General features: G+C 36.4%; 2 protein-coding genes and 1 long non-coding RNA gene across 4 annotated transcripts; 1 reads left to right on the top strand and 2 right to left on the bottom strand.

The window, feature by feature from the left end:
* Positions 1-23,375: 23,375 nt before the first annotated feature.
* Positions 23,376-42,275, bottom strand: cd4-1 (CD4-1 molecule). 2 transcript variants are annotated; one of them, XM_016524154.1, is made up of 11 exons: positions 42,145-42,275; positions 31,437-31,552; positions 28,238-28,331; positions 27,982-28,137; positions 27,740-27,883; positions 26,651-26,899; positions 25,847-26,224; positions 24,633-24,887; positions 24,438-24,544; positions 24,267-24,313; positions 23,376-23,773 (listed from the first exon to the last, which is right to left on the bottom strand). In XM_016524154.1, exons 3-11 carry the CDS (start codon positions 28,290-28,292, stop codon positions 23,737-23,739), a joined length of 1,428 nt encoding a protein of 475 aa, XP_016379640.1. In that variant the 5' UTR covers positions 28,293-28,331; positions 31,437-31,552; positions 42,145-42,275; the 3' UTR covers positions 23,376-23,736. The 2 variants fall into 2 exon arrangements, with proteins under 2 accessions (XP_016379640.1, XP_016379641.1); XM_016524155.1 differs by lacking the exon at positions 27,740-27,883.
* A 1,967-nt stretch (positions 42,276-44,242) lies between these two features.
* Positions 44,243-50,711, top strand: LOC107717422 (uncharacterized). The gene is made up of 3 exons (XR_001637313.1): positions 44,243-44,263; positions 47,416-47,420; positions 50,638-50,711. It is a non-coding gene; the product is annotated as an uncharacterized LOC107717422 (long non-coding RNA).
* On the bottom strand, positions 44,814-49,509 carry LOC107717421 (tyrosine-protein kinase-like otk). The gene is made up of 10 exons (XM_016524156.1): positions 49,361-49,509; positions 48,382-48,428; positions 48,077-48,235; positions 47,859-47,990; positions 47,532-47,759; positions 47,186-47,430; positions 46,909-47,011; positions 46,268-46,443; positions 46,121-46,188; positions 44,814-45,096 (listed from the first exon to the last, which is right to left on the bottom strand). The coding sequence occupies exons 2-10, from the start codon at positions 48,413-48,415 to the stop codon at positions 44,997-44,999; spliced, it is 1,245 nt and encodes a 414-aa protein (XP_016379642.1). The 5' UTR covers positions 48,416-48,428; positions 49,361-49,509; the 3' UTR covers positions 44,814-44,996.
* Positions 50,712-50,780: the final 69 nt, after the last annotated feature.

Genomic DNA, 50,780 nt, shown 5'->3' with positions numbered 1-50,780 from the left:
TTTGGGCAGAGGGGGGGGGCGCTCGAAGGGGGGGTCTCGCCCAGGGTGTAATTCAATGTAGAACCGCCACTGCCCCAATCTACCTAAATGTGTCTATGTTCGCGCGAACCATTCGTGATCCAGCTTCACCTACAGAAGAAGTGAATATAAGGTTTTTTAATGATTTTAACCAAACTATGTTACAGACTTTTCATTAAGACCCTAAAGAATCATATCAACTTGTGGAAAATGGGCATCCGATGACCCCTTTAAAAACACACATAAGTTATGTTTAAAAAAACACAGTCGGTGAAGGTAAACAGCTGGGAAAGAAACTGCATGTTTATATTAGATCTGTGTATTAATTTACAGCAGCGTAATATACAGTACCTACTGCTGTCTACACTGTTAATATAATTCCAAAGTCCAAAAATCACTCACTGCTCTTGAATAAATATTTTTTGTAGATCTAATAAGAAGACATTTCTTACTTGAATGCTGCTTTTAAATGCTCTAGCGTGAAGATAAACATGGCGGATTGTGTGTGGCTCACTCGGGGAGGGGTCTCTGCTAATACGGCAGTGTCCGTCAACAGTCATGGGCGGGGCTTGTAAAATGTGACTTCACAGATTACGGCTTGTACTGAGACTCTGCTTATGATTTATGGGGATTAAAAAACTGAGTGGGTGAATTTTTGTCATTATAGGGTGGTTGTGTACACACACTGCCAACATACATTTATATTCAAACAACATGTAAAAGTGAATTTTGCATAATAAGTGCCTTTTAATGGGATAGTTCACCCAAAACTGAAAATGTTGTTATCATTTACTCACTCTCATGTCATTCTAAACCTGTGTGACTTTTTTTCTGTGGAACACAAAATAAGATATTTTGAAGAATGTTGGTAACCAAATGATTTAATGACTTAATGGTTACCATTTACTACTAATGTATGTAAATACACTGAGACATTTCTATAGCCTTTAAACAACATTGTAATTGAATTTTGGCCCTTTGCATCATCAAGCCAATAAACCAAATTAAATGGCAAAGAAATATTCTTGACACAGCATAACAGGATTCACATGGTGTTCGCCAGCACTAACAAACCTCTGAGCGATCATTGGCACTTACTGTATGCAAACTCTTGCAGTAGCTACATCTGAGTAAATGAACCTGCAGTCAGGGGAAGTCTGACCTAGTTCAGTAGCTGAAGCTTCTCTGAATCTTCTTTCTTTCTCTTTCTTTCTTTCTTTCTTTCTTTCTTTCTTAAGTATTCAGTATAGATGTTGTACTATTACATATACATTAATCTTTGCACTGCATTCAAATAAAAAAATAACATTAAAAGCATCACAAATTAGGTCATGTACACATTAATGGACAAAAAAAATGTTGCTGCATGATCTTGGCTTAGTAGTTGAAAATCATGTGCTAGAAAACTGGTTCAAACCTCAGAGAGGGTGAATCATGACCTTTCGGATTATTAGTTTCCCATGCATTGTTATAAAGAATATCTCTTTGGATTTGAGACTTTAGTCTTTGCAACTTTACAGATCTTCTTTATGCACCAAGAGCTTGTAACACTCCGAAGAGAAAGGAAAAACTGAAATCACATCATATGACCCCTTTAAGCAAGGCACTTAACCCTTGGTGGCTACAGAGGTATACTCCTTTAATAAGCATAAAATGCTTGTAAAAATACCAGTCATTATTACACAATTACTAGCATATTAAAGTAGCTGGCATGTATTTTAGGACTGTGACATTGGTAAGTAGGTATTGTGTGTGTGTACATGTTTTTCTATCCCGGTGGGGACTTAAATCTGCATACACACTGACTCATGGGGATAGTCTCACCGTGGGGACATAAATTGAGGTCCCCATGGGGAAACAAGCTTATAAATCATACAGAATGTTGTTGTTGTTGTTTTTTTGAGAATGCAAAAATGCTGAAATTTTTGTGTGATGGGTAGGTTTAGGTGTAGGTTGGTGTAGGGCGATAGTTGATAGAATATATGGTTTATACAGAATAAAAACCATTACACCTATGGAGAGTCCCCACAAGTATAGTAATACCAGTAATATTTTACTTTGTGGGAATATTTTTGGTCCCCATGAGGAAAATAGCTTATAATATAATACTAAATTCAGTTTTCTTAAATTTAAAAATGTTTTGTGTGAGTTTAGGGCTATACCCCTCTATAGAGTTAGGGTAAAGGGATAGAAAATACAGTTTGTATAGTATAAAAACCATTACGTCTATGGAATTTCCCCATTAAACATGGGAACCAGTGTGATTGTGTGCGCGTCAGACATTGAAATGTAAAAATTCACATAAACTTTGTTTGTGACCTTGAGATTCTGACTGGCTCTGTGCAACATCTGGTCTCTAAAGAATGAATAACTAACAGCTGAAGAGTAAGAGAATACAAAAATCACACCAAAATAGAACTATATTAATAATGATCTCAGTCTAAATTTTTTCAAAATCATTTGAAATTGGAGTCAGATTAAGCACAGAGGTAGAATCAAACTGAAACTAAATTCTACAAAATTAAGTGAACTTTACAGAAGCGCAAATAAAACACCTTCACAGTGTACCAACATCCAACATGCCATTGGATTCCTTGGGTCAATGGGTGGTCCTTGCAAATATATTAAGAAATGTAGCTTTTTCAATCTTGTTTTAAAGATAATAAGGATATTATTACTGGAAAACAAGACAAATATTGATTAATATATTTATTTATTTATTTGCATTCTATATAATCTTTGCAGCACAGGTCTGTTGTTCTGCATCTTACTGGTTCTAAAGTTTCTACAGTATTTCATGTCAGTATGGGTTGTTCAAACAACTGTGAATATGTAAAACAAACTAATACTGAGTGCAGGTGTTGTTGCCATGGTCTTGTTTTATTTGAGGAACCGAGACTACTTAGACATTCAGTAACTTTCATGACACTGCACTACTGTCATATCAAGACTCTCATGTAATTGTTACTCTTGTGCATCAGTATTTTTATGATAATATCCTAGGAAAATGTCACGTTTTTGCCACTTTTTAGTAGAAGTAAGCACATGTACACTCTTAAAGGGGTCATATGATGCGATTTCAATTTTTCGTTTCTCTTCGGTAACATTATATCAATTAATGAAATTACGGTATTTAACTGTAAATTTAAGTTAAAACCGTAAAACCTAAAACGTTGCTACCGTATTTTTTACGGTAAAATTCCGGCAACCACAGCTGCCGTTTTTTTACCGTAAATTTTACGAAATTTTTTTTACAGTGTAGGAGATGGGTTTGGTTGTTAAGTTTTTTTTATTTTTTTATTATTCCATTTATTTGAATCACAGCTGAATGATTTTGACTGTTGTCAGGGCAAGCAATTTCAGACAAACTTGAAAAACAATTATAGAAACAATTGCAACAACACTGCCATATTGATTGAATAACCCCTCGCTTCCTATATCTACACAATAAGAAAAAGACGCCACCACATTAACACATTCTCACGTTCATTTTGAGAGGAGGGATGGAGGAACTGTGGCATTGAGTATGACCACACTGCAAACTTTTTCTCCACATTCTGACCAGTATTATAAACCTCGTTCAAGTGATGTGTGCATTTTGCTCTGAAAGGCTGTTACTGTGACAAAATTACATCTGTAAAAAAATACTTGTGCTTGAGTCTCCATACACCTGTGGTTTCCTGTGCTGTGCGAAATTTAAAAAAAGAAAGCAGACAGGAAATATGACTTTTCTTCTTAAGCCCCTAGCCCTTCTCTCAAAGCACAGTGTTAACTCTTGAACTTTCTACATACTTTGCATATTGACTTTAATTAGTATTGTTTTTTTGTCTTACTGAAGAACAACTACTCAAATTCATCCAAACAAGGCTAATCAGCAAGGTACATAATTAATTAATTGAGCACCCTTGATATAAAGAGCAGAATTACAGTACTTAAATGTGTTGCTTGTAAACATTTTAACAAAAGTTTGCTATCATCTCAGTAACATTACAAGAGTCATTTTGTCATGTTGTTTATATAATGTATAGAGCTGAAGAAAATTTAAAGAAGTTAACTGAGAATCACACAAGGCGAGATATTAAGCACTACACACAAACAGAAACATTTTTTCTTTTTTTTTTCTTTTACGTTTGATATAGTCAAACCCAGTATTTTGTGGTCTCCCATTAGTGTTTCACATTGATATTTTTAAAGGAATATTTAACTCAAAATGAAAAAAAGTATAATTATCTTTTTCTTCTGTAGAAGAATAAAAAAGTCATATGGATTTGGAACAACATGATGATGAATAAATGGTGAAAAAAACTGACTGAGAGGATTTATGTTGGAAAGAAGATACGTTATCTATTTAAAAATCTTCTGCACTGATTTCTATCATATATTTTAATGACAAACTTGGCTGATTCACCACTGACAACATTGTGTGGTACTTTCGTTGATACTTGATTTGAATAGTTGTAATAATATTATTATTACAAAAATGTTTTACTTCTTTCAATTTTCTTCAACTCTATACATAAGCAAAATGACTCTTGAAATGTTACTGAGATGATAGCAAACTTTTGTTAAAATGTTTACAAGCAACACATTTGAGTACTGTAATTAATTCAACTAAAATACTGAATTTTAAACTCATATCTGAAATTATCGAGGCTGTAGTTTCTATAACCTCAGCAATGAAATACGTTTTATTGGCTGCCATCTAGTGGAGAAAATCAAGAGTTATCCTGTATTATTATTATTATTAGGCTGTATTTATCTTGTAATATTATTAACTGTCTATCTGTCTATGCACATCTTGGTATTCACATTTTTGTTTGTTCTTCCTGGCCAAATTGCTCAAGAGCAAAAGACATGCAAAAGAGCATTCAGAAGATAATGAGGTAAGTAAGCAGGGGTAAATGAAAAATATTAGCATAATATAAGGAGGCACTTTATATTATGATCTGTATAAAATGTGCAGATATAATCACTGTGCCTCAATTACAATACACAATAGAGTAGGCTAATATCAACATTTTATTCTTTGTTTTAGTTCTATACTATGTTATAGGAAATAACACATCCAATTTTGCACATTTATCCTCAATTATACAATAGGCTATTATATCATGTTATATAAACTGAAAGAGATACAGCATACTGTTTAAATGGGTGGTTCATTGCGATTTCACTTTTTTAATGTTAGTTCAGTTGCCGTACTGTATTAAAGCTTTAATCGGGATAAAACCGTATATTAAAAGCTAACATAAGCAGTAGCATTTACAAATAACAGCGTATCTAAAAGTATGAGACAACAACAAACAAAAAACATAGGCCTACCATTAAAAGCCGTGCTTGCACAGGTTCTGCACGATTCTCTTCAATAATATCCTCTGCTTCTCAATCGGGCTCAAACTGATAAGGGATATTAACAACGCCGTTGTTTACAATTCATTCAACCGGAGCACATGCCGCTGAGGTGAGGGGTGGGACGTTTAGACCATAGACCAGTGGTTCCCAACCCTGGTCCTGGAGGCACCCCAACACTGCACATTTTGCATGTCTCCTTAATCAAACACACCTGATTCAGGTCATCATCTCATTCGTAGAGACTCCAAGAAAGGAGACATGCAAAATGTGCAGTGTTCGGGTGCCTCAAGGACCAGGGTTGGGAACCACTGCCATAGACTGTATAAAAACATGGACGTAGTGTCCGTGACGTCACCAGTAGTTTTCTGAAGAGTGTTTTTGAAGCTCAAAGTGGGCGAAGCGTGCCGTCGCCATCTTAGCAGCGCGCATCACTCCCGGATAATCGAAAATTAGCAAAAAGGCGGGAGCTGATTGCTGAAGCCTAGCTTCCCACCTAGCTCGATGGCAGTGTCAGCAGCGGCGATCCACCTGTCACTCAAGTGGCCACGCCCTTAGTTATGCAGAACTTTAAGGCTTAATATAATCTCCCTTTTGCAGCCAGCCTCTAGCGGCCAGTTTAAGTCACTTCCGTGTTGGCTTCAGAGAGAGAGCGGGAGGTTGCCGCTTGGTTTAGACGCGCACTAGAGGCGGTTTAGCCAATCACAGCTCACAACACACTGGGCTAGCTAACCAATCAGAGCCCATCGCCTATTTCTGAGGGAGGGGCTTCATAAAAGAAGGAAATGATCAGCACGTTTCTCAGAGAAGGGACAGAGCGGTGTGGAATAAAGGTTTTTTTTTAAACGAATAACATGGGGAGTCTATGGGATTGACTCCCTTTTGCAGCCAGCCTCTAGCGGCCAGTTTAAGTCACTTCCGTGTTGGCTTCAGAGAGAGAGCGGGAGGTTGCCGCTTGGTTTAGACGCGCACTAGAGGCGGTTTAGCCAATCACAGCTCACAACACACTGGGCTAGCTAACCAATCAGAGCCCATCGCCTATTTCTGAGGGCGGGGCTTCATAAAAGAAGGAAATGATCAGCACGTTTCTCAGAGAAGGGACAGAGCGGTGTGGAATAACGGTTTTTTTTTAAACGAAGCATTAACACGTTAGACTGCACCCCATAAACACAATCAAGCCTAGAAAAAACCCAGTGAACCACCCCTTTAAATTACATATAACATTGCTTATGATCAAGCATGCTCAAGTATATAAAGTGCCTATGGAAGTATTTGACAATCAACTGTACATTAATATGATTCTAATAATGAAAAGCAGAGGATCCTCGGGTCTTGTAGATTCCCTTTTGATTCTACTGGGGACTGAAACAGAGATTTCAGTGCATTAGTCAGCAAAATGTGTCATTTGCAAACAAATTAGGCTATACTAGGCATTTCTAAACAATATTTGCAATTATTTTAAACCAATTTGGGCTATAAAGTCAGTTCAAACAGGGGCCGGTTGCATAAACTGTTTAGACTAGTTTTTTTTCGTAACTGTTTTAATTCAGTTATGAAAAGGTAGATTAGTCTTATTTGTATTGGAAAAGTAAGACTGATTAGGCCTACCCCTTGGCAACTGCTAGTTGGTCAAACTAGTTCTTAAGACACAGACTTAACATGTTGGCTAAGTTTATGCTGGCCCCTGGTGTCCAATCAGAGTAACCACAATGAACATGTCAGAGGATACAACTGGAGAGAGGATTAGTGGAGCTAGACTGACATTTCAATTTCACTTCGAGGTCAGAGGTGATTGCATTGTAAATGCAGTTAAAAAAGTATCAGAAACATTAATATATCTTGGTTTCAAGCCAAAACTTTGTAATTGATACACTGTGATTCTTTATTACACGGTGTACAAATATTTTGTTATAAAGAAAACAAAAAATAAACTGTCGCCCACTCTAATCTTTTTTGTCTGTTCGTATACAAGAACCGTCTGAACGAACCATTAATTCTGAAGCCACAGAGTAGGCTAGTATAAGGGCACCTCTAGCAATTTTGGGCCCTCTGAAAGAATATGAGGTTGGGCCCCCTGCCGCACCAAACATACACTATATTGGCCAAAGTATTGTGACCCCCCCCCCCGTTGCTAAGATGTTCTGAATGGGTTGTTACAGTGTTGCTATGCACTTGCTATGTACGTGTTATGGGCTGTTGCCAGGGTGTTGCTATGTGGTTGCTTAAGTGTCCTGAGGGGTTGTTATTGCATTCGTATAAGGTTTCTAGGGTGTGCTTCAGTCAGCTCTCTAGTTCATTAGTAAGTACACTACCAAGGCAGTAAACCATTCCTAAGTCTGTTCCAGTGTCAATGTCAATGAACTGTTTCTAGTGCAATGAAATGTTTGTTTCTTTAAAATGAGCATAATAACCAGATGGGTGGTTGGATTAGGCCTGTCACAAAAACCCTATGATATTCAGTTTTTTTAGATAAAGTTTGAGGCTCTATGGAACTGTTTAACCTCTTTTTAGTTGTCTACAATGTAAATCTGATTTGTTAGAAAAGTAATAGCACACCTGTCCTCAACAAGATGCATGATTTGAGGTATCATTTCATAGCATGAACAACGTAGGACAAGTTTAAAACTTACCATTAGATAACGAAACATAATTCATGTATTTAAAAATTGTATTTCCAGTTTTGGAAGTGTCTAAAATGATTGTACACATATGTACAAGTCATTGGTGTTTGGTGATGAGTTTTGGCTCAAGGTCTGCATTTAGTCACACCAGAGTTGTTCAGCTGGGATTAGGACTTGGCTTTATGCAGACCAGTCAAATTCTTCCACACTGACTGAATCAATCTATTTCCTTTTTCGGAGTGTCTATTTACACTAAGTGCAAATAGCCCGCCTTATTGGCAGAGTGTGCGTTCTTGTCTTTGATGCAACGATGCACAAAATTAAGCTTAGCAATTGTGTACTTTAATGCAGTATGTTTTTGGTCTTAATCAAGGTGTCTCTTGGTTTTGCAGGATGCCTTTTTCTACTCTCTGGTATACGACCCTCAGCAGAAGACTCTGCTGGCTGATAAAGGAGAGATCAGAGTGGGAAATAAGTACCAGGCTGACATCACTGACCTCCTGAAAGAGGGTAAGATGTCTCTTCGCCTTATTGAGTTAGACATGGTCAAAGCTCTGAGCTCTTCAGATGAGACCATTAACACACCACATATTCACCAGCTGTTTTCTCATCTTGTATTTGTCTTCATCACTCATCATATTAACATTTAACAAAAATATCAAACAGCACAACAAGTGTTTTCAACATTGAAAATAATATATAATGTTTCTTGAGTAGCAAATCATCATATTAAAATTATTTCTGAAGGATCATGTGACACTGAAAATTCAGCTTTGCCATCACAGAAATAAATAGTTTTGAAATAGAAGTAGAAACACTTATTTTTTTTATTACAATATTACTTTATTTTAGTCAAATTGTTGAGCATAAGAGACGTCTTTTAAAAAAAGCTTGATTATTCAATATTTTTGATTGGTAATGTATATTTTATAGCAAACATTACTGGAATTCTTAATACAGACTAGTGTACTAGTGGTTTTTAAGGATTTGTTTTAAATGATTAAAAAAAAACATTATTTCATGGGACACAGACATTTTCTTTTTTTAAATATACTGGTTGCTGATTACTGTTCAGTTACATTGAATAGGAACCGGAGCTTTCAACTTTACAAATTATTCAGACCATTGAGAAACCAAGCTTGCTTTTCCCAAAAGCATCATAAAAATAAGTAGATAATAGAAACCATTGCCACCCATTGCTTTGTAGAAAACACAACTCAGATCGGTTTAATTTGTTCGCAAATCATTTAGAGCAGTTTGTGTGAACTGAATCAACAGATCCAACTCAAAGCAACAGTTTGAGCATGAATCACCACAATCAATTACAGATAGATAAAAATTGTTTCTTTCTTATGTTGAACATAAAAAGATATTTTGAAGAATGCTCGTAATCAAACAGTTGATGGTCCCCATTGACTTTCATAGTATTTATTTCCCTACAACTGATCCCAACAACTGTTTGGTTCTTCAAAATTCTTCATAATATCTTCTTTTGTGTTTAACATAAGAAAGAAACTTATACAGGTTTGGAACGACATGAGAGTGAGAAAACGATTACACAATTTTCATTTTTGGTTGAACTATTCCTTTAATGATGGACAAAATCAAGTCCCGCCCTAGTTTTTTTTTTTTTTTCCTCATTCAAGAGGCTGCTTCACTCGGATACACTGTAGTACTGTATATCACAATAGAGAAAAAAAGATGATCGCAAGTTACAGTTTAATGCAGCCTTTAATGCCCAATGGGAGTCATCTCAAAATGCCAGATAGAACCCAATTCATAGCGTTCAGTCACGTGACCAGCTTGAAGACTTGGAGGGCAAAACATCCATAGACCTGCAATACAAGCCTGTCAATTTTCCATCTGTTTCACAGCCGCAAATATTTAGATCACCCCTCAAAATAATAAAACAAAGGTATGTGAACAAAATGCAAGTTTTGGCCATTTGCAATCTATATTAAGCAGATGATTTTAATGATTTTAATCATTCAACAGTGCGACAAAACGTTGTAAAAACACTTAAAGTGCCTTAATATATTTAAAACAGTAATATTAAAATATCAAATTCAGTAATCTCTATATTAATTATGCATTACATAGGCAAGCAGATGAGGCTGGAATATGAACGCAGTCCGCGTTCAGTGTTTTCCTTGTAATGTTTTTCTATGGGAAACCATTTAACGTGAAACTTTGCACATTGCGTTTATATTCTGGCTTCATCTGCTTGCCTGTACAAAATATACATCATCAATAAGGTGCATACTGAATTTCGCCTTTTAATATCTGCGTTTTACATTACTACTTAATGCAAACTGCGTAAAAATAACATTCATAGCTTTCAGTCACGTGACCGGCTCGAAGACCGGGAGGGCAAAACATCCATAGAACTGCAATACAAGCCTGTCAATTTTCCATCTGTTTCACAGCCGCAAATATTTAGATCACCCCTCAAAATAATAAAACAAAGGTATGTGAACAAAATGCAAGTTTTGGCCATTTGCAATCTATATTAAGCAGATGATTTTAATGATTTTAATCATTCAACAGTGCGACAAAACGTTGTAAAAACACTTAAAGTGCCTTAATATATTTAAAACAGTAATATTAAAATATCAAATTCAGTAATCTCTATATTAATTATGCATTACATAGGCAAGCAGATGAGGCTGGAATATGAACGCAGTCCGCGTTCAGTGTTTTCCTTGTAATGTTTTTCTATGGGAAACCATTTAACGTGAAACTTTGCACATTGCGTTTATATTCTGGCTTCATCTGCTTGCCTGTACAAAATATACATCATCAATAAGGTGCATACTGAATTTCGCCTTTTAATATCTGCGTTTTACATTACTACTTAATGCAAACTGCGTAAAAATAACTGTCGGTCAGTGGAGCAAAGCTTTGTTTTGCCCTCCAGGTGGGCATTCCTATAAGGGTGTGACGTCACGTGAAAACTATCATTATTCTTATGTTATAATTACTTAGAACATTACATAAAATCTCCCATAAATACATCCGGCCCCTGAGAGAAAAAAGTTTGGCCCGCGCTAATTTCAAATAATGTGGCATGAAAATTCAAAAGCAGCATCAGAAAGCTACATTAACTTACATCGTTTCTACACCGGACGCGAGCGGCGCGGCGCAGCGCGACGCAATAAAATACCGTACAAGAACTCGTTATAATCAGTGATGCTGTCTTGGATGCGGCGCGACGCGACAAATCCCCGACAGTAAACTGCTGACTCGTTCTATTTATAACGTACTGACACAACGTTCAAATGTGTAGATACGATGTGACAGCAAAAACATGGTGAGTGTAAGAAAAGTGGACACGGAAAATAGATGATTCAAATGTGAAAGGACTGAACAGTTTTGAGTGAGTGAGTGACTGATATCTTTGTTATTGAATACACGCGTTGGTTCGCTGAGAGTTCACAGTTTTAACGTACAAGTTTGCTTTAATTTATTTTCAAGATCTGAGGTAAAATATCTATTGTTGCTTTCACTATGGCTATAAAGATAACGCAAAATAATATTCAAACTCACATAGGCACTTCTATCTATTGCTATTTGCACTTAGTTTAAATAGCCTATTTACACTTAGTGCAAATAGCTGCTGCCTTTTTTTCTTAAACCTTGCCTTATACACATACATTCTTGTGTTAGAATAGAAAAGGGTCCTCAAACTATTGGTATAAAATTAGAAGCACACAATTCCCTAGAATATCATTATATGCTTAAACATTAAGATTTGTACTCATGGAAATTACTAAAGTAGTCAAACCTGTTCATTAGAAGGGGGGGGGGGTCCCAATACTTTTGGCAATATAGTGTAGGCTACAAGCCAACTTAGCTATTCAAAATCTTTGTCTGCAGTTTAATAATATTGACCTATTACTTTTGCTATTGCTTTTGACCATTAGGCATCAGTAACATAATTATTTAAGAACCTGTTCTATGGACATAGACTTTCTGTTCTGGGATCATGCTGAATGTGATTTCGAAAGCGAAAGTGAAACCGATCAAACAAGGCACATAAGAAAGCGATTGCACGCTTTAGCGAGCGTCAGCAACTGCTTGCGATCACAGATTGCACGCTTCCCATCCGAAACAATTTATATATATATCAGATACATTCATTGTACTTCTGCATCATTTTAACTTATCTTTAGGGCCACATAAGTAAAAAATGGCCAATCTTACCCCACTCTCCCCTATAAGTATTAGACATTTAATTTAATATTTTACAGCATAAATCTATATTATATACGAATAAACAACTCATTTAGAACATTTATATTGTTTTTTAACCATTTATAGGCCTACTATTAATATGGTTTTAATAAAATATGATGTGTTATATAATATATAGGCTATATATTGTTATATAAATATTAATATTGTAATATTATAGCAGTCATATTATACGTGATTGAATAATAGCCTTTATGAGTGTAATATGGAGAATAACAGAATCAATTCATAGACTAATTTTTTTATTGTTCTTTTTTGCAGTTCGGCCATATAACACAAGAGGGCAAACTACTTCTTCTGAAGTGTTCACATCCTGAATCGAGCCAAACACTATAGAAATCGGGCTCAACAGTAGGTGGCGTGTCATTTCCTCATCTATTTCAATAACAAATTAGGCCTAAAAGAGAAACTGTTTTTGGAAATTAAATGAGAGCAGAATTGTTCACCCAAAAATGAATTTTGTCATAGTTTATTTAAATCAGTTTGACTTTCTTCACAAATTTGGGAATCAGTATACTGGCTGTAGGCTATTTCATGTTCTTTGATATACAAGCCTAAGATGTTTGCAAGTTAGCTTGCGCTCTGAGAAATTTAACAAACAGCAATATTAGTAGGCTATCCAACACAACATTATTCTGTCCTCAGAGCAGATCCAGAGAGGATCTGTTAAGCCCGATTTTGGCACGATCTGCTTGACATAGGATGTCGTGGGGATTCATAGCAATAGGGAAAAATGCATCACAAAGAGCATCACAATACAGAGGAAGGGGCTGAACAGCACGATTGCGACTTTTATAGCCTAAAACAGTTTAATAAACAAGTTAATATTTAGTTTCTTAATTTCAATTTTTGTCAATTAATATCCTGACTGCTGAACCTGTGACAGAAACCACCAACAAACTGGTAAACACTCCTGTCTCATATCTTTCCAAACCTGTTTGACTTTTTATCTTCATCTCTCCAATATATACCACCTACCTTGAACCCCCTCTCTGGGCCCCCTAAATTTGGAATCGTATCACACCAGTCGTCTGAAACTGGATACAATACATGGTTTGTCCTGTGGCGGTAGTGATGAAAAGAGTAATTTATTGTCACAACTTTTTAAACTCCACGTAGAAGAAATTGCTCAAAGACAGTGGTTCTTAATCCTGGTCCTGGGGACCACCTGCTCTGCACATTTTGCATGACATAAGAAATAAAATTTGTCTTTTTTTTTGGCATAAAAGAGGTCTTTGTACTATTAAAACATCCTGCTAGTTTCATAGCTTAAGAAATCCTCCTCATTATAAACAAAGCATTTATTTAATCAAGCTCCAAAAATGGCTTGTTTGGATCTGAGGTGGCATGTGACAACACAAGGGCACAAACATTTGCATACCTCCAGGGCAAGACATCAACGAATAGTCATCATCTCACCATAGGCCCTGCCCACGGGCATTCAGTCGCTTATCGGCTATAGGGCCTAATTAAACAAGATGAGAATACAGACATTAGTGGCTCAAATGAGAACAAGCATTGTATTTAGGATTTAAATGCCATTTTATGTTTTATTTTTTTTATTAATTTACAAATGCAAAAGAGCATTATAAAGATAAGGAGGTAAGTAGCAGGAGTGGGTGAAATATATCAGAACAATATGAAGAGGCACTTTGGACAACTGTAATACAAAATGTACTTACTATATAATCACTGTGCAGCAACAGAATAATAACAACATTTTATTCTTCTATAGGAAATAATACATTCATTTTTGCACATTTATCCTCCAAACAAATTATATATACACTGAAAGAGATACAGCATATTGTTTGAGTTGCATATAACATAGTTTGTGATCAAGCATGTTTAAAGTGGCTATGAGAGTATTGACATAATAACAAAGAAATTCCAGCATCATCTGCACAATGAAGAAAGTCAGTTCTGGCACTGGAGGATACAGGATTAGTATGGCTAAAAATGAAAAGCTGAGGGTCCTGTAGAATCCTTTTTGATTTTGTTGGGGACTGAGACAGAGATCCCAAAATTGTGTTAACAGTCTTCTATCAGGCAAGAAGTTGACTGAGCAAAGTCAGTGAAGAGCAGAAGCAGGAGATGGAGTGATTTAATAATCTTAGTTGTGTATGTTTCAATGACCAGTACAAATCCAACAAGCATTAAACTGCTTCACAACAACATCCCATAAACCTTGAAGTTTGTTTTTTGTTTTGTGTGGTCACAAAACCAAATTCTGCTGAAAAAAAAATGAAAGAAAATCTATAAGGCATATGATTTTCACCTTTCAACAATTTACAACTGATGGCCTATAGTGTGCTGAACTGGATAAAATCGCTCTGAGTATCAAAGTGAACATTAACCTGTCTGTGTCTGCGAATGCATATGATGACGATCACTAGGAGCAAGATGAAGCCCACGACTCCACCACTGATGGCAACACAAAGCCAGATGTCCACTGGAGCTTTCACTGTGAAACATTTTATTGACAGCAGAAGTGTTACACACTTTTTATTTCACATGTATCACTCTTTCCCTCTTTCTTTCACTTCTCTTACCAATCTTTAATGAAAGCACAGCAGATGTTAGTTTCTTCCCCTTTTTCCAGAGTTCACATGTCCATCTCCCACTGTCCTTCACTTTCACTTCAGGGATGGACAGAGAAGATGGATGAGGAGGCTTGAGACTGGAAATAAAGGAGCAAGACGAGCAGTTCCATTTCACCTCGAAGTCGGAGCTATGTTGATGTCCTAATCTAATGTGCATGTCAGATTCACACTTTGGCCTTCATATACTCAAGATCCTCCAGAAGAGGAAACTAATAGGAGAAATTTAGAGAGGATAAATAAGCCAAGCAAAGTTTGCAGTGTAAGTGCAGTAAGAAAAGGCCAGACTCTGTAACTCCCTCTTACTGTACACTTTTACTTGTGGAATAAATTAATAATAGTAACTAAAAACATAAAAGGACAAAAATGCTTCCAGGCTGCTAGGTGTAAGTCCAAGATTCCTGCCACAGTTCAATTAAATTTGTATCCTAATTAATATATAAAATGTGTATTTTATATAAATGTTAACTGCTAGCTGATGTTTTCAATTAATAAATAAATGCAACAAGTTTATGCACTCATCAGTCCAAAATATTCTGCTAGAATATAATTAAATATTTCGTTGTACAGAAAAATAAAACTTGAATGTAGCCGAACCGATTTAGCCTACTAAAATGAAGTCTTTCCAGCGCTACACAAGAGACATCCGTTAGGTGCATGTTTGATCATCACTCGTCTCTGTGTCGAGCATAATTAAACAAAGATGTAGGCTACTTGCTGGAAAACATAGCTCGTTGCTGAAAAAGTGCTGCTGTCACCAGGGCCGTGCACAGACATTTTGAGGGGCAGTGACCCAAACCAAAAAAGGGGCACTAGGGGGGTGGGTGCTTGTTAATACAAATTATCCAGTTGTTACAAATATACAATTAAAACAGACGACAGCACTCTGTAATCATTTCAGACTTTATTGTAGATGTTTTGATAAGAATGGGCTCTCCCTCACTCTCTGAGCCTGCTTCTGCCTCATCTTCAATGGAAGTAGGGGAGAGTGGGGTAAGTTGAGCCAGTGGGTAAGTGGACCCACCCCCCGTTTCTTGGCAGCTGTACACTTTTACTGTCATGTGACCATGTTTTTTGGAACCACCCATCATTTCTGCCAGACTGTGGAAAGGAGAAACACATGGGGGGAATGGAAGGCACCCATTTACTTTAAAAACTGTTTTTTGCTTGTTAAAGTAAAATTTTAGCATAACAGATGTAATGGTTGTTACATCAAAGCAAATTTATCCAGGTCTAAAAATATTTATGATACATATAGGTGATTTAGCAACATATAAAACCATGCAAATCATTTAGCTAAATATTAGCCTGAACTGGTAAGCAACAGTAGCTATTTTTTTTCCAAAATGGCAGCTATGGGGCAAAGTGAGCCAAATGCTGTGGGGTAAATTGAGTCAGTATTTTAATTTACCCCACCATAAGGCACTTAAGTTAAATCTCTGAATTATAAACTGGTATTTGGTTATTTATATTAGATCTGATCGGGTACAATAATTTGATTAGACATTCTAATTCTAAGACCGTGGATATTTTGTTGTCATCACTTTTAAAAGACTGAAAGCAAATCATTACCGACAGAAGTACAAAAACAAACTACCAAATTACTAATTCAGAATCGGCTCGGCTAATGTCCGTTCCATGCACTGAACGCGCTCTCCTCCACATCACGAGTAGACACGCCCCTTATTGCTGATTGGCTACAAGTTTGTTTTGCGATTCGGCTTTGGAAAATCACTTACTCTGCCTTTAATGCAACAACATTGGGAACTGTGGTCTCCACTCCAGAGCGCACACAGATCGTGAGTGATGCTGCGGAGCAGGCGGGAAAACACGGAGCGGATTAGCGGAATCAGCGGATCTTTAACGGAGCGGGAACAGACCGCTTTGAGCTGGGGTGATGGGGGGATTGCTGAGAGGGGCAACTCAGCCGATGAGGGCAAAGGGGTAGTGGCTCTAGCCACCGGGCCACCCCCCTGTGCACGGCCCTGGCTGTCACACTGACATTACTGACTCAAAGTTAGTTCGTTAGTTACTAGACCCCCAAAACATGTCATTGCAACACGTTCTCACGTTCTACTAACTACAAACACGTTCTCGTCACATATTGACGCTTGGTCAGGACCCTATGTTATTTGAGGACTACCGGACATTCAAAATACATCCTATAGGCTACTGTCTTGTCCTTCAAATTGTGCATCCCTGTCATTGGATTGCAATCGGATAAGGTGCGTTTGCATGTCTAGTCTCAGTATGGCAGCCGCAGTGGATGGATAGACTACCAAAATGTGAACTAGCGATCTGAAACAATGGCCTCAGCACCCGAAGGGGTAGGGACAAGGTGATCAGACGTCACAATTCGTTTCGGAACCTGGCGCGTTTCCCCCCTTAGCTCGGTTCGTTTGGGCATATGTGAACACGGCAGTCGCGCCCGGATCCGCGCCAAAACAATCGGTCCGAGATCGGTGACAGCTAGTGGAATCCCGGAAAATAAACCGTGGAATTTTGACCAATGAGACAACAGTTTAGTCGCGCGTGACTTGTATTAACAAATTTGGTCCATTGAGAAACTTTACCGTTTGAAAGCGAACCGCACCAAGAATAAAAAGCAACATTGTAATAATTTTAATCCCTGTTTCGGAACAAAGCAATCGATCTACAGGTGTGAAAGCACCCTTAAAGTTAGTGAAGGCGGGATAGGCGGAATCGCTCTGTTAGAAGTGCTCTCTCTCGCGCACGCTCCACTTCTTCAGTTCTATTTAGGCCTACAGCGCGCGATCAGTTCTCAGTGCTCAAACACACACACAGCAGTCCAAATGTCTATCGTGTATAGAGTATCTCACGTAAATATAGTCAGTTATTGATTAAGTGAACGTAAACAGGTAGGTGAACTGAAAACTGAACGTGTGTCAGTATTACATGCATGCCTTCTGTCTTAAAGGGACAGCATTTCTAAGTACCTATCCGTGTCATTAATGTTTACCAACAAAAGAGGTTAAATAAATATGTTAAGCAAACCTACTGTATCTGAAAGTTTTTCCAAATTCAATCCTTGATTCAAATTTCTCATAAGCTTAATTGATTTGGTCTAAAGAGAGAAGAATTAATGACTATTGTTGTTTGAAGACTACATATACAATAGCTCCCAAAAGAAATGTTGGTAACTGCAGTTTGACTAAAAGTAATGACTAAAAGTTGACAAAAATGCAATGACTTTTCATCGACTAAAACTAGACTAAAACTAGACTAAAACTATGAAAGACTCAAATTATTAAAATGTGAGTAAGACTATTAAGCATTTTCGTCTCAAGATAAAGACTACGACTAAATCAAAAATGCCTGTCAAAATTAACACTGGCATAGACATGGCTCTTTTCCCTCTGAGACAGATGGGAATCTGCATTCTGAACTACCTCGTTGACTGGCTGGTTTTAGCCAAGTTATAACAGGAACTCATAGCTCACAGGTCGCTACTGCTCAGCCACCTGGAGTGCCTTGGGTTGAGAATCAATTTAGCCAAGAGCTCTTTGTCTACCAGCCAGCGAGTGGTCTTTCTGGGGACAGTTATCGATTCTGCCCGAATGTAGGCATGGATTACGCCAGAACGCTCCCCTGTTCAGTGGCTAATAGTGTCATTCAAATTGGGGACTTCACGTCCCCTCAGGGCTTTCCAGGGGATGCTCAACCTCATGTTGGCTGCTGCCTCTCTGATTCCTCTGGGCCTGCTCAACATGCAGTCCCTCTAGTATTGGCTCAAAGCCCAAGTCCCATTCCATGCACGGCGCCTGGGACGTTTTCATCTCAGGGCAACCCACCACTGCATCAGAGCTGTGGCCCCTTGGAAAACCTCTCGCCTGTTTCAATCATGTATCCCATTGGGACTGACTTCCAGCACAAAGTTGGTCAGGACAGATGCCTCCATCTCAGGTTGGGGAGCTTTGTACGAGGGCAGACCAGCGTCTGGCTCCTGGTCAAACCTGGAGCAGCACCTACACATCAATTACTTCGAGATTATGGTGGTTTTTCTAGCCCTAAAAACCTTCCTGCCGACCTTAAGGGGGCACCACGTCCTGGTCCGTTTGGACAACATGATGGTGGTAGCCTTTATCAATCATCAAGGCGGTCTCAGGTCTCAGAGCTGTGGAACCTTCATGTTTGGCCCCTCGACAGGAGTCTCTGCAGCTCCACGAGTGTAGCTGATACATTTTGGATGCTAGAGTTTCGTCTACTAGTCACCTTTATGCCCTTAAATGGTTAGTCTTCTCTGACTGGTGTGCAGCACGGAATGAGGACCCGTCCTCTTGTGATGTGTCCCACATGCTAATCTTTCTACCACATGCTAAGCTTTCAAGAGCTGCTGGATAAGGGGTGCACCCCTTCCACATTCAAAGTATATGTGGCAGCCATCGCGGTGAATCATTCTCTCATGGCTAAACAGTCAGTCGGAAGAAACGCAATAGTCGTTAAGTTTTTAAGGGTAGCTCGGAGATTGAATCCGCCTCGCCCTCATACTGTGCCGACTTGGGACTTTTGTCATAATTTTCGTCAACAACCTTTTTTTCACCGACAACAACGAGACGATAACGAACTAAAACTCTTTTTGAATGACAAAAACTATGATGTAAATCTATTGACATTTTCGTCAACGAATAAAAACGAGACAAAAATGTTAGGGAGGGACGATTTGGGAAGAGATTCATTCAGAACGAATCTGCTGCGTGGTTCGGAGGTTAGATGCGTACATATGAACCAGCGGGACATAAGCTAACATATGCTGCATGTCGCATAAAACATTCAAAAATTTCAATATGTGGGAGTAAGAGAAGAGCAGACATATGGACACACACAGAAAGCGCATCTCACAGCGCGCGAGTACTCTTTCGCGTCGCATGAACGGAGAATTACACACAAAATGATGTCGAATTGTCCATTTTGACGAGTATTCACATAAACACAGTTGATTACGTCTTAAGTGAACGTAAACAGTAGGGAGAACGTGTATCAGTACATTGCATCCATTGCAGCTGTGCATTCGGTTTTATGATATTTAGTCGACTAAAACTAAAAACAATTCAGATAACTAAAATATGACTAAAACTAAATGGCATTTTAGTCAAAAGACTATGACTAAAACTAAATCAAAATTTGCTGTCAAAATTAACGCTGCTATGGAGCCCTCTCTTTGAGCCACTCCAGTCGGCAGACTTGCAGCACCTGTCACTCAAGACTGCCCTCCTTCTGGCAATAGTGTCGGTCAAGAGAGTGGGTGACCTGCAAGCACTGTCAGTCAGTGCTTCCTGCCTTGAGTTTGAGCCTAATGACTGTAGAGTCGTCTTCAAAACCAAGACACAGCTATGTGCCGAAAGTACTCTCCACTCCGGTCAGAGCACGAGTCATGATCCTTCTAGCGCTCCCCAATTCAGAAGGTGAGCAGGGTCCCAATGCACTCTGCCCAGTTCAGGCTCTTATGGCTCGTTTTCACTGAGCGGTATGGTTCGGTACAGTACAGTATGATACGCAATTATTTTCGTTTCCACTGTCAGAAGTTGAGAATGGTACCAAAATAGCGAACCGTACCATACCACTTTTTTGGTACCCTTCCGTTGGGGTACCTAGCACAGCAAAGGGTACCAAAAGGGTGGAGCTAAACTCACAGCAGAACGTTGATTGGTTGACTAGAATCGTCGCTTTTGCGTGACACAAGGGGATAAAGCGTCCTTCACTCGTTCCGCTTTGCTGTTCATGAGTGTTGGGCTTATTTACATCAGAGTGCGCAAACACAAAAAAAATATAACCGTGTATTTTATAATTTTATATTTTCACACAGACAATAGCCGTTTCTCAATATGCGTTCTTTAACCGTGTATTTTATAATTTTATATTTTCACACAGACAATAGCCGTTTCTCAATATGCGTTCTTGTGGACTTGTGAAACGTCATTGCCCAAAAACCTGCGTAATTTTCTAAATAGGCCTATTACTGTTATTGTGTCATGAAATGTAGTTTTAAGAATTTTTCAGGCAACTGAATTGTTTGCTTTTGTCTTTATTTCCTCTTATATAAGCCTCTTATACTTTGTACTTATACTTTTATAATGACTATTATTGTTCATTAACTGACATTTAACAAAAAGAGGTGATTTATCATTGATCGCTACTTGCCGGCATACACCACGCCTATCAAGAAGGGTACTATTGGCAGTAGAAACGCAAGCTGGATCAGGGTTACCCGTACCGAATCATACTGTACTGTACCGTACCACTCAGTAGAAACGAGCCATTAGAATGTATGTTGAGCACTCTGGCCTGTTTAGGCACTCAGAGCAGCTCTTTGTATGTTTCGGAGGCCGCTCTAAAGGGCTGCCAGTAATGAAGCAGAAACTCGCTGGATAGTGGATGCTATACCCCTGGCTTACACCTCAACATGCTTGTAGTGCCCTATAGATGTGAGGGCCCACTCCACCAGAGGAATGGCCTCCTCCTGGGCTTGGTCCAGCAAGATTTCTCTGATATTTGTGTGGCCACCGGCTGGTCGTTGCTGTCTACCTTCATCAGGTTTTATAACTTGGACGTCCCTGCCCTACAGGCACGGATTTTGTCCGCTTAATTTTGCTTAAATAACTAAACTGACAGGGGGAATTCCTGTCCCCCTGTCAACAAGCTTGAGCCCCCTCTCTGGTCCCCATAATTTGGAATTGTATCGCACCAAAACAATTGTCTGAAACTGGATACAATGCACAGTTTGTCCTGTTGCGGCAGTGATGAAAATAGTCATTTATTGTGCCACAGCTTTTTAAACTCCACATAGAAGAAATCACTCAAAGATAAATGCAGAGAAGTGAAACCGCAAGAAGAGAGTGGTCGTGATGGTCGTTTATGAACAATTCATTGCTCCGTCTGTGTTTGCCAAAAGAGTTTTAAAACACATACTATAAAGGTTGCTATACACCTACTTATACATAAAATGTCTTTATACAAGTTGTGTTGTGTAATTTACACAGCAGGATGGGAAGACTGGATTATTTTACTTACTTGACCTTTGAATTTCGTGCAGCAAAATGAAAATCTTCAAGTCATTCAAAATCTTTTTTCAAGTAATTTCAGTTAAAATGTTATATTTTCAATAGCTAATTTCTCTGAATACGTCCACATGCAATCTTTATTCAATCATATTCTGAATTCTCTGATATTCAAGGAGAAGGATGAATCTGATGAATCTGACATGCGATGCAGCTTGGAATTAAACCACACCATGTTCAGGCCACATCATGGCCAGAGGCAAATCTTTATTTCTGTCACCAATGGAGTTTGGCAAGTCTACTGTCACCTCTGGCTTGCTTAGTTGGGAAGAACTGAACTGAGCTAGATGATGATACCACTGTTTTCTACAGGGCTCCTTTATAGCTGAATAGAATAATTAACAATCTTTACAAAGTAACTTAACAGAACTGAATCAACACTGAGTTGACCTCAGCTGAACAATGGCACTATTGTTTTCCCCGTAAAGCTGCTTTGAAACAATCTGTATTGTATAAACTGCTATATAAATAAAGGTGACTTGACTTGATTAAAGCGAAATACATACGATGTAAAACATAAACGATTATTTCACCTCCTGAGTCATTTGTTAATTTGTCAAATGACAGATGCTATCCTCCCATCAGTATTTAACAGAATCAGGGCCTTCCTAACAGAGCATGCTGAACAACTTCTCGTCCAGGCCCTTGTCATTTCTAGGCTGGACTATTGCAACACTCTTCTGGCTGGACGTCCATCATGTGCAATCAAACCTCTACAAATGATCCCAGTATGCAGCAGAACTGGTCTTTAATGAGCCCAAAAGAGCCCACATCACACCTCTGTTTACTTCATGTGTTTATTGCCTCTGATTAATTGCTTGTTGTATTCCTCATTTGTAAGTCACTTTGGATAAAAGCATCTGCTAAATGTGATGCATGACCTAGCAAAATTACTTCCAATAATCTTGAAAACAGGTTAAGATAAATGTGTGCCCCCTAAAAACACAAGTGCTCTGCAGTGCTCTCGAGGTGATTGTTACGGTGATAACATCAGTAAAAATAAACCAAGATAAAATAAAAAATAAGCAGCAAGGCTGTAGTTTCTATAAATGATAACTCTTTGGTTTCAGGTTGTGCCAGCATTTCTCTCCAAACATCAGCAATGACATGAGTTTTATTGACTGCCATCTAGTGGAGACAAATCTACTCATCCTGTATAAACCTGTGTGTTTAGCTACATGATTAATCAAGATGAGACTGCAGATATTAGTGGATGAAATGAGAACAAGCTTTTGATTGTTTGATTTTGTATTACTATTATTATTATTAGGGGTTTAAATGACATATTGGTGCGAGAATGATCATACAGTTTTATTTCATCGAATATATTTTATTTTACATTATCAATATTTTCAGGTGTTGTTTTCTGAAATAAAGAAATACAAAAAACAAACAAACAAAAATGTTAATTTACAAATGCAAAAGAGCATTCAATAGATAAGGTAAGTAAGCAGGAGTGGATACAAATATCTGAACAATATAAAGAGGCACTTTGAGCAATTGTAATAAAAAATGTACAGGTATAATGCCTGTGCTTAGATTACAATAGCCACTGAGTTTTATCCTGTTAACACATTTATCCTCCAAACAAAAGACATCATGTTATATACACCGAAAGAGATATTGTTTGAGTTGCATATAACATAGTTTGTGATCAAGCATGTTCAAGTATTTAAAGTGGCTATGAGAGTATTTGACACAATTATAAAAAAAATTCCAGCATCATCTGCACAATGATGACAGTCAGTTCTGGAAAGGGAGGATTTGTTCAGGCAGCTGTACATTAATATTGTTATCAAAATGAAAATCAGAGGATCCTCATGTCTTGTAGAATCCCTTTTGATTCTGCTGGGGACTAAGACAGAGATAGACAGACAAACAAACATGATTTTAAGAATGAAAAAATTTTCATATTACACAAAATGTAACAACAAATGTAAAAAGTAACAACAAAATGTATTTGACACTTAAAATTGTATGTAATGTGATTACATTGCATTAGTTAGCAAAATGTGATATTTGCTAAATATTTTTTTCTTCAACCAACTTATATGAAGTCAGATCAAACAGATGTCCTATCAGAGTAACCACAATAAACATAAAGCAGCTGAAATGTGTCCAGATATTGGACAGTATATCTGTAGTTTATCATTTAAAACAGCTTTTTGTGATATGTTTTATTCCTGAAACAGGTGTATTTGTGCTATATTTTTAAAAAAAAATGGCAGTTGAGTACCAATGAAATTAATATATTTGTGGCTTAAGTGTGGCTTAAGTGTCTAAATACATCTTAGGGCAACTGTATGTGTTATTTTGAAAGCAGCATATCTAACAACCACCAAACTCACTTATTGCAGCAGCAGAATTTGGTTTTGCGTCGTCTGTACATCATCATCTGTTAAGAGGAATGAAAGAAAATCTATAAGGCATTTGATTTTCACCTTTCAAACACTTTACAAACGACATCCTAGTGTGCTGAACTGGATAAAACCGCTCTGAGTATCAAAGTGAACATTAACCTGTCTGTGTCTGCGAATGCATATGATGACGATCACTAGGAGCAAGATGAAGCCCACGACTCCACCACTGATGGCAACACAAAGCCAGATGTCCACTGGAGCTTTCACTGTGAAACATTTTATTGACAGCAGAAGTGTTACACACTTTTTATTTCACATGTATCACTCTTTCCCTCTTTCTTTCACTTCTCTTACCAATCTTTAATGAAAGCACAACAGATGTCAGCTTCTTCTCGTTTTTCCAGAGTTCACATGTCCATCTCCCACTGTCCTTCACTTTCACTTCAGGGATGGACAGAGAAGATGGATGAGGCGGCTTGAGACTGGAAATAAAGGAGCAAGACGAGCAGCTCCATTTCACCTCGAAGTCGGAGCTATGTTGATGTCCTAATGTGCATGTCAGATTCACACTTTGGCCTTCATATACTCGAGATCCTCCAGAAGAGGAAACTAATAGAAGGAGAAATTTAGAGAGTTTAGATTAAATAAGGCAAGATATATGTGACCCTGGACCACAAAACCAGTCATAAGGGTCAATTTTTCGAAATTGAGATTTATACATCATCTGAAAGCTGAATAAATAAGCTTTCCATTGATGCATGGTTTGTGAGGCAAAAAATGCACAGCGACTTAAGACTGGTTTTGTGGTCCAGGGTCACATATTTGCACTGTAAATGCGGTACGAAAAGTGTCAAAAACAAACACTCTCTGTTTCAAGCCACAGTTAATGCACAGTAATCCTTTATTCCAATGTTGGGGAATCAACTTCAAGCTACAAGTTACTCATAATTTAAAGGAACACATAAAGTTTTACTTTGAGTAACATTTAATAATACTCTGAGGTGACAACGGTTATATTAATAACCTAATAAAATCTTTATTTTATATAGGATAGTGGTATTTTATCTTCTCTTTTTTTTTTTACTTGTTGTTCTAGTGCACTTGGTGGAGAGCAAATTTCAAAGGAGGACTCGATTTGTCATTCAATTTAAACAAATTACAAGTACAAGACTTTAATGCACTTAGGAGTTAAAAATATTGTCCTAGCATATAATAAAATATTTGATTATAAAGAAAAAAACTAAAAAGTCCCCCACTCGAATATGTTTTCATGACTGTAACAACAAGAGAAAGCAATGTAGATGTTGTGGGGAAAACTAATAAAACTTAACAGTACTAAAGCACGTGACATTACATGTGAGAGATCCGTTCAGTGAATACCACTTGTGTAGGAGGCCACGGAACAGCATGAGTATCAATGTAACAAACATCGATGTTTCGTTTTGTAAATTCCTCGTTGGAAAACGTAGCTCGTTATTGTGAAAACTACATTATTATATAATTTTTCTCACACTACTGACTGAAAGTAGCTAAGTTATTAGTTTGTTCATTAGTTACAGTTCACTTACCCTTCAGAACCTCCACCGTGACTTCACTGCTGAGGGTCTTGGTGTTAAGTTTTAGATCACATGTGTAAACCCCCCTGATGTTCTCTGATACAGGCAGATTACGAATCGATAGATCCTGGTCTTTCAACTCTCTTCCCTTGACCTTGATGGTATTGTTTGCACCCTGTGTGATGTTCCATCTGACCACCGGATCAACGCTGAGGCTGAGGAGAGATTGTGTTGACTTCGGGTCGCTGAGAGGAGTGAAGCTCCAGCCAGCACCCCTGAGGCCAGATTCTTTCAAGACTGACCAGGGAATGTTAGAAAACAAGGAACAAGGAATGTCGACTGTAGAGGACGAATATGAGGTATAAATGGTATCTGGAAAAGGGGAGAGGTCTGGAGGAAAAGAAATAAAAATAAAGGAAACATTATTATTATTAGTGTTGTTGTTGTTGTTGTGTCAAGAAAATAATATAAAATAAATGAAAAAGCAACAATTTTCTTTATTAATCTTAATCTAATTTTGTCACTTTTTGAAAAAGAAAATTCATTTGAACATAAAGTAGTCTGGCCTATATAAATTGCAGCAATTATATTAGCATATTATATATTTATATTTAGGCTGGGGTTATGAGATTAAAAAAGGTTTTATCAGTGCTCTCTCATTAATCCACTACATTCCTTTTTCTGTTTTTATTTCATTGTTTCTTGTGTATTGTAGACCTATATTCTTTATTGTTTTGAGAATGAGCAAACTCAAGTAAATAGATAGATACATTGGGGGAGAGAGAGAGAGAGAGTTTAATAACACAATAGTCTCACCTATTATAAAAACAGTTGTTGTTGCTTCAGTTTTTCTCCCATCATACTCCAACTTGCATGTCCAAACACCACTATTACACCTAGACACACCTCTGACTTCAGTTTTCTCACCGTAATGATTTATTTGATTACAATCTGGGTTTTGAGGTGGAATCCATGTTACTCTGGGTTTAAATGGACTAGAGTCCACTTTACATTCCAGAGACAGAATGTCACCAGCCATCACAGCCGGCACTTTGGGGATAGTGACTGAAACAGAGAAGAAAAATGTTGAAAGGTGTAATACGACAACGTTAGAGGAATCTTATCATGTAATGTGTAAAGTTATAGCCTACACTACAAAATATCAATAATGTCAAAGTTTGTGTGTGTAACTGGAGTATTCCTGTTCATACTGCCAAATATGCTGTGCAGAATTTAGGTTAATATAATTCTAGTGGTCATATTACACATGATTAATTCATTGCCTTCATGTGTGTAATATGGAGATAGATGATTAGTTTAAATTAATAGATTAAGTTGTCATGCATTATTTATTTATTATTTATTTATTTATTTATTTGCAGTTCAGCTGAATGACAAAGGGGGAAATTTCCTTCTGTGTTCACATCCTGAAACGAGCTCAACAGTGTGCGTAGTGTCATTTCCTCACATTTGAAAAACGTATTATAAATACAAATTTTATTTCTCACCTGTACTTTTGGGAAATTAAATGCGAGCACTTAACAGGATAGTTAACCCTTAAAAATGATCTTATCATTTATTCAAACTACTCTTCTTCTACTCTTTCTTTTGTGGAACACAAAAGATATTTTGAAATATTTTTGTATGTTTTTTTTTTTCTCTTTTTTTTCCCCATACAATGAAAGTCAATGGGGTCCAATGCTGTTTTTGGACCCCAGTGACTTTCACTGTATATACAAAAACTGTTCAAAACATTCTTCAAAATATATTCTTTTGTGCTCCGCAGAAGAAAGAGACAGGAGAGTGACAGATTTTTGTGTGAACTATCCCTTTAAGAGATGATGTGACTAAATAATTTGAGTCTTTTTTCTACTTTTTGTTTCTCAAACATACACTCTCTCTTACCATGGTACAGTTTGTAGGTCTTTTCTGAAGTAGTTAATAATACATGTTGTACACAGCGCCAAATTTCAAAATCAGAATGCTGTACTGGTGAGATTTGGAGAGAGAAATCCGACAACAGATCAGCGTGTGTCTTCATTTCTCTCGCTAAAAAAGACAAACATACATGTCCAGTTATAACAAACATGAAAGCCTGATTATTACTGTAGAGTGAAAATGCATGAACTCAAAAACATGCATCTCACCCTTTTGGATCCCACTCTGAGGATTCTTCGTGATAGTTGGGATTGTGTCTGACCCGCGGTACCAGTTCACATAAACATTATCTGCATTTCCTTCTACCCTGTATCTCGGTAGGGTAACGGTCCCTCCTACTTGTGCGTAAATTACCACAGGGTTTTCTGATGATAGAAGAACAGATTGGACAGAAAAAGAATGCTTATACAGATTGCATTTCATACCCTTCGTCATATAACAACTATCAAGATATTTGCAACTTACCTTGCGCTTTAAGAAATCCAACAAACAGCAATATTAGTACCCAACACAACATCATTCTGTCCTCAGAGCAGAGCCAGAGAAGATGGAGGGTGATCTGTAAGACATAGCCATAGAGAAATGCATCACAAAGAGCATAAAAATACAGAGGAAGGAAGGGGCTTGTGGTGGGCTCAGATTTTTTTTAATTTTTTTTTTTTTGAGTGATTGAGAGAAACAGTGGCGGATAGTGAGTGGGAGACAGAAGCTTTGTGGTGGGCTATGGGTTACAGACATAAAGGAAGACGAGTGTCAGTGAAGAAACATGAAAGAACAACAGCTAGAAAGACGGCGAGAAAAAGACACCAAGAGGTGTGTCTGTGGTGGGCTGAGATTGTACAGGGAGTAGATTCTTATCCCTCTCGTTTTCACCTCTTCACCTCCTCCTCCATAACACCCCCTCTCTTCCTCCCTTGTTCCACGAAAGGCGGATCTCTCCACGCTTACACACAGAAAAAAGAACACCACATGGTGCTGCTGGTGGTGTCGCTGTGCTTGGAGTGCGGTGTGTGTTATGCCTGTTATATCTGATCTTACCTTTTTCTCTTTTTGTGCATGTGATTTGTTCACAGAAATCTCTCTTTTTACTCCTTTTGAAGAGATTGACACTTCAAACTAGAAAAATGCAGACATCTAATTTATTTGTTATAATGTTTTATACTGTATATACGCAGTATCTTTGTGACTCCACTCTGTAAACCTTTTTATTTATGTATGTATTTATTTATTTTTTTATGTTAATTCACAATATTCTTCGAGAAAAAGATTCCTAAACTAGTAACGGCAAGGTCTTGGTTTAATTCCCAAGGAATGCAAGAAATGTTCAAATATATAGGCCTACTTAAATGCAACGCAAGTCGCTTTGGATTAATCATCTGACAAATGCATAAAGAAATGTAAATGATGACTATTTTAAGATACAAATGCTCAAACATAAACGCACACTTAGGAAAATCATTAGAAATAATCAAATATGTGACCCTGGACCACAAAACCAGTCTTAAGTCGCTGGAGAGTATTTGTAGCAATAGCCAACAATACATTGTATGGGTCAAAATGATTGATTTTTCTTTTAAGCAAAAAAACATTAGGATATTAAGTAAAGATGATGTTCCATGAAGATATTTTGTCAATTTCCTACTGTAAATATATTAAAACTTAATTTGTGATTAGTAATATGCATTGCTAAGAACTTCATTTGGACAACTTAAAATTTTCTCAGTATTTTGATTTTTTTGCACCCTCAGATTCCAGATTTTCAAATAGTTGTATCTCGGACAAATATCGTCCTATCCTCACAAACCATGCATCAATGGAAAGCTTATTTATTCAGCTTTCAGATGATGTATAAATCACAATTTCGAAAAATTGACCCTTATGACTGGTTTTGTGGTCCAGGGTCACACATAGGCAAATAATCCTATACAGGCATTTTAATAAAAAAAATTTGTGATTTTGGTTTTAAAATTATGTTGTTGTTGTTGTTTTTTGCCTGTCCACCACTAAGAGCCACCAAGAAAAAAGTGGCTCAAGATTCATAGGATGAATAATTGAATTATTGAATAAAACAAGATATAGCTATGTTGTGCTACACGCACTTTATTGATAAATGAAGTAGTGCATTCTTGTGACAAAATGTGCTTTCTTACAGTAAATATGTTTAGTAAACATAACTTCTGCAGCATAATTTGCAGCAATATAGCACGCAAAAGTATACTGAACCATTTGGGACTTTCTGTTCATGCCAGTTACATTTTTATTGCAAGTACTAAAAATCCAACAACATATAATCCACAATAATGCACAATATAGGGAATATACATTTTCATGCAGAGTGGGGAACTAAATATTCACATGGGCCTCGTGGTACAGGCTATTTATGATTTGGCTGAATTTAAAGTGGTGAATTTCAGTATGAAAAAGTGCCATTTTCAGACACATGCTGTTATCAACGGTTAAATTAAATCAGCATCACCCAATGAGCAGTGGTTGCATCCCGGGAATGTAAGCCGCTTTGGATAAAAACGCCTGCTAAATGAATAAAAGTAAATGTAAAACCATTAGTTGAGACATGAATGTATAATAGTTTCAGTCATATTTTTATTGCTCTGATTCAGAATTAAAATTTGCCTTGATTTTGCTGCCATTTATTACAAAAATGTCCAATGGGGAAATTGTAATATTACGAGTTTTAAGTTTTAAGTCTCCAGTGGAGCACAGAAATGTGTAAGAAATGATGGAAAAGTTTGTGAAGAATGAGAAACAGAAACAGAGGAAGGAGAAGCACACAAAGCCACACAGACGATAGATGTAGAGATAAAGACAGCCAGAGACTGCACCTGAACAAGTAACCCAGAAAGACAGATGATCAGGGCTGTGGTCAGGATGGAGGTTAAACAGCAAACAGACACACAGTGAGGGTGGAGAAGGGAGGGGAACATTAGTAAGACCAAGAACTTCAATTTCTAAATGCCTGACAAAACATTTAATAAAAAGTAATGGACTTAATGGATTAAGCATGTTCATTTTCATTCATGTTCAGGTTTTTTTTAATGAATCTTAGAGATTATGATCAATTATTCTGATGGAATTCCAAGCTATTTTAATGCTCAATTTAGTTCAAACTAAACACAGTGGAAATATAAACACTGATGTTCTAATATCCTGTATGTGATTAATTGTTCATGTTATAATAGAGCCGAAGACAGTCCTTCTGTTCATTTTCACATATACTCTCAGCATCGCATACACAAGGAGAATATACTTCTGTTTTGCATCCCGTACAGTGTTATATATTGTGTATTGGAAGGTTTTCAGGTTTCTGTTTGAAACTTTAACATGAACCAATTTTTATCAATGTACAATATATGCCGTCAGATTAACTGAACCGAAAATATAAAAAGTGCAAATTTTCTTTATGTAATTTGTCCATTAATTTGTACTGTATTCCAGACTTCATTCACACTAAATAATGCAGATTCATTTAGTTTTTTAAGATAGGTTTTAAAAGATCAACACTAAAAAGTATTTTATTCCCTATTCTGATCTTGAGAAGACATATAAACAGATTTAATGAAATCATCCATACAAAAAAATAATTAAAGTTGCCATGTGTAGATAACAGGGTATATTTAAATGTACATTTGTGTGTAAATATACTCACCTTATGAGCAAAAGTCTTTATCGTTCCTCTTCAAAGTCATGCAGCGGATGTGTTCACTTACAGGCCAAAATATTTCTATTTAACCTTCGTTGACGCCTCCCCTCCGTCTGATTGGCCTGAGAGGTAAAAAAAGACGTCCGGTTATTGACATGAGGCTGTTGAATTAAGTAGATTTCAAAAAAAAAAAAAATGTTTTACATTTTTCCACTGAAAATCTTGAATTGTCAAACGAGTTGTCAAATGTGTATGATAATTACTTTTCTAACCGTATTGTTTCTCCCTCCAAAACATTATTATTAGACCAATATAAAATTTCATAATAAATTTATAATAATAGATAATAGAAATTTATAGTCAGATCCATGTGGGAAAAGTTTCAATGACAATCATGAAATAAAATTAATTAACAAATTAAGTAAAATAATAAAAAATAAATTACGTTTTCCAATAATACATTTAAAAATTAGACATCGCTGTGTTACACTTAAAAAAGTGTTTTTCTGAGTAGGTTTTTCTGGTCTGCGTAACGGATGTGTTTGATTATCATATAAAGAATAACATTCTCTGAAACACTGTTTATTTTACTTATTTAACCTTTTACTTTATTTTTGAACTGCTAGTTTTTTTTGTAGTTTTATGTTTAGTTTGTCTGTTTTTTTGTTTTTTTTGTTAGTTTGCCAAATTATTAATTGACTTTATCTTGTCTATAAACTTTTTTTTTTTTAAATGTCAGTGTCCTATTAGTAACCATGAGCATTGCTACAGAGCTATTGATAAATTCTAATAATAATCTAATCTACTCCATTTAAAAACACTTTTTATTACAAATTAACTTCTTTATCAGTGCTGACCCTCCGAGCCCAACAGGATAAACATTTCTTTCTATTCCTCTGGGGGTTTTTTTTGTTTGTTTTTTGTTTTTTTGGTTGTTCCATTGTCCTTACATTTATGCATTCGTTTAATCTATTATTTGTTTATAGAGATCCAAAGAGATCCTTTATGCTAATATCAACCTTCATCTGAATCCCCGAGTGCGTATACGGCTTGAGCAAATATGGGTGGAATGTTACAACGTATAACGACTGCACTACACTCTTAAATATAAAGGTGCTTCACGATGCCATAGAAGAACCTTTTTGTCTAAATGGTTCCATAAAGAACCTTTAACATCTGAAGAGCCTTTCTGTTTCACAAAAGGTTCTTTGTGGCGAAAAAAGGTTCTTCAGATTACAAAAAGGTAAGAAAGAGATGATTCTTTAAAGAACCCTTGACTGAACAGTTATTTTTGGAACCAAAAATGGTTCTTCGTTAGCATCGCTGTGAAGAACCTTTGAAGCACCTTTATTTTTAAGAGTGTATGAACAGATGGTGTAATTTGTTTAAAAACTTGAATCACTGTAACCTTTACAAACAATCTCAGTGTTGCTAAATCAGCATAAAACACCACATCCAGACTTTAAAATGGATAACTGTACGTCCACAGATAAATTTGATTTGATAGAGAAATCAAATAATATTAAAAAATGCCCAGTACTCTAAATTACAACTAAGATTTTCTTGATCTATGTTATTTTTCCGAGCGTTTAAAAAATGTGTGGAGAACAGAAACGAGAAACAGTATTTGAAAAAGATATGAAAGTGTAAATGCGACTCGTGAACTTGTTTAGTGTAAATTCTTTGAATCCATCTATCATTTAATGCATACTTATGTAATAAGATATTATGAGGCAAATAATGATTAAATGCATTCATATACAGATCATAGATCTCTATAGATCATATATAGATCATACGTTTTAAAGAAGCGATGTCTGGATAAACTGATGATTATTGTTTCTGATATTATTCAAATGCTGCAATTTATCACAACTCAGCTTCCTCTAAAAATGGACAAATCCCATATGTTAACTTGGCTGTTTTTTAACGCCTGAAAGAATGTTTATCTGTAATGTTTCACTTCTGCTATAAGATTTGCTGATGTAAACCAATGCGGTTCCGTAGAGGAACACAAATGAAACAAATACTGAAATGAAAGCTTATGGAATACATTGGTCAGCCAAGTGGTTTTTAGTAAAGAGAAGCACAAATTTATTGTTTTAGAAGTCTTATGATTGTTGTTACATTTGCGTTACAGAGGATTTAGAAGCCCATAAGCGATTCACAAGTCTTCATACACACCAATCTAAACAAGCTGCACTCTTAAAAATGAAGATACTTCAGTCATTCGTTTGTGTTCGGCAAAGAACACCATTCTTAACAAGAACCAACACTGTAAGGTTTATCTTTGTTTTTTTGGCCATATTCTTTGGAAATGAACAAACTCTACATCTCTACATCAGTTATTCAGGTGTAAGCACCAGATCATTGATTTTGTCTGGTTTTTTTAAGACCAGACACACAAAAAAAGTTATTTGTGGATTCTCCAGTGGCACCAGTATTTAAAACTGTAACATGTTTAAGGGCGAATAAAGCATCCTGCTGTAGAAGAATAAGTACGTTAAAGAAAAGCGCGAGAGAGCGCCAGGTACTGAGCATATTTCAGCGCTGTAGGACAGGAGTGGTTTGCTAAGGGGAACCACATGAAGGTTGAAACAAACACGTTGCCTGCCTCACATCTGTGTCTGAGGTTTCACCCCTCTGTCATTCTCTCTCTTCCTGCCGTGCTCTGTTCGTCTTCTTCAAAAAATACAGTCCCTTTAGCTTTACACAGTTCTTTATATCACCATGCACATCTATTTGTCTATCTATCCAACTATGTATCGATCTTTTTTCTCTCAGACCTGAAAGGAAAGACCCATTTTAGAGGGATCCCTCATTACTCACATAGACTGAAAAGGTGTTGAGACACCAACATAATCATTACCGAAAGATACAAAGAAAGAAAGCGAGCAGGAAAAGTGGGCGATTTATTTCAATATGTCCCATACAGGTTTTCGTTACGTGTTTCCCCTTCAGCAAGTCATTTCGGTGTGTACTCGACTGAAGAACCGAAGACTGATATTGTCTTCGTCTCCCACACATCTTACCCTTGTAACTTGAATCAAGGTATTTTTGGGGCGAACAATCTGCAGTTTTCTTCTTTGTTGCCATTTTATCTACAGTCTTCGTGTGGTCTGCTAAAATTAGTGAGAATTGTATGCATGTATTGTAAGAGATTCGCTATGGTTATGTGACTAAGAGGGGATCCCTCGAACAGATCTGCACAACTTTTAAGTGATTCACACACATCTGCTTAGACTGTGGGCCGTAGGAAATGTTGAAGAAGTCTGAGGTGTGCAGAGCGCTGAAGAGGACTAAGATGGACGCCATTGCTTTTGGTTTTCTACAGTAAGAGTTTCACATGGTAGACGAACTGTTTTGGAAAAGTGAATGGAAATTACATAGAAAGACAAACTGCATTCGTCTCTTTCTTTCTTGAGTGTTCAGTTACAAACCTCCTCCATTTAATGAAGTCCTGTAGGTTTGAAATGCAAGCATGGCTAAATGTCAGTGGAAAGAGATGTCGAGAGACTGAGAGGTTACTGGCATTTGGTCTGATGCTTATGAAAATGGGTATTTTTAGATTAATGAACAGAAGATTAGATCATATTTTAGACGGCAAATTTCGAAACCTCACCATACAGATCGTGATTCTGTTCCATTGCGTAATTGTTTTCACGTCATTTTATTTCTTGCATGTTGTGTTTTTTCTGCTGAAGTCAGCAAATCATTATTATTATTGATGTATTTTCACAGAAGTGCTTATAAAAAGGTCACACTCATTTTCAGGAATCTGCCATCTGCTGCGTCATATTTATGTGATCTCATTTTCATTCTCACGTGGAGTTTTTTCCTCTGAATGCAGAGTATACATTAAAAATATGATTTTTTTTTTTTACAATTCACATTTGGATATGGTGATGGTTGTTTACTACACTCTAAAAAAATGCTGGGTTATTTCAACCCAACTTTGGGTCAAATTTGGACTAACCCAAATTTTGGGTTAAAATTTTAATGTAAAAATTTAACCCAACGTTTGGGTTAGTACATATTTGACCCAAAGTTGGGTTGAAATAACCCATTAAATGCATTCATATACAGATCATAGATCTCTATAGATCATATATAGATCATACGTTTTAAAGAAGCGATGTCTGGATAAACTGATGATTATTGTTTCTGATATTATTCAAATGCTGCAATTTATCACAACTCAGCTTCCTCTAAAAATGGACAAATCCCATATGTTAACTTGGCTGTTTTTTAACGCCTGAAAGAATGTTTATCTGTAATGTTTCACTTCTGCTATAAGATTTGCTGATGTAAACCAATGCGGTTCCGTAGAGGAACACAAATGAAACAAATACTGAAATGAAAGCTTATGGAATACATTGGTCAGCCAAGTGGTTTTTAGTAAAGAGAAGCACAAATTTATTGTTTTAGAAGTCTTATGATTGTTGTTACATTTGCGTTACAGAGGATTTAGAAGCCCATAAGCGATTCACAAGTCTTCATACACACCAATCTAAACAAGCTGCACTCTTAAAAATGAAGATACTTCAGTCATTCGTTTGTGTTCGGCAAAGAACACCATTCTTAACAAGAACCAACACTGTAAGGTTTATCTTTGTTTTTTTGGCCATATTCTTTGGAAATGAACAAACTCTACATCTCTACATCAGTTATTCAGGTGTAAGCACCAGATCATTGATTTTGTCTGGTTTTTTTAAGACCAGACACACAAAAAAAGTTATTTGTGGATTCTCCAGTGGCACCAGTATTTAAAACTGTAACATGTTTAAGGGCGAATAAAGCATCCTGCTGTAGAAGAATAAGTACGTTAAAGAAAAGCGCGAGAGAGCGCCAGGTACTGAGCATATTTCAGCGCTGTAGGACAGGAGTGGTTTGCTAAGGGGAACCACATGAAGGTTGAAACAAACACGTTGCCTGCCTCACATCTGTGTCTGAGGTTTCACCCCTCTGTCATTCTCTCTCTTCCTGCCGTGCTCTGTTCGTCTTCTTCAAAAAATACAGTCCCTTTAGCTTTACACAGTTCTTTATATCACCATGCACATCTATTTGTCTATCTATCCAACTATGTATCGATCTTTTTTCTCTCAGACCTGAAAGGAAAGACCCATTTTAGAGGGATCCCTCATTACTCACATAGACTGAAAAGGTGTTGAGACACCAACATAATCATTACCGAAAGATACAAAGAAAGAAAGCGAGCAGGAAAAGTGGGCGATTTATTTCAATATGTCCCATACAGGTTTTCGTTACGTGTTTCCCCTTCAGCAAGTCATTTCGGTGTGTACTCGACTGAAGAACCGAAGACTGATATTGTCTTCGTCTCCCACACATCTTACCCTTGTAACTTGAATCAAGGTATTTTTGGGGCGAACAATCTGCAGTTTTCTTCTTTGTTGCCATTTTATCTACAGTCTTCGTGTGGTCTGCTAAAATTAGTGAGAATTGTATGCATGTATTGTAAGAGATTCGCTATGGTTATGTGACTAAGAGGGGATCCCTCGAACAGATCTGCACAACTTTTAAGTGATTCACACACATCTGCTTAGACTGTGGGCCGTAGGAAATGTTGAAGAAGTCTGAGGTGTGCAGAGCGCTGAAGAGGACTAAGATGGACGCCATTGCTTTTGGTTTTCTACAGTAAGAGTTTCACATGGTAGACGAACTGTTTTGGAAAAGTGAATGGAAATTACATAGAAAGACAAACTGCATTCGTCTCTTTCTTTCTTGAGTGTTCAGTTACAAACCTCCTCCATTTAATGAAGTCCTGTAGGTTTGAAATGCAAGCATGGCTAAATGTCAGTGGAAAGAGATGTCGAGAGACTGAGAGGTTACTGGCATTTGGTCTGATGCTTATGAAAATGGGTATTTTTAGATTAATGAACAGAAGATTAGATCATATTTTAGACGGCAAATTTCGAAACCTCACCATACAGATCGTGATTCTGTTCCATTGCGTAATTGTTTTCACGTCATTTTATTTCTTGCATGTTGTGTTTTTTCTGCTGAAGTCAGCAAATCATTATTATTATTGATGTATTTTCACAGAAGTGCTTATAAAAAGGTCACACTCATTTTCAGGAATCTGCCATCTGCTGCGTCATATTTATGTGATCTCATTTTCATTCTCACGTGGAGTTTTTTCCTCTGAATGCAGAGTATACATTAAAAATATGATTTTTTTTTTTTACAATTCACATTTGGATATGGTGATGGTTGTTTACTACACTCTAAAAAAATGCTGGGTTATTTCAACCCAACTTTGGGTCAAATTTGGACTAACCCAAATTTTGGGTTAAAATTTTAATGTAAAAATTTAACCCAACGTTTGGGTTAGTACATATTTGACCCAAAGTTGGGTTGAAATAACCCAGCATTTTTTAGAGTGTATACTGAGCTGAACAAATCACTAGACATCCTGAGTGTGACAAACTGAGAGGTGTTTAAAAACAATGAAACATGCATTCAAAACCGTACTAACTACAACTTGTTGAATGCCTCACCCATAACAGCAGTCCCAGACCATCCATAAAGCCACATGCTAATTTCTTTCTAATGAACTGCATTTTCTGTTCCAGAATAAAACTAAGGGTCTGGTAGGAAAACCCTCTGACAAGATGTGTGGTATGTGTGTGGGACAAAGCTGAAGTGAGAGGATGAGAAATAGAGAAAAATGTCTGTATGACACACTGTGAAAGAGGGAATCCTGCTCTCATTATGAAAATCACTCCCTCCTTAATAACAGCAGCACACAAACACCAAAATCAAACACAGGTGCACTCTGTTCTCAGACTTGTTAAAATCACCGTTTCACAATATGTGTCAAGTACTGCATTAATGAAAATAAAGGGTCACCCATTGTAACAGTGAACCACACGAAAAGGTGTTTTCTATTCAAACACATTTATAATAATTCTTAGTTTAATTCCACATTCAGTGATGCAGAATCTGGGAAGCGCGTGTTCTATGCTTGACAATGCATTACATTTTGCTCTTCCTTTTCTCACTTGGTTTGCTGTTTATATCTTATTCTCTTGACTTAATGATTTCAAGACAATTGCTGGCTTATATTTCCTCATTTACAGTCAGAGGAGGATGCTTTTTGCCACACAGAATTCTCAGACGATCAAGAGATCATGTTGTTGTCCTGTGACTTTATTTAAGAGTACATAAAACACTGTAAAACAATTAGGACTTTCATTTGATAACACAAAATAACTAAAATTTCAGCGACTGAATTAACAAAATGAGAAGTTATCAATTCAAAGTTTTGTACATTTTAATGAAATTAATACTCTAAACATGTTACACCCTTGTTCCACATAGTTTGTCTGACTGATTCACACGGATTCCTTCACTTTTCAGTGTAAACATCTAATGACCGGCACGTTGCTGTAGGACTGCTGCTATATTAAAGATTATTGTACATGTATGGCATACTGCATATACACGTCGTTCAAACTTCTTTCATAAGCTAACATAAATGCATGAACTTTGTGTATGTATATCTGTATGTATGTATTTGGCTAATGGCTTATTGTATATAATTTTTAATTAACTGATAAACAACATACTGTACTTTCTGTTCCTGCGCATACGGATAATCTTAATTGTAATGTATTATATTGAGCATAATATTATGTTATCGGTCATATAGACAGAAAAGCATGATAGCAAAAGATCTTGACGGTGACCAAACAATTCCTTGCCTGAGAAACTGAAGCTGTGTATGTCTTGTGCATAATGCAATATATTACCCGTTGTAAGGTATTAGGTATACGCAAGGTGTGTGCAAACAGCTGATATTACATTTCACGATTGCGCTCATTTAATCATTTTGATCCAGAATTTTTTTCATTATCTCGGTGTATGTCTAGAAGCATTTTGTGTCTGTCCTACAAGTGTTTTTATGAGCCGTTCCACAACTACAGGCCGCTGAATTAGACAGCAAACGGCTAGAGACAAAATCCACTGTTATAATCTGTTGTTTTACACTTTCATCATTAATACTGCTGTATCTACAATAACTACAAACATAAGATGAGGAACACTTTATTTTAAGGTGATGTTATTATTACCCTTGTTACATGTACATGCTATAGTAAATGATGCATAATTACCTAAGCCAAACCTCAACCCTAACCCTATATAGTAAGTATATGTAGTTAATGTAACTCAGTACTTGCTTGTGTAATTACATTGTAATAATCACCTTAATATAAAGTGTAACCCAAGGTGATTATTAAAAATATATGTCAATGATTTCACTGTGTGGCGTTAACTGCATCTGAGGTCAAAAGTGATGATTTGCATGTAAATTGATTTTTTTCTCAAACGGTCTATCATGCCATGACAGAACGAGACAAAAATGTAATAAAGCTTCATTTTAGTTGTGTCTACTACATGTTCCTCTGAATACTACTTGTTAAAAACACTGTTTTTTTTTTTTTGTTGCTTAGGGTCAGTAGACTTCTATAAAGTTAGTCATGCTGGAATGATAATAATATTTTCAGAATAAATTAGAATGTCATAAAAAGCATGCATGGAAGATAACCATATCCAGACATTTGCGTGTACAATAGTATACGCTGACAAATAGAATGCCTACATGACATCTTCGACATGCTTGCATGTTTTATTCACTTGAGGGATGCAATGTGTTACAATGTTGGACTCCTGAATAAAAAACTTAAATTAATGTGGTTGCGAAGTATGTCTTCCATGTTTTATTTGCGATTTTTCCTCAGAAAGAACAAAACTAGGTCTTCAACAGAAGACAGCAATGTCTGACAATGACGCACAGTTGTTGTTTTTTCATTGGGCATCTGTTTGTATTTCTATTGTAACTTATTTTTCATAATGTATTTGGACACCTAAGCCAAACATATCATTGCATTAGATAACAAAATATTACATTAAATTGCATTGTTGTTTTTTCAATAGCACAATTTTCAAGCAAACTATTTGATGAGTTAAATTAAATAATATTATAATAGATCTACTGTTCAAATGAAGAATAGAAATATTTGGATGCTTTTAGGTTGTCAGGCAAGTTAATGTGATAAGCTATACCTGTGGTTTCATTTGCTAAGACACCTGTGTAACCTTAAGGGGAAATTACTTCATGCAGCCACTCAATAGCATTTTAAAGCCAGGGTATACATTTGACAGACTGTCATCCAAATCAACATAGATTACATTCGAATACATTTTATCAGGTTCATGCATCCCCTGGGAATCAAACCTATGACCTTGCCATTACTAACACTGTGTTTAATCTATAGGAATCAGAAAAGATAAGAGCAAAGCTCTAGCAGCATTTTGTTCGCAGATGCCACTTGCTTTTATATTTTGATGTTATATTTGTTATTATATCTAATGCAATTACAGTTTTTAAGTCTGACTTTTGTGGGCAATGTATAGAAAAAGAATTGGATAAACTGCAATTAATGTGGATGGATTTTCATTAGTAAAACTAGGTAGAAGTGAGGATGTTGTCTGTTAAAATAAATAATTAATTGCTGTTATGCGCATAAGTTGTCCTCAGTTTTTGTTTCCTGCACAGACAGTATCAAACTAATAATAGAGAAATATCGGCATTCCGTACCTGCAAATTTTTTTAATTAAGGCCTACTCATTATGCGATATATTCTACTATGTTTAACATAAAAATACATATAATATAAAAGTAAAATCGTTTAATTTTGTAAATTATGTTTTATGTAGGTTAAGAAAAATTGCTGCTTGTTTACCGTTACTTAAATGTGCACATTTTTTACTTTTATAATGGTTTCTCAGTAACCTCATATGAATTAAATTCAATGTCGCAAATACAAAAAGGCATTTACAAAAAGTATCCAATTTGACTGATTCAGTGTAACCTTGTAAACATTTAATGTATCACAAAACTGTTAAAACTTCAAAAACATTCTGCTTATCACACAAAACTACAAAACACTAAAACTGAACAATACATAAAGTCTTTGGATTAATCTTCATCCAGTTTTCAAGAGTCAACCTTGTCTACAACAAATAATTTTAAATATTCAATTAACGGTCCATATTGAGGCCTTGGCCTACAGAACAGATAGACTTAAACACAATAATAAAACATAATAGGCTATCTGTTAATATTCTGCATTAAGAAGGCTAACGTTTTCAAATCTTTCACGTCTACAGCAATAAGAGTAATAAGACGTACTCTACAAACATTACCAAATGCAAAAACATTATAAGAATAAAATTTTGCATTAAAATATCTGAAAAACAATACCAAATATTTATATGTAAATACCAGTACACCTAAAAATCTCTTTTCAAATGGTTATTCATGTTATTAGGAATTAAACTTTTTATCATTCAATGCCATTATTACTACAAACAGAAATCAGAAACGTCAGTTCGGCATCTGAAACATATGCGCAAAACTTCACGCTACAATGGAGTATTAAAAATGAATATAGGACCATGATTGTACTGATCAAAACAAGCTGTTTGTAAGCATCACACAAACTTACAAACACATCTCCATCACTGTCAGTTTGTTTGGAATATTTTATAGCTCACTATTTGTATCAGACATTTAGCTGAAGACAAAACACTTTACAGTAGGCTATATGAGAAAACAAAGACATTCAGTCTGGCCAATAACAAAATGCAGTATGGTTTGTGTTTGTCATAATAACAGAACAATACTTACAGTTGTGATGAGATGAGTGTGTGTTCTGTTCAGGGTCTCAGAACTACACTGACATTTTCTTCCAAACACACTCTGTCATACACACACGACAGGAAACTGTAACGTGATTTGCGTAGCTCTACGCTCATGTGTCTGTGGTATATTATGCCTTTGTTTTTACTCTGACAGTTAAGTACTATTTACTTCTATAGCCGATCAGTGTCACACAATTTATCACACTAACGGCCTTCCCTCTGCATCAGATAGCTTTTTTTAAAGCTCCTTTCTCTTGCATTACTGTCTTTGTCTTTCTAAATAATGCATTTTATGTTATCCTAAACTCAAAAAAGGTACAAAACAAATACCCTTTCAAAAGGTATTAAAGGGTTTATTCACCAAAAATTAAAAAATTCTGTCAAAAAGAATTTGCACACAAAAAGAACACTTTTTTGTGTGCAAAGAAAACAAAAATAATGACTTTATTCGACAATTTCTTCCCTTCCGGGTCAGTCTTGTTGACGAGAGTACCACAGTGCATGCGTGTGCATTCCTTTGCTTGTAAACAAGACGCAGCGCATCTGGGTTCTACGTTAGAACACCGGTGACAGCAGTACCACACGCATGCGGAGACTGATGCGGAACAGAAAAAATTGTTGATTAAAATCATTATTTTTGTTTTCTTTGTGCACAAATAGTATTCTTGTAGCTTCACACTTACTGTTGAACCACTGATGTCACATGGACTGTTTTAGCAATGTCCTTACTACCTTTCTGGGCCGTTTGAACGTTTTGGTTGTGTTGCTGTAAATGCAGGGTCAGAAAGCTCTCGGATCTTCATTTGTGTTCCGAAGATGAACAAAGGTCTTACAGGTTTGGAACAACATGAGGGTGAGTAATTAATCACAACATTTTCATTTTTGGGTGATCTAACTGTAACACAGTTTGTAGATCGGGAAAAAGGAGGCGGGAACTGGCGAACATTTAAACAAAACTTTAATAATAAAATAAACACAAAACAGCGCGACAGCCCCTCGGGGATGACTGACAAACAGAACCAAAACACAAAATAAAGTCCAGGCCTGGTCCTCTCTCGTCTTGCACTGTCGTCACTCCTCCTTTTATCCTTCCGGAGCTCCTCCGTGGGACTTGAGACCGGTGAGTGGCGCAGGTGTCGTGCATTAGCATTTACTCCACCGGCCTGACTCCGTTCCCACGACTCTCGGCCCCGCCCCCACTCGTCACATTAACCCTTTAATACGTACACTTTAGGTACTAATATGTACTTTTAAAGTATAAATATGTACATTTAAGGTACTAATATGTACAATTTAAGGGTAAATATACACAAATATATAAAACATATATAAAACAAATATAAAAAATACACTCGTTTTCATCCTTCTCTCCACTCTCTGAGGCAGAAGTCTCTAAACTCATCCTTTCCAATCATCCTACTACTTGTCCGCTTGATCCTATTCCATCTCATCTCCTTCAAGCCATTTCTCCTGCTGTTGTACCTGCACTCACTCACATCGTTAACACATCCCTTCACACTGGTGTTTTTCCCTCAACATTAACCAGGCTCGTATAACCCCACTTCTTAAGAAACCCACTCTTAACCCAACTCTTTTAGAGAACTACAGACCGGTTTCCCTTCTACCTTTCATTGCAAAAACACTTGAACGAGTTGTGTTCAACCAAGTCTCAGCCTTTCTCACACAGAACAACCTCCTGGACAGCAACCAATCTGGCTTCAGAAGTGGACATTCCACCGAGACTGCCTTGCTTTCAGTTGTTGAAGCCCTAAGACTGGCAAGAGCAGCTTCCAGATCTTCTATACTTATTTTGCTGGATCTGTCTGCTGTTTTTGATATGGTGAACCACCAGATTCTCCTGTCAACACTATTGGAAAATGGCATCTCAGGAACCGCACGCCAGTGGTTTGAGTCTTACCTCTCAGATAGGTCCTTCAACTAAAAACACATCTCTTCCATCTTTATTTGACCCTCTAACTCTAGCACTTTCTATTCTATTTTAATTCTACTTTATTTACATTTATCTTCTTTTTTTATTATTTATATTTTTCTATTCTATTTTTTCTATTCTATCTACCTGTTTTTCTTTGTGTGTGTGTGTGTGTGTTTATGTGTGTGTATAATATATATATATATATACACCTTGCTACGTGTACTGCATTAGGCTAACCGAGACTTGTCATTTGCACTTATATATTGTTGCTCTTTTGTTAGTTTTGACTGCTTTTATTGTCCTCATTTGTAAGTCGCTTTGGATAAAAGCATCTGCTAAATGACTAAATGTAAATGTAAATGTAAATAAGATACAAAGATGTACCTTTCAGCAGTGAGAGCATTGCACCTTTTTTGAGAAACTTTTGTTGTCAAAATCTGATTAAAGTTTTTCATAAGGTAGTATTCTTTCAAATTGCTGCACATGAAAAAATAAACATGCAATGTTTTCTGTTTGTTTTGATGTCTGTGAACAGTTGTGCAAGTATGGACACCTGTGAACTACAACAATTCCAGCTGCACCAGTTTCTGCTCATTAAAAATACACAAAATACACACAGCAGCCACACATGCAGAAGCATGTTAAAAGAAAATTTAAATTGTATTAAAAAAAAAAAAAAAAACATTCAACAATCTTGTCATTCAAAAAGTACAGTTGTGAAAACATATTATAGACTCTGCAACAGAATTTGTTTTAAATGTAAAGTAAACCACATATTCATCGCCCATTTCTACAGCAAATCTTGAAAAGTGCATGTCTTATTTGGCATCATTAAGCAAGAAGCACATTTAAAAGCACAGGCCCAGCATGGTATGTTTTTTTAGCCGTCTTGCGCTCTGCTCCTCTCAGTTGGTATGGTTTGGGCCTGCTGTACGTGTGTTGCGGTGTTGTCTGGGAACTGGAAGTGGCCTCGCTTGCTCTTCCAACTCCACTTCTTTCTCAGCTCTAAAAAAACAAATGCTGTAAGACTTCTATAACACTGTAGCAGTTACTATAGTGCATTTATGCTTTATACTTAAACTTATATGAACTGTTAACTACCAATTAGGAAATAAACAAATGTTGTGCCCCAGAATACATAAGAAATGTGACCCTGGACCACAAAACCAGTCATAAGGGTCAATTTTGTTTAAATTTATATTTATACATCATCTGAAAGCTGAATAAATAAGCTTTCCACTGATGTATGGTTTGTTAGGATAGGACAATATTTGGCCGAGATACAACTATTTGAAAATCTGGAATCTGAGGGTGCAAAAAAATCTAAATACTGAGAAAATCGCCTTTAAAGTTGTCCAAATTAAGTTCTTAGCAATGCATATTACTAATCAAAAATTTAGTTTTGATATATTTACGGTAGGAAATTTACAAAATATCTTCATGGAACATGGTCTTTACTTAATATCCTAATGATTTTTGGCATAAAAGAAAAATCGATAATTTTGACCCATACAATGTTTTTTTGGCTATTGCTAAAAATATACCCAAGCGACTTAAGACTGGTTTTGTGGTCCAGGGTCACAAATATGGACTGTGTAAATATAACATCCCGACATTTATCCATTTTGACATTACCAGTAAATATACAATATGGTGTAAACACCTGTATTCTGTCTAAAACTGATAAATGGCAGATCTTAAAACTCAAAAAATGCAATGCTGCATTCTAATGTACAGTATTAAAAAGGCAAAGGCAATCTAAATGTAAAAATAGGGAAACAACCACAAACATTTAAATATCCAACACCGACCAATACTGAAAAATTACAAATAAGGTCAAATTAAATTAATTTTAACAGAATATATAATGCAAATACAACATTAGATAGGCCTATCTTATTTTGGGTTAACATTTAGATTTTTTTAACTATCCCTTCAAGTCAATATAAAAGCTGTACAAACTTAAGACTGACTGTAACTAATACTAGTATCACTGTATTACACAGAGAAATGGAAGTGGAGGAAGTACCTGCTGCACTGGCAGTAGTCTTTGTCTGTAAGAGGCTGCCGCATGGATCTCAGCTTCCTCACCCTCTTCTACGTAAGAAAAAAAAAAAAACCACACAACATTAAATGAGCCACTTCCTTTCTTGCTTGCTTGTTTTCTTTCTCTCACCTTCATCCGTTTGTTCCTTTGTATGACAACACCAATCACGATGATAAGTCCGATCAGAAACACAGAACTGGCTCCCACAGCAATCCAGATCCACAGCTTTAGACCATACACTTCCTTGGTCAAGGATTCCATAACTGCATTTGGTTTCCCTTTCCTTTTAGTGGACCCGTTTCCACCTGTTCAGTAATCATTATAACAGAGACTGAATCTGGGGTTTTGCTTAGTGCACATAAAAGGGCCTCATTTCTACTGTAGAATAAGATTCATGCTTCTAGGGATGCAGTGATAATAAAATTCTGACAGATACCAATATTTATTTTCATGTTATGGCTGATAACCGATAAATGGCTGATATTATACTTTTCTGTCAAATTAAAAATAACACAAAAGATCTAATTTAAACATCTAATTTGTTAATGTAAAGTATGAAAAAATATATTTATTATTTTAAATATTATCTTTAAGTGAGAGTTAGATGACAGCTACCATAATCTAAATGTAAATATAGGGTAAATGAGCATACACAATTAAATGTCCAATATCAATATGTATATACACAGTACTGACTAATCTCTAACATCTGCAAATAAATGATAAGGTTCTGATAAAAAGTGTGCATCCCAAGTGTTGTTTTGTTTTACCTGAATGTTTGTCCACAACCCTCAAAGTCGTCTCGACACTTAGACGCACCTCACCGTCGAACTCCACTGTACACACAAACGTCCCTTCATCAGTGCTCTGCACCTGAGAGAATATGAGGGGAAATTACTGTCAACATACAAAAAAAAGATTATTTTTTTGGTATGGATTATTCCATGAAGAATCTTTAACATCCATGGAAACTTTTCAGTTGCACAAATAGTTCTTTATACAGGAAAAGCATTCTTTAGATGATTAAAAACAGTGTAAAGTATTCACATTTTTCAACGTGACATCAAAGTTGGTGCTGAGTTGCCCAGTAGTAAAGTTGACTTTTGATAAATCCTTGCCATTCCAGTGTAAGATTTTGCTTGGTGTGTTCGTCAGGGTTGGGAAAGAGACTTTGGGAAGGTGGCCAGCCTTCCATGTCCCACCCACAACACGCTGAAATACACTCTGAGGAAGAGAACAGGGCAGCTCTATGTCATCCCCTTTAGAAGCATTAACAGCTGTGGTCTGGAGACCTGTTGGAGACCCAGACAAATGTCACTGACAGCATGAAATGTGAAGCATTATAGTAATAAAAAACACTCATTCTGAATAACAACTACTAAGGGGCCCCAACCAACAACAGTCAATGTTACACTGAGCTTCAAGTCATCCTTGACTAGACACGTCCACTGGCCTGCTTCATTTGAAGTCACAGACTTCAGGTGAATTACTTGATTTTTTTCATTATATGTTTGACCATTAGGTCTCAGCCACTGTACTTCCTTGTTTGGGTCTCCTGTAATGTCACAGTGCAGCTCTGCATCACTAGACTGCAGCAGCACTGGGCCTGGTTTAACAAAGACTGAAAGAGAAATGGGAGTAAATATGAAAAATGCAATAATTATAAAAATAAATAAGTACAAACATTAAAAAAATGACAAGCACTACTTTCGTCTCTCACCTGACACAACATGGACTATGTGTTGTTTCCCTGACTGCCTACAGAAATAGTTTCCAGAGTCTCTTGTCTCCAGTCTAGGAACCTTCAAAATGTCTCCAGATGCACTTGCTTTTAACACAATATGGGAAAGACCTTTAAAAATAAAAATAAATTACAGTGACTACTCACAAAATTTCATATTCAAATAATTTTTGGATTGAAAGGAGAAGAACTGATACCCTTCCGTCTATTCCCACTTTTGCCATCAATGGTTAAGATCAACACGCCGTTAAATTTCCATTCTATATTACTGTTTGAATCCACTCCACACTTCATGGAAACCTCATCCCCGACTTGCTTATAAAACACATCACATTTCCCACACCATATACACAGTGCTGAAGGAGAGAAGGATGGAGAGCAAGGAGGGTTAAACACAGCAAGACAAAGAAAGCTCTACAGTCAAAGTATAGACTGCTTAAAATAAAATGTATAGTACAGCTTAGAATAATACAATGCACTTTATGAATTTATTTATGCTTACCAAGAAGAAAAAAGAGGATCTTGCAAATTGCCATTCTGTTCCTTTTTCTAAAAAAATATAGTCAATGAAAATGAGTTTCTTTTTAAATAAAAAGCCTGGAGTTATATTAAGATTTATTTTCGGTGAGAAAACCCTAACTAATTTATTTTTGTTCATAAAAAGAGGCTCATGCTTTTACAAAGAAAAAAAGAGCAAACAGGAAAAAGCATATGTGACTATGAGCCACAAACGCAACTCACTTAAGTCATTTTGTTTCGTTTTCATTCGTTTCGTTTGGTCTAGAAATATTCATAATTTAAACTGATTAAATTCGAATAATCTGAAATAAATGAAAAATTAAAATGACTTTTAAGCTAAACAAACTACCAGCAAAATATAGAATGCCTCCAGATTGTAGGCTACACATAGGCCTACTTAAAAAACACACAATGAAAATGTTTACTGTATTTTTTAATCAAAGCTTTAATGTACTTCTAATGTATATTAATATACGCAAGATTCCCTTAGTATTTGTAGTGCAAATGAGCATTTCTATTTGGATATGCAATAATATTACAGATTATTGTCATTAAAGGATAGGATGACAAATTTTCATAAATCCTGCAAAAATCATGTGATTATAGGCAATTATAATCTAAAAATGTGTATTTGTCGTTTACTTCCAACTCTTAACATTAGCCATTTTAAATTAAAAAAAAAAAATGCAAGTCAGTCGATAGACATATGATTAGCCTACATATTTAATATTGAAAACACAATAAAGTCAACGAAAAGATAAAACATGAGTATCATGGCTTCAGATCGAGTGTTAAAGAAAATATTCTTTTGGTTGTTAAATACCTCGAGCAGCAAAAATCAATCATTCTGCTGGTGCTTATCTTTTTATCTTGATTTTCCGTTTTTATTTAAGAAACCATTCGCTTATGCAAGTTAGGTTTTTTTTTTTTTTATAGCTGAACACTCTTCTTTTCATACTCACGTTTGGATGCTGTTTTATGTTGTTGACAAAGTTTGAGGTAAGTTCTGCGCATTTAGTCCAACTGGTAAAAACTAGCGTGTGCGGGAAACCAGCCGACACAAAAACCTGAACCTGCACAAGAAACTGAAATGAGGTATGAGAGCGGAAGAAAGCAAAAAAAATTGTTTGGAGAGAAACAACCAATGTAGGGCAGAAAACGCCTCTCACATGCACTTCACTCTGGGAAATCCTTGAAATAAGGTTAGATTTGAGAATTAAGTTTATAAAAAGGGTCATAATAACGTAATATACAAATAAATTAATAAAAATAAATAATCGATGTCAGCATTTGCATATTAATACAAGTATTGGCTTCTTAGTACAGTCAACGTTTATAAAACCCACAGGACTTTGGCCACTAAACTAATTTACTTACCAAAGCTTATCAGCAGTGAAACATCACGAGGCTTTAACTTTCCGTTGTTAACTAGATAAATTACCAAATGTGATTCGTGTTCTTTATACACTTAGAAGAGTTTCATGCTTTTACGTTTATCAATACTCTTTCCACTTTCAGTATTGCCAGTGCATTCACATATGTTACTTTCTGTCATTTGGCAGAAAATTCCTTTATACACATCCATAAACAATACACAGAGTCAGAAGCAGCAAAGAGACACTTTTTTATTATTTTAAAGCAAAAAGAACAAAAGGAATTCTTTCCTCTCGCCAAAAAAGAGAACAAAACCCGCCAAAAAAGAGAACAAAACCTAAGGAAAAAAAGGTGAAACTGCACAATACCTTTTGCATTCATTTTTTAAATTTAAAATTCCAATATTTAATATTTAGCTGTTTTTTGTGATTTAGTGACATTTACTTGCCATTAAACATTTGCAGAAACATTCTGGAACACATAAAGGAAGGAAGGTGGAGTTTAGCTCTAAAAGCGATGATGTCACAATAGACACTATCCAATCAGGGGGCGGCATGAAGGAGTATAGTGTGTGTGTGGTAATCTATAATATATAGATCAGTGGTGGTAAGGCGTTGTAGCCTACAACATGGACGTTTTGAGTAAGAACACTCTAATCCTCACATCTTACATCTCATTTTTTTTCCTTCTGTCATTATTACGCCTGGGTTCTCTTAGTAGTGAATATATTTGATGGAGAAGTGCTTTGACTTATTAAATGATGCATCAGTTTAGAAGCAGGAGTCTGGGCCTACTGTTTCAGTAGATCAGACACAGATGAGTGTATGTGTGTGTGTGTGTGAGAGAGAGAGAGAGCGAGAGAGAGAGGAAAATGCTATTCTAGTTTACTCTATTCCACCACTCTTCAGTAAAAGTATACCGGTAGCCCAGGTCCTTAGGTGGTCCTTAGGCACAAACTTTTCGATCATTAAAGGGGTCATATGATGCTTTTTAAAAGATCATTATTTT

The sequence above is a fragment of the Sinocyclocheilus rhinocerous genome, unplaced genomic scaffold (assembly GCF_001515625.1).
Source record: "Sinocyclocheilus rhinocerous isolate Xijiao unplaced genomic scaffold, SAMN03320098_v1.1 scaffold1622, whole genome shotgun sequence".
NCBI lineage: Eukaryota > Metazoa > Chordata > Actinopteri > Cypriniformes > Cyprinidae > Sinocyclocheilus > Sinocyclocheilus rhinocerous.
The sequence above is the reverse complement of the archived record's forward strand: the minus strand, read 5'-3'. Positions and strand labels throughout refer to the sequence as shown.

Bases quoted from the DNA above. Each gene is read 5' to 3' on its own strand.
- cd4-1 (XM_016524154.1), bottom strand. From the start codon at position 28,292: ATGATGTTGTGTTGGGTACTAATATTGCTGTTTGTTGGATTTCTTAAA. The intron at 28,138-28,237 runs GTAAGTTGCAAA...TTCTATCATCAG, and splicing joins TGGATTTCTTAAAGCGCAAG to AAAACCCTGTGGTAATTTAC. The intron at 23,774-24,266 runs GTGAGTTTGGTG...TCTCTGTCTTAG, and splicing joins AAATTCTGCTGCTGCAATAA to TCCCCAGCAGAATCAAAAGG.
- LOC107717421 (XM_016524156.1), bottom strand. From the start codon at position 48,415: ATGGCAATTTGCAAGATCCTCTTTTTTCTTCTTG. The intron at 48,236-48,381 runs GTAAGCATAAAT...TCTCTCCTTCAG, and splicing joins GATCCTCTTTTTTCTTCTTG to CACTGTGTATATGGTGTGGG. The intron at 47,012-47,185 runs GTGAATACTTTA...ATATTCTCTCAG, and splicing joins TTGATGTCACGTTGAAAAAT to GTGCAGAGCACTGATGAAGG.